Source organism: Beta vulgaris, chromosome 3 (assembly GCF_026745355.1).
Source record: "Beta vulgaris subsp. vulgaris cultivar EL10 chromosome 3, EL10.2, whole genome shotgun sequence".
Classification (NCBI taxonomy): domain Eukaryota; kingdom Viridiplantae; phylum Streptophyta; class Magnoliopsida; order Caryophyllales; family Amaranthaceae; genus Beta; species Beta vulgaris.
This window is the reverse complement of record NC_079204.1, coordinates 23149335-23208787: the sequence shown is the minus strand read 5'-3', so window position 1 is coordinate 23208787 and position 59453 is coordinate 23149335. Positions and strand designations below refer to the sequence as shown.

Here is a 59453-nt window from a genome sequence, read left to right as displayed (position 1 = left end):
TTTTTTGCACAAATATTAAGGAAATAAGAGAGGGAGTAAAATTAAATTTCACCCAATTACCCATACTTTTTGCATGTGGGGGTAGTTAAAATGAGGACAAAATTATGAAATTGTCCCAAAAACCTTTACCAAGAAAGGAAATATTGTATGTATCTAAATAAAAGCACTTATAATTGCAAATTGTTGCAATTAAAAAAACTAAGAAAGTATGTATATATACAATTTAATTTAAATAATTTTTTAAAAAAGAGTAATTTTTAAAGTTAAAATCACAAATCAATCCAAAACTGGACCGAGCCTAAAAAATTTCAATATAAGGTCGATCGAAACCTTAGGTTCTTGTCTATCCGATCTCTAATGCAAGGATTGGGTTCTGGTCTGCTAGTCCAATCGGTCCAGCCCCTAAATTCAAATGTTTTAGGTCCATATGAACTCCTCAATTACAAAATATAAATATTGTGTAAATGCAAGGTATCGAATATGTGACCTCTGAAATGGAAAATTAGAGCTTAGCCATCAATACACTATAACTTTATTGTCTAATATTTTAAATAAAATATAATAAATTCTTATAACAATTATATCAAACTAAAAAGATTTAAACACATATTTAAACATCTGACACTCTTATTACGGTACTAGTGTACTAGAAATAACTATGGATGACATATTCTTTTATCCCAATTCCTTTTGAAGCTATTATCTTTAAACTCAAACCTTTAAGGTTATTTTTACTTATCATGTCATGAAGTCAATTTTTCAATTTCTCAATGGACAAAAAAGAACGAAAAATAACAAATGAATTATGAAATTATGAATAATAACATATTTGTTTATTTTAATTGACCTGAGTCATTTTTCCAAGCCAAATACTAGTCTTAAATTAAAAGTAGACGATCTCTTATAAGACCAACTGTAAGTTGAGACTAGTCTCAATTTATCATTTACATTTTCACAGTTGACTCAGATTCCATGTCAAATCAAAAGGTGATATTTATTAGATTCAGTAGAAGTCATTTATGAAATCAAACTATTATCATTATATAAATTTTAGAATGAAGCATATACCATAATTCTCCTTGAGAGGAGGGTCTCATAATTTTTAATTTCACCTTTTCAAAATAATAATAAAAAATTCACTTTGTCCCTTTTTTTTAATTACAACTTTTTATTTTTATTTTAAGAAGTTGCATATTACTTGCAACATTAACATTTTTGGTAATGTATTTTCTTTTTCTCTCTCCAAGCACATGGGAATCCACTTTATCTCTTTCTCTCTCTCTCCTCTCCTAAATTATTGTGATATACTCCCCGCGCTTTTTCTTACATTGTTATTTCACTAGTTTTTAGGAGATATCCATTTCAACCATTTTGGTGTACATTTTGTCACTATTATCATTAAATGGGATGTGGAAGCATTACTTTTTTATGAGAAAATTAGCAAAAAGAAATCCTTAATTGCTTGGAAACATTAAAGTACAAAACAAAATAAATATTAGTACATCCTCCGTAACATAATAACCGCAACAAATGAGTTTAATTGTGAGGTATAAATATTTATTTGTTGCATTTATTATGTTATGGAGGAAGTATTAGTTTTTATCGAGCCAAGTACTCTGAATAAGAAAATTTAAACAATATAGCAATTAGAAAAAAAACAATTTAAATAAAATATAGCAAGTAAAAAAAATGGAAAGAGTATTTTAACATTGCAAGTAAATAAAATCGAATGAAGTATATACTATATGTGGTGTTACTCCAATTGCCTGAATCTAGGATCATAATGCAAACAAAATATAGAAAAATAGCTATATAACAAATAAGATACAAGTGTTCAAAGAGAAGTTTTAATATTCTCCCAAGTTTTGTGTTATTAAAATTATGCAAAAGAATACAAGTTCTCTCTCTTGATGGTTTCTTCCACAAAATGTTACTAGGCCTAACCATATTTACATGCTAAATTAGAATACCCTCTTCAACTAGATTTATAATACCTTTTCCCCTCTATCAAGATAATGATTGTAAAATATATCAAAATATCACATACAGAAAGTCCATCGAGTTTCCTGCATAAAACAAAATAAGTATTAAGCAAAATCTAATACAAGATGTTCCATGCAGCACTATCACTGAATTCCTAACCTGTCATTGGTCCACGTCGTGATCGATGTGCTATTGCATCTGAAGTTTTGTTATTCTCTTGCACTGATTTGTATATGATACATTTCTTGTCAAAGTTTTGACAACGGTCTCTCCTCTCTCGGTCTAAATAAGTTGATATTTATCATAACATTATATAATTGAATTCCTTTAATATAATTGGTCCACATCTTAATTCATGCGATTTTGAATCTTAGATTTCGTTCTTTGCTTGCACTTATTTACATATGATACATTTTTTACCTAAGTTTTAACAACATTCTCATCGATCTAAATAAGTTTATACACACTATTATAAAAGGCATCATATTTTTGAATTTTTTTTTTGGTAAAAACATAGATGGTAAGTTAGTAACAAATTGAAAGAGTAATTAGTAGTAGTAAATTAAAATGAGCTAGAAGTACATATAATACCTCATCACCCACCCCAATAGTAGTGGAGTGTGGACTAGTGGTTAATGGTAGGTGAAGAAAATGACATTGGGTTCAGATCCCCATCAGAGCACCCATTTGTGAAGTGTGACTTGTAATGATGTTTTGTTTTCATTAGGTATGAGGGAAAAGTTCAGCTTATCCTTTCTCTTCTTAAACTGCAATTTTTTGAGGCTACTTTATTCCCATTTAGAAGGGAAAAGTATACAACTTTGCTTTCTGTTTTCATCACTTTTCGGTAGGTGAGCACTAGTGGTTGATTCTGTTAGGGTTTTCATCATTAATCTTGAAAATGAATTATTACTAGTAGAGAGTAGGCTGCATAAGTCTAAGCTATCCTTTTTATCATTTTAAGTTAAATGGATAAGTCATTAACATATTTATAAAGTCAGGTACGTAACTAGGGATAATAAATCATTTATGAGCATGATATATACTACTATACTAGACTTCTAGTGCTCTTTTTGGGTGATAGCAATACTCTACCTTACCCACCAACATTGAGGAAAAAAGCTGACTTGGGAGTTTATGAAGCATTATTTAGGTAGATAAGAAGACTATTATGATCTTATTGCACCTGATATTTTGTGGTTCGACTTAGTCTAGCCTTTGTGAATCAAACCCTTGAAAGTGACATCTAATTGTATGTGCGTTCAGCCGTTTAGGTATCTGCTATACTTATAGTATGTAGGTACACTTAGGTTATGTTCAGTTCACCTTATTTTTACTTATTTCAGATCTATTTAGATCAGATCAGATCAGATCAGATCAGATTAAATAAATTCAGATTAAATCAGATCAGCTCAAAAAAAATAAGTTCAAATCAGATCCGATCATGCTTATATTTAAAATCTCATTATTACTATTAATACTATTATTTACTAGTACATTTGTTCAAAATGATTATTATTGTTACCGTTATACTTATTAATTATTAATATTGGTAATTATTAGTAATCTCGTTGTTATTATTATAAATGTCATTATTATCATTATTTCAAGTTATTTTGTTGTTATTAAATAATAGAAAATTAAAAGCCACGTGTTAAGAACATAAGATTGACGCAAAAATAAGAAATATATAAAATATAATAGCTCAAATTCATGACAACGAAATTACTAAGTTCGGATTACATTTCAAAATAATCTAAGTGCCAGATACAAATTCTAAATTTAGATCCGGTATTACCTCTTCCTACCGAATTCAAATCTATCTCTAGCTATTTGAAGTTGCACCATATTTCTATTACTAGTAAAAGAGAAATTTTTTTTTTGAAAGAAAGAAAAGGGATTTCATTAATATTTCGCCAAACGGCACTTACAAGTCATTTCTGAAAAACATAAAATTCTAATAGAAATACATATCACCCTAGAAATGTAAACATCGCAGATTTGACTTAATTTTGCCTTAATAAAAATCTTCATCTGAAGCAATGCAATCTGTGAGTTCGCTCTAGTTCGGCATACGATCTGCAGATGCGGAAATTTTGGGATGAACGTACTCCAATAGACTTCCATAATTTTACAGAAGTTGTGAAACCCTAATTCTTCAGGTTGAATCTCGAACTTCAACCAATGAGAATAATTTCTCTTACCTAAAAACAAAAGAACTATACCCACAACTCCCATAGGGGAGAAGGAGATTTCTAAAACAGAAACTAAAAACCCCATAAAAGGGTTTGAGAAAATCTCATAAAGAGATACTAATTTATTGAACAAAACAAGAAAATGAACTAAAAACTGAAAATAAAAGGGAAAAAGGGGCTTACCATGGATGAAAACATCCATGGCAGCCCCCTAATTGATGAAGAAGGGGTAAGGGAGGCTAGGGTTTTAGAGAGAGAAAAGGAGAGGGGAGGCTATACTCGGCCTTAATTTTGAAAGATTAGTAAAAGAGAAATTAGTAGTAGTACTTAGGTAAGTTTCATAATTGTTTGTATATCTTATTTTATTTTATATGAAAGAAAATGAGTTAAGTCTGCCGAATTTTCAAGTGTGAAACCTTTTTTTCAAGGGAAAGTGTGAAACATTTTAGAAGTGCTCTTATAAATTAATGACTTGGGTTATAGAATTATTTTTAGTAATAATAATTATTATTATGATTATGTTGTATTATAGAAAGATTTTAAGCAAGATTGGAGAGTATGCTCTTATTGTTGTGTTCTTCATTTTCTCTCGCGAAGTGCGGTATATATAGTGCCCGGTGAATAATTCACCCGGTGATACATCATATCACTGCATAACTGCAGTGAAGTGTCTAATCATGGACGGTAAAATATGGCGCCGTTTTTATTCCGTTCACTGTTTACATAGGATATTACAACACTCCCCCTTGAATGGATCATATATTATGGGGTGACAACTGCCTCATTAAAAACTTTACATTTGAAAAACCCTAATGGGATAAAAACAAATATAAAGGAAAAAGAGTACAGTTGGGCGTTGATATGCATATTTGCTTTTCTGCCTCTTAAAACCTTGCCAAGAAAAACCCTATGGGATAAAAACTTGGACGAAAGAAAAAGAGTACAAAGCATATAGCGCCCCCCTCAATTTAACGTATATCTCGAAGGCGACGCAGATCAGTTAGGTGTACAAGCTCTTGGAATTGCTTTGCTAGTAATGCCTTTGTGAGTAGGTCGGCTAAATTGTTGCACGATTGAACTTGTGTGACATTCATTGCTCCTTCCTTCTCCGAATCGTGGGTGGAAAATAATTTAGGATCGATATGCTTTGTTCTGTCACCTTTGATATAGCCTTCTTTAATTTGTGCAATGCAAGCGGTATTATCTTCATGAATTATAGTTGGACCTTCTTGTGTCTCTTGGATACCACTTTCCCTGAGTATGTGATGAGTCAAAGATCTCAACCATACATATTCTCTACCAGCTTCATAAAGTGCGATTAATTCAGCTTGATTTGATGAAGTAGTTGTTAGAGTCTGTTTTGTTGACTTCCAAGAGATTGCTGTATTTCCATAGCTAAAAATATAACCTGTTTGCGATTTTGCCTTGACTGGATCTGACAGGTAACCTGCGTCGGCATATCCTACAAGGGTAGGATTTCCGTCTCATGGATAGAATAATCACATATGCGTTGTCCCCGTATATAGCGGAGTAAGTGTTTCACTCCACTCCAGTGCCTGTTTGTAGGTTCGGAGCTGTATCTAGCTAATAAATTGACCGAGAATGCAATGTCTGGTCTAGTATTGATGGCTAAGTACATTAAGGCTCCAATGGCACTTAGGTATGGTACTTCGGGACCGAGTATATCCTCACCTTCTTCCCTAGGGAGGAAAGGATCTTCATCAATTTTTAAGCACGAACAACCATAGGTGAACTCAATTTGTAATCCAAGACAAAATTTGGTCTTTCCAAGATCTTTCATCTCGAATTCCTTCATCATGCATTTAGCGGTTTCTTCAATTTCATCGGGTGTCCTGATGATATTTAAGTCATTAACATATACTGCAATTATAACAAACCCGTTTTCGGTTCGTTTGATGAAGACACATGAACAAATTTGGTTGTTCTTGTAGCCTCGATTCATGAGGTATTCACTAAGACGGTTGTACCACATCCTTCCAGATTGTTTTAAACCGTAAAGTGATTTTTTCAATTTTATGGAATGTAGCTTCCGAGGTTTTGACCTCAAGGATTCAGGTAGTTCAAGTCCTTCTGGGACTCTCATGTGGATATCAGTGTCAAGTGACCCATAGAGATATGATGTTACGACATCCAGAAGGCGCATTTGTAGTCCTTTGCATGCAGATAGACTTATAAGTAATCTTAGTGTCGTGGCATCTACCACTGGAGAGTATGTTTCCTCGTAGTCAATTCCAGGTCTCTGGGAGAAACCTTGGGCTACAACCCTGGCCTTGTACATACGATTTCATTTTTCTCGTTTCGCTTTCGCGCGAAGATCCATTTATATCCAACAGGTTTTACTCTCTTTGGGGTCTGGGCTATAGGGCCAAACACTTCTCGTTTTTTGAAAGATTTCAATTCTACCTGAATGGCCTCTTTCCATTTAGGCCAATCACTCCTTCGTCGACATTCATCCACCGATCTTGGTTCGGTGTCCTCGATATCAGTGGTGATTTCTGTGGCTATTGAATATGCAAATATTTCATCAATCAGGGTTTTTACCCTATTCCATTGCTTTCTAGAATGGACAAAATTTATTGAAATTTCGTGATTGTCGACGCTAACATTTTCATGCTCCCCCTCAGATGTAGTATCTGATTCTTTGAGTTCATTTTGGGGGTTAATGACGTTTTCGTCATTTGAAAATTGTTCCACTTTAGGAAAATCACTAGTTTTCTCATTATTTGTTTCTATTCTTCTAGACTTCCTCGATTTCAAGTCTTTGGCTCCGAGTGGTTTTCCACGCCTTTTGCGTGTTATAGATTCATTTGCGAGTGGATTTTCCACTTTTTCTCTTGGGATTTGAACCCGTGCAGGAGCATTCACAGCAGGTATATGTGATTTTATCACTCCTTTTGAATCAGTGAATGCATCTGGCAATTGATTGGCAATGTTTTGCAATTGTATAATTTTCTGAACTTCGCTATCACACATATTTGATCTTTGATCAATATATAAAATTTTTGGCATTCCATGATATTTCATTCCAACATGGACTTGCTTTATTTCCCCCTAAGGTTGGGAAAATTGTCTCATCAAAGTGACAATCGGCGAACCGAGCGGTGAAAAGATCACCAGTTGACGGTTCTAGATATCTTATGATGGACGGTGATTCAAATCCAACATAGATTCCCAACCTTCTTTGTGGGCCCATATTAGTACGTTGTGGTGGTGCTATGGGAACGTAGACTGCACACCCAAAAATTCGTAGGTGAGCAAGGCTTGGTTCCTTTCCAACCACTAACGTAGTGGGGATAGATCATGCTTGGCGCTCGGCCTTAGTCTCAGTAAAGCCGCAGCATGTAGTATAGCATGTCCCCATGTAGAAGATGGGAGTTTTGATTTCATGAGTAATGGCCTCGCAACTAATTGTAGTCGCTTTATGAATTTCTCGCTAGGCCGTTTTGTGTGTGAACATGGCTACTGGATGTTCCACGTCTATCCCAATTGACATACAATAGTCATTAAAAGTGCGGATGTGAATTCTCTGGCATTATCAAGTCGGATTTTCTTTATGGGATAGTCTGGGAATTGAGCCCTTAAACGCGTAATTTGTGCTAGCAGTTTTGCAAAAGCAACATTCCTTGTTGATAGGAGACTAACGTGAGACCAACGTGTTGATGCGTCTATCAACACCAGAAAGTATCTGAATGGTCCACATGATGGGTGTATTGGCCCGCAAATATCTCCTTGGATTCTTTCTAGGAATGCAAGATTTTCACCTTCAAGTTTATTTTTAGAAGGTCTTATGATTAATTTGCCAAGGGAACAAGCCTTACAATTATGCTCATTTGAGTGGGGCCCGTATGTTTTTCAACGGATGCCCATTTGAGCTTCGGACGATTTTTGTCATCATGCTTGTTCCTGGATGACCCAAGCGATCATGCCACAGAGTAAATAGTGCTTGGTTGTCTACCTTATGGTGGGACACTAAATTTGTTTCAACTGGACTGATATAAGTAAAATACAGTCCTGAGGAGTATGATGGCATCCTTTCAAGGATTATTTTCTTGCCATCGTCACATTTAGTGAGATACATGTACTCCTTTCCGTTTTCGTTAATGGTTTCCACATGGTAACCATTTGTGCGCAGATCTTTGAAACTCAATAGATTTCTTTGAGTTTTACCTAAATACAATGCTTGTTTATTGTGACGTGTGTTCCTTTTGGTAACACTATGCATGCCTTTCCTGAGCCCTCAACCATATTTGCAGTGCCTGCAATGGTGTTGAGATCGCCTTTTCTTGGCTTAAGTTGAGTGAAGTATGACTTGTTACTCAGGATCGTATGTGTAGTGGCACTATCAATCAGGCATTGTTGGGCGCCTTTGTTTGTCATTATCTTCATTAAAACATAAATTCGTCAAAATCTAACACAAAAATTTATTCATAGAAAGAGGTACATTACATGAAATGATAAAAAGGGAATGCAAGATACAAGAGACATCAAGTAAGACAAGTGTACATGAAGTAAAGTGATAAAACAACATCATAGGTTGATCTAGGGGGAATAAGAGGGCTAGGCATTAGAAATATCTTCCATGAGGTAATCAGCTACATCGAGGTCCGGGAGTGGAGTAGTTTCAGTGATGAAATTTGTTTCGCCACGTCTCCCTTGACCCTTAGTAGAGGCCACATATAGATCCACAAGATGTTTGGCTATGCGGCATTCATTCGCCCAATGCCCTTGAATGCCACATTTAAAACATTTCTCTTGTGTTCTTTGTTGGGAGTTTCTTCCTCCACGTCCTCTGTTTGGGCGCCAGTTTTGGCGTCCTCGTCCTCTTCCTCTGCCACTTCCATTGTCATTTCTTTCTCCGTTACCCCTATTTTTGAACTGGCCATTCCAGTTTGAGTTACCTCCCCGCTTATTCCAGCGCTTGCTACCTCTAGTGGCATTTGTTTCAACTGTTGTTGCACTGGTACCTGCTGGCCTTTGATTATGAATTGAGAGCAGGATTTAATTGTTTTGTTCTGCAACCAAAAGGATGACAATTAGGTCGCAAAACTTTTGACAATGCCTTTCACGATATTGTTCTTGTTGAACAACATTATTGGCAATGCATAGTAGAGAGGGTTTTCTCAATCATGGCTCGTTCAGACACAGGTTCTCCGCACAGTTTAGCTGTGAGGTGATGCGAAGTACTACAGAATTGTACTCGCGTACTGATGCAAAGTCCTGAAACCTGAGTACTGATGTAACACCACGTAATTTTCACTCATTATTTTTGGTGTTGTTTACATTAAAATGATATTTTCTATTAAAATAAAATAATTTATTATTAAAAACTATTTTTTTTAAAGTGTATAATTATTTATATTGTGTTATGTTGTGATTATTAATTTAAAGTGTATATAATGTGCGTATTTATTTTATCATATTGTTAGTAATTCGATAAATTTAAGTAGCATGTGATTTTAGTTTTCAAGTGTTGTATAAAATATGGGTCGACCAACATAAATAATTCTTTTGCAAACCCATATCCTTCTTATGTTGTCCAAAATTTAGAGGAGAAGTATTAAGCATAGTATTAGCATCTTCTATCTATCCCTCTTTGTAACCACCAAAAGGTGAAGAACCATCCCCCATTAACCCATCTTAATGCAATTAAACCTTTGCTTTATGATATGAACCATCACATTATTTTTGCTGCACACTCCCTTCACGCCAGCCTTACAAAGAAAAATAAAGAGTCCTTCTCCCTTCTCGCATTTTCGGCCATTTCTGCACGCTCATCTTCTTTGCCCCATATCTCCTTCGTCTCTTATCGGAATTGGAAGTGTGAGTAGTCGAAATTCATCTACTCGGAGAGATCTTGCTCGTGGTGTCATTCGTTTTTGAAGATACTGGAAGAATTGGTCGCAGTTTTCTGTTTCAATCAGACGGGTCACCCAGTTTTGTTTTCCTGTCGCACCTTCACGAATTTGATCATCTCTGAAGATCTAACCGTTGGATCGCCCTGAAATTTGGACAGCTTATTTAGGACATCTGGGCCTTCATTATTACCGGGGCGATTTTAAATCAGAGCTACAAATTCACGGGAATCGAGATCAGAACAGAACAGTACATAATGAAAATGCAAGCAATTGGAGGTCTTCAAAGGTAACTAACGGCGAACCTAGTGCGATTAGAATTCGTTTAGGAATTATTTAGTTCTTAATATATAAGTTGTGTTGATTTTTATGCTAAGATTTGTGGGTTGCTAAAGTTTCATATTATTGATGTTATACTTGTTATACTTAAATGTTTATGAGCGATAGTTATGTGGAAGGAAACTAATTCTACTATTTTGTTATCCTTGCTAGAGCTTAATGGTTAGAATTTTTGTTTTATTATATCTTTATGGTTTACATATTGGTTAGTAGGCATTGTAAATCATGTTGTTATGCGCCTATTATGTTGGTTTGCTTAAGTATGATCAAAATGATTATAATATGAGAGTATGAATATCTGTTGCCTGCCGGTGTAAGTCGTTGAGGAAGATTCATGTCCATGGCTTGTTATCTGTTGTTATTATCTGCCACAAACTTAAGAGTGATGCTTCTTCCGTATTAGCATGGTAGTGTGGCAAGCTTACGGTTTTTATTTACATCTTAGTAGTTATGGTGTTGTAAGATGTTGGGTTGTTTGAATGATTAGATATGATTCAAGTATACTGGTGTATCAGATGTATAAGATTTTGGCAGGCTACTCATTCCAACAAGATGCATCTTTCTTTTAGGGAGCTTATTTCCTTAGTTACTCCATAGTTAAGCGTGCTTGGCTGGTAGTAGTCCAGGGATGGGTGACCTCCTGGGAAGTTTCTCAGGGTGCGCATGAGTGAGGACAAAATGCGCCGGAAGAACTTGTGTTGGTTATTGAGGACAATTGTTGGCCCTGGATGCGCATTGGTGACAATATACTCGACTCCGTACGGGTCGGGGTGTTACAAATGGTATCAGAGCAACCCTACGACCGCGTGTTGGGGCGACCCTAAGGCCGTTAGGCCGAATATTAGGAGTCCTCAGGCGCCTAGTGGGGGAGGCGTCTGGGGCTGCATTGTCATAAGGAGCGACCCAGAGGTCGTCAGACCGAATATCTGGAGTTTCCGGCAATCAGTTTCCAGGCTGGGGCGACCCACAGGTCGTTGTGGCCGAATATGTGGAGTCCTCAAGCGCAACGAGGGCGTTGCTGTTCTCAAGTGGGGTGTATGTAATATCCCTCATGATTGCTTTAAAGGGATTTAGCAGGCTACTCATTCCAACAAGATGCATCTTTCTTTTAGGGAGCTTATTTCCTTAGTTACTCCACAGTTAAGCGTGCTTGACTGGGAGTAGTCCAGGGATGGGTGACCTCCTGGGAAGTTTCTCAGGGTGCACATGAGTGAGGACAAAATGCGCCGGAAGAACTTGTGTTGGTTATTGAGAACAGTTGTTGGCCCTAGATGCGCATTGGTGACAATATACTCGACTCCGTACGGGTCGGGGTGTTACAACTGACCATTCATGTTGGGCTCTTGGAGCGATAATTCTTTGCAAATGCTCAAATCTATCCTTTAGGTTATCCCATAACTCTTTGGGATCTTCCACAAGGATGTATTCAAATTTGAGTTCTTCATGTAATGGTGTTTGAGATACACCAATGCTTTCGCTTGCTCCAAAGGGGTAGGGGCACCACCTTCGACAATGGTGTGGTCGAGGCTAAGTTACTTTAGGTAAGCTTTTGCATCCACCCTCCATTCTAGACACCTTTGGCATGAGGCTTCAAGGATCTCAAAGTCTCGGTTTGCAAGTCTAGCCATTTTTGAGTTCATGCGATGTTTTAAAAGTATTAGTAGAAAATTAATGCATAAATATATTGAGTTCCAAAAGAAAATCACGCTGGATGTTAGCCATAGTGGTCAGAGAATCCTTAACCGTTCAAGAGGTTAAGGGTTCGAAACATGATAATAACATGAAAGGTGAACAATAAATATATATAAAAAAGGCTACATTTTTTTTTGTTTAACCAGAATGTGACTATCATGTCCAAAAATAAACCACATGTGTTAATAGCATAGTAATAGGAAATTTACGTAATTAAGCATTATAATTGCGTTTTACAATATGCAGAAACAAAATTTCAATAATTCCTACTAAAACTGTTATAAGTATCATTCCCCAGTAAAACATGACCTTCAACTGTCTGAAAGATTCTAGAAGATCTGGTGTGTGTTTTGAGGACGGCGGTTTCCGGCATTGTACATGGTGCCGAAAATAGTGGAGATGAAATTTGTGAATTTTATGAGAGAAAAATTTTATGGGGTAGAAGTGAGTGAGGGAGGCGGACGAGAGAAAATGAGAAGGGTTAAAATCCTTTTTATAGTGGTGTAAAAACACTATTCACATTTAACAAGTAAAATATATACTAGTGAGTTATACGTAAATTTTGACAAAAACCAAAAGAGAAATAGAGTATATGTAATAATTTATAGAAAAGGAACAATCATACATAAATTACCTGTCATTGCAATAAATTTTTTTTTGTCCATAGAAATTATATAAATGAGTGCATAGACACTGACTATAACATGTACAGGATTAATATGTGTTAGTGCATGCATGAGTGTATTATAAAGAGTGTGAAACTGTGATTAAAATATGTTGATAGATTATGCATACGCAAAGTGCTATGTGATGTGTACTAAATAACAAATAATTAAATTGTGTGTAGAAATGCATTGGAACTATCATAGCTTGCATCAAACTTCAGAAAAGGAAACGTAAACTTTAATGCCCACTTGGTTGCTAGATGACAAAGTTTCAAGTTAGCAAGGGAAAAGTTGCTGACAAACATTAACATGGGACAAATCATCAGATTGATGTGTCATCACATTGGCATTGGAACTAGTAGTTTTGCAATTTATAGAAAATCTGAAGGTAGATGCTACTTATAAGCTATTTCATTTCGGTCCAAAGAAAATCTAGCTAATTCTTTCATCATTTTCTTTCAATGCTTTCTCCCCCTTTGTTTTTCACAGTTAAAAAAAATACAAGACATAAATCACAAACAAGAAAAAGGTAGCAGGTAGCTCCACCATTATAGCTATTTTCCGGCCATAAATTCATCCTCTTTGTAGTGTAAGCCGTCCATCCAGGCGGCTGAGTCCGTCCATTTAGGCGGCAAGTGCAACATAATAGCCCGTCCATATAGCTCGTCCATATAGGCGGCTTTAAATGCAAGGTCTTTGCCCTCCATGAAGGTGGCGCGACTTGCTAGGCGGCGGCCGAGCCGATACCGCCAGTTAATTACTTTGCCCTCGCTTGTTGCTGACGGAAGGACCCTCATCGTCCTTACTCCTTTTATTATTATTATTAGGAGTTTGCCGGATTTCAGTTGGTGGTTCCGGAGGAGGGTTATCATTGAGGTTAGGGACGGTGGTTTGTCGGCGTTCACCGACATGGCTATTAACGTGAGTATTATGGCGTTGGGGGTGTACTACTAACTCCTCGTGCCGGATTTGTGATACAAGGTACACTATTACGTTCTATGATAAAATATATACTACAAAAAGATACATTGTTTAGAATAGTATTGATCCCATTATACTGGTGATCCATTTTTTTTTTTGAAAAAAAAAATAGTAGCAATTGAGAAGAACTACCTTTTGATAGTAGAGCGAATTCGTGCTGATAACGTGTTGTATTATAGAGAGATTTTAAGCAAGATTGGAGAGTATGCTCTTATTGTTGTGCTCTTCATTTTCTCCCACGAAGTGCGGTATATATAGTGCCGGGTGAATACTTCACCCGGTGATACATCATATCACTACATAACTGCAGTGAAGTGTCTAATCATGGACGGCAAAATACGGCGCCGTTTTTTATCCGTTCACTGTTTACATAGGATATTACAACAGATTATAATTATTGTTGTTATAATAATAATAATAATAATAATAATAATAATAATAATAATGATAATAATAATAATAATAATAATAATAATAATAATAATAATAATAATAATAATAACTATTGTTATTAATAAAAGTTGTGATAGAAATAAAATGATATTACTAAGTAATAGTATAAATAAGATCTTATAATGTATTGCATAATAATGAATTACAAAGTAATAATATAATAGTAATACTATATTTTATAAAAGATGAGATCTTGTAAATCAGATCATATCAGATCAGAAAAAAGAAGTTCAGGTCAGAAAAAATAAGTTCAAATCAGATCTGATCAGAAAAAATAAGTTCAGATTAGAAAATTTCAAGTGAACTAAACATAGCCTTAGTGTAGGTAAAAACCAACGTCTTAAAACAAATACTCTCTCTGTCTTATAATATAAATTTCCTTTTTCTTTTAAAGTGTCCCAAATAGAAGTCATATTTTTATTTTCCATCAATAATTATGCGCAAAATATCCTCATGAAAATAATTTAATTACCAAAAAGTTCTCATAATTTCAGCTTCGCAATGCATCATTATTAATGATAAAATGGAATCTCTTACCCCATTAAACTCCTCTACACATTAAGACCCTTTCGTTTGCACTTATTTTCAGTTCAGTTAATTTAATTTCAGTTAAGTTAATAATTTAATTTAAGTTCAGTTAAGTTCAACTTATTAATAATAATAATAATAATAATAATAATGAAAAATTGATTTAAATAAGTCAACCTTTGAGTGATCTTCCCATTTAAGTCTTCCTTATCCCTGATTGAGTTAGGATTGTATGTTTGTTTTCTTATATTGAGTTTTAACCTGTTTATAACTTGTTTAATACTTTTGATACGTGTTACTAGGGGTGTTCATTTCGGATATCCGATCCGAAATTTCGGATATCTGAATATTTAAGATCGGGAAAAAAGCGATCTGAATCCGATCCGAAAAATTCGAATCGTGTCGGATCAGATATCCGAAATTTTTTGGATTGGATCATTGGATATATCTGAAAACTAAAAAAAAATGAAATTTTCAAAGGAAAAGCTCATAAAACAAGTTTTGGATCATCAGATATTTCGGATATCCGATCTTGAAAACGGATATTTCGGATAGGATATCCGAAAATTTTCCATGTGTTTGGATGTCTGAAAATTAAAAATGTCGATCCGTATCCGATCCAAAATATCCGAAAAAACTAAAAAAATTAACTGTATATCCGAAAAATCGGATCGGATCGAGCGGATCATAGATCATATCAACCGGATTGGATACTTATGAACTCCCCTTCGTGTTGCAATGCTTCTTTTTATAAAACAGCGAGGGGGTGGTGGGTGGACCTTGTAAAATGTATCATAAATAACCTACTAAACAATTCACAAACAGATTAAAACTCAATAGAAGAAAACAGATTTACAAGTCCAACTCAATCAGGGATAATCAAAAGGTAGACTTAAAATGGAAAGACCGCGCAAATGTTAACTTATTTAAAATAATTTTTCCTAATAATAATAAATTATAAATTATAAATAATAAATAATGAATAATAAATAATAAATGATAAATAATCAATGAAAAATAATAAATAATAAGTAATAAGTAATAAGTAATAAGTAATAAGTAATAAGTTATAAGTAATAAGTAATAAATAATAAATAATAAATAATAAATAATAAATAATAAATAATAAATAATAAATAATAAATAATAAATAATAAATAATAATAAATAATAAATAATAAATAATAAATAATAAATAATAAATATAAATAATAATAATAAATAATAATATATAAATAATAATAATAATAATAATCATAAATAATAAATAATAAATAATAATAATAAATAATAATTAATAAATAATAATTAATAAATAATAAATATAAATAATAAATAATAAATATATAATAAATAATAAATAATAATATAAATAATAATAATATAATAATATAATAATAAATAATAAATAATAAATAATAAATAATAAATAATAATAATAAATAATAAATAATAAATAATAAATAATAAATAATAAATAATAAATAATAAATAATAATAATAAATATAATAAATAATAATAATAAATAATAATAAAAATATAATAAAATAATAATAATAAAAATAATAATAAATAATAAATAATAAATAATAAATAATAAATAATAAATAATAAATAATAAATATAAATAATAATAAATATAATAATAAATAATAAATAATAAATAATAAATAATAAATAATAAATAATAAAAAATAAATAATAAATAATAAATAATAAATAATAAATAATAAATAATAAATAATAAATAATAAATAATAAATAATAATAATAAATAATAAATAATAAATAATAAATAATAAATAATAAATAATAAATAATAAATAATAAATAATAAATAATAAGTAAAAAATAATAATAAATAATAATAATAATAATAACAATAACAATAATAATAATAATAATAATGATGATGCTAATAATAATAATAATAATAATTTTCATTTTATTTTAGTTAATTTAATTTAATTTCAGTTCAGTTAATTTAATTTATTTTCAGTTAATTTACTTCAATTTCAGCCAAAATAAGTTCAAAAGAACGTGGTTTATAAACCATGCAACATTAGTATTCATTTTTTATTTTTTGTTAAAAAGAAAAAAAAATGTAAGTGTTTCTCTATAAAAATGAATCTTTTTATTCAAATAAAATAACATTCCACTTTACCTTAATTTCCGTATAAAAACAGAATCAACAGTATATTATGAGACGGAAGGAGTAGATTACTATAATCAATTTGTGACGTATTATTCGAGTCTTGTAGAACGTCAAGAAAGTTTTCGTAAAATTGTTGTCGACTTGTCGCCGAAAACATTACCCTCTCCACCTCTCTTAGCGTCGCCCCTCGCCCGTTTCTTTCGTGCAGCACCACCATTCGTTTCTTTCGTCGGCTCGTCGCCTTCTTGAGTCAGTAAGGGTCGTCGGCTCTTCGCCTTCTTGGATTGGTAAGGGTCGTCGGCTCGTCGCCTTCTTGAATCAGTAAGAGTCTAAAAGGGAGAGAGGGGGAGGGACTACTACTAGACTAGGTAGCACAGAGTACTGAGTAGGGACTAAGGGAGGGACTAGGGAGTCAAGGAGGAAGGCAGCCGACAGGTTAAAAAATAAAAAAGGCTTGGCCTTTATGGCTTTATGTTTTTAAAGACCCATAACATAACTTCATAAGCCCCATAACCCCATCCTTTTAACTTTTAAGTTTGATCTTGTTGTATATTTGTATTTATAAGTTTATTTTTTTATTTTTTACATTTGAATTTATAAGTCAATTATAGTGAAAAACAAAAAGTAGAAAGTAAAGGAAATTCATTTATGGTAACATTGTAACTTGAAAAATACCTCAAAATTATTATTAAACTTTTGATAATATTAAAAGGAACAAAATAACTAGATTCTTAAAAAATAAAGACATTTATCAAATTACTTGAACAAGTTTTATTAGCAGTTTGTGTAACTTAGTGGTGGTGCTATTATAATACTAGAGGCCCTTTGATCTGAGTAAGTTCTCTGGAAGGGATTTCAACTTACATTCTTTCACATTAATACTTGAGTGTGTTAGTCATTATTGTTTGTTCTTAGATTTTTCACTTGTGAAATTTGACTTTTTAAATTGTTATTTTCCTACATTTGGCTAGTAAAGACAATTATTTATTATAATCAATTTCCATGTGTTGCTAAATCGGTGTGGAAGTATAGTAAAAAGAAGAGAATAATCTATACAAATATATTAAAAGGCGTGCGAGAACAAGAAGTTGTGCCACGTGGCGCTCTCCCTAGAAAGTTTTAGTTCATGCATGTAATCCATGTACAATAAAAAAATTTAAAAATATCATATTATAAGGTTTGATCCCGAGACCTCAAGTACATATACTAAAGTTTTAACCGCTAGATTAAGTTGCATTTAGTATTATTATCAGAAAGTATTATATTAATAAATGAAATGTTTTCTTACCCGGGGCATAGCCCGGACCTAATAACTAGTTCATATCATAAAAAGAAGAGAATAATTTCCATAGCATTTTATTCATACTTCATATTACATTCATCATTATATGCGAAACACTAATGTAGCATTAAAGGCCAATAATATACTTTTCGATGCAATCATGTTATAGTAGATTGGTGGATTAGTCAATGTACTCCCTCTGTTTTTTTTTTTTTTTAATCGTTCTCACTAAGAATCTTGATACTATTCATGCTTAGAGAGAATTTTCTCAATTTCTTTCAATTTATAAGAAAAAAATATAGTCATGTGAGATCTTGTTTGATTCGCCTCAATCACTATACTATTAATATTCAATCGTTATAATTTTTACTAATACATAATAAAATATATTTAAGTTCAAAGATATGCATTGAAAAATGTGCAAAGGAAAGTGAGAAAGATAAAAAAAACAGTGGGAGTAATTTTTAAGTTAGTATGAAGTAATACACATTAGAAGAGAGAAAATGCTCCATGGCTCACAAATGATATAATGTATTGTCCAAACATCCTAATTACTCTATCCGTTGTTCTTTTCATTTTTTTTTCTCTCTAAAAGATATTCTAAATAGTAAGAACAAATAAGAATAGGAGTATAATATATTAATTTATTTGTTATAAAAACAATAATCAGGTACGACACATTTTCAATCTCTAATAACTCCCCCTAATCACTTGTAAAATATTCTCTTTGTTGAAGGAAATAAATATACACAATAGGGAGGGGGGGCTCCATCTCTTTGTAACCCGTTGTTAAATGTTTAAGATTTTATTAGTTGCAAAGATTTTAACTATTCAAATTAACAATCCATCTTATGTGGACCCGGTTTACGTCAAAAATGGTGTAGACCACGCCTAGACACGTTCCCCACTACAAACTAGTCACTCCCGCTTCTCAAAATCTGCACGATTTTCTCTCTCTCCAATAAGATTCTTTCGCCCTAAAATTTTAACAAAAAACAGTTGTTCAGAACAAACATACTGTAACAGCCCGAATTCTCCCGACCAGCTTACAGAGGATTAAGCACAGCGAAAGAAACTCTGGTCGAGATAACCCGAACTATTACCATCACACTCACCGAACTACATCGGAGAGTATGGAACTCAATTCCCAACTCTATTTAAATTAATTAACTATTGCAACTACGCTCTGATTCTCAGACTCTATTCCCATAAATTTCTACAGAAAATCCGGCAGAATTTCCTTTGAAAATAGGACAACTCTAAAGCGAGAAATAATATGAACCTGTTACAAATTTTCAATAAAATAATTCCAAATCCCAAAGCTCAACAACCTCAACGCTTTCGCGAAGCAACAACCAACAGAGAATCAGGAGCACTAACAACTCTTGAATGAAGAAAATACATTATAGAAAATAAACAATTTAACTATTACAAGTGGAGCGTCCTCACTTCAATAACAAATATAATACTGCACCATCTCGTATCCGCTTCAGCTTACAAAAAAAATAACTCACGGCTTCAACCTGAAACATATAAGATACTGCCACCCACCAAGTGACAGGCCACAGAAATGACAAAACAACGTACACACATCAACAAAGCTGAGTACTAACCCATAAATCAGAGTAACACATGCTTTGGTGGCTTTTACTTAAAACGTCTCAGCAGTCAACATAATCACATTGTCATAACATGCATCACATCAACTTATGTTGACAACATACTTATACATCTTTATCTAATTGTTCCTTTTATACTACATCGTCGATCAAAATAACAGCAAACCCAACAACGTGACTTCAAACAATCTTGTAACAGATACATATCTCATATAGAAACTAATTAGTCAACCTTTCAACATATCACGATCCCTTATAAGGAATATGGGTTTACTAACTTTGATATAAGTAATATACTTTACTTCCTTTAATTGATTTCTTATTAGAAATCCAAACTTATGTTTTCATACTCTATCAATCATTCCCTTATACTGTCGTACATAAACCCTTATCAGGCAATAAATGACGTAACAACTTTCATCATAACGATTCCTTATCGGGAATCCAATAACGAGATATGATTCCTTATCGGGAATCTAACGGTAGTATCACTTACCATAATATGCCTCCTTATCAGGAACCCAATATCGATATTCATATTCATATACTGAATAAACATTCATTACTTACCTGATATGATTCCTTATCGGAAATCAGATATCGAAACAACTTACCACGATACGATTCCTTATCGGGAATCTACTATCGATATAACTTTCATACTTTGAAATAACATTCCTTTTAACCAGGGGGAAAGAGAACGCGGCGGAGGAGACAAAGCTTACACTCCGACAGTGGGGGTCGTCACCCAACCATTCACTTTACTTTTGGCCAATAACCGCGACTAGTCCGGAGTACATTTTTCCGCTGATTTAATCAGCCATCCACAGGTTTCACATTACCTGATAGATCGCCCGATTATCGCCCCACAGAGCAATGGGCAGGTTTCCCTGTGGGGCCCCCAAGGTTCACAGTCCATGGGGCACTATTCATGTCACCTCATCCGTCGACTCAGACGAGGCTACTTTCCCCTATCAGATTCCTTTTGATTATCGTTCATAACTCAATCGCCATTCTTAGAACTATTCCATAGTTATAGTAATCCTTGACAATCATTGAACAACAAGCAAGGCTTCTTCTTAGAGAGTTATAGTCGCTTTAAGTATTTCGAGACCAATATAGTTATGCATTTTGATTCAACTCAATTACAATTACAAAACATACTTACCACACAAGTAACCATATGATTCTGTAAAATGCCCAACCATAGTGACAATAGGTCTCTCAGCTAGAATTAACTAGTGAGAGTTACTAACCCGATTCCACACATCACATACTTTTGCATATAGATAGTTCATACTACTTCTCTTTTCATACTTATCAATCTATATTCATCTTGATAATAGTATTAGTTATTAAGTGTTGGCAACACTTACCATACCTATGTCTCTCTCTTAGGATTAACTAAGGAAAGTTACTGAACCACTAACGCACTAACTCACACTCTTGTATGTAAATAGTTTATACCCCCTTTATACTTCATGATTATTAATCGAGATTTAACTCAACAATGATAACAACCGTTATCAAGCATCAACAACAATTACCATAGGTCTCTCTCTTAGAATTAACTAAGGAGAGTTAGCGTAGATTCCACAACCGAGATTCATGAAACAAAGGTCGATTAGACCTAATCAATTATGGGCCATGTTATCTCGTATGTCCACTTCCAATTATCCTTCTAGATGATAACCATTAATCAATTGTATTCTTAACTAATTGGTACTCCAATTACAGATCATTAATCATGGTTAAACACCACATTCATAATCATCTAAAACGAACCTATCCTGTTCCAATTAGATTATGCCACCATATAACCGAGGCTACATTGATGTAATTCATAAACTTATACTAATCTCAAGTATTGACTTGGCTCTATGAGAACCAATTAAACAATACAACTTTACCATATTATTCCATCTTTATTCATTAAACTAAAATCATTTATTGAACACATCCTCAGGAATCTAATCCATAACAAGGTAAACTAACTCCAATAATCTTCAAATAAACAATAGTAATTGGTTACATTTCTTCGACTTCTTGTGAGATTACTAACTAAATTGGTACACTTAAACACTATACTGACATTATTCTTCCATATAGGTTCATATGAAGTCTCTAGTCGTATTATCTACCCTCTTCGAAACTAATTACTCATGAATGCACATTACTATAGACTTTCATATGATTACTCGCCTTCTTAGTGTCATAATTGATAAGAAAATCATTCTAGTTATAAGTAAATCATCACGTTTCAACTCCATAACCCAATCCCATCATTTCACCGCAATTATGTTAACGAATAACAATAACCATCACTCAATAAAACTCATTTCAAGAATTAGTCCAATTCACTTTCTTAGTATACACCATTTCAATAATCTAAATGACAATTTCTGATTAAGAACATTAATCTAATGGTATAACTTATTATCAATATAACTAGAGTAAGACTTCCCATTAATCAAATGAAACTAGTAAGTTTTATTGAACTAACTTAAGAACTTCTAATCATAATTCTTTACCACAAACAACAACACATCAACTATGTTTATTAGTAGAGTGAAGGTGCTACTCCAATTTGAGTTCATCACAACCAAGAGGAGCATCTACAACAGAGGTGTAGAACAATAACAACTAACAAAAATAATCATCAGCAACAGCCAACAACAACAATAACAATACAACACATCAACAGTAACACCACAACAACACCACTGCCAATCTACCACAATAACAACTATCCACAATACCCTTTGGGTTTTTAATTTAAATTAACAACATTAGTTCAACATAACTATTCACATAATCAACATAGTAAGGAAATTATAAACTTCAATTAGAACAAACCCATTTAAAAGAAAGGTAAAAAGAGGTTAGTACCTCTGCTGTACTAGGAGCAGCGAAAAACAGAGAAGAACCGAGAAACAGAGGGGTTGAAGGAGTTTTTCGAAGCTTCAGTGAACATCATCGGAGCTCCGGCGAGGCTGAATAACAGCAGCGCAACGCCAACGGCAGGATTCCTGTCGTCGTTTGTCGATGAAATAACACGCCGCAACGAATTGCTCGCTAGACAACCCACGAACAACAAAGAAGAAGCGAGAGAAGTACGCCGTCGTAGAACAGCGCGGCTCCGGTGAGCTTAGGACGCCGGCGAGACTAGAAAACTCCGGCGAGCAGCGACAGCGAACGAGAGAGAGGAGGTCAGGTTTCGCTGGGGTTTCGCTGGGGTTGGGGTTTTCAGTTATGGAGTTTTGAGGTTTGAGAGACACGGGGAGAGAGAAAGAACTTGGGGTGGGTTTTTGGTCTTATCTCCCAAACCGACAAAGGGAGCTAAATGAAATGAAAACTGACCCAACTTAATAAAACGTAACAATTCAGTTTCATATTTTGAATAAATACTATTTAGATAAATTTTATATAATTGAAAACCAAAATATTAATTAAATAACAAAAATGATAACTTCTCAAAATCGAATATATAAATATATTACAAACGCGACAAATAAAAAAATCATATTCCAACATAAATAAAATAAGAAATACGACACACAATTAACTTAATAAATATAATTAATATTTAATTAAGCACACTTAAAATAGGCTATTACACATACACTATATCATTTTAAAATATATGATATCATGTCAAAATACACTATCATGTCAAACACTATAACGATCGATTATGATAATTTTGTGTAATACACAAATAAACTACACTATAACATTTCAAAATACACTATATTATGTCAAAACACACTATATCATGCAACACTATCATGTCAAAAAACACAGCAAAACATTATCATGTCAAAATACACTATATAATTTCAAAATACACTATATCATGTCAATATACACCATAACATGCAACACTATCATGCCAAAAAACTCAGCAAAATACTATGATTTTAAAATACACTATTATTTTAAAAATACACTATCAGGAGAGTGAAGTTGTCAGAGGAGAGAGAAGTTATCAGGAAAGAGAAAAGAACGGAAGACTGAATGCAACAAAAACAGAAAGTTGTAATCATTAAAACTCACGTGAGATGGATAAGGTGTACACTAAGTTAGTGTGCACCACATATTAGTTTTTTTATCAAATTAAACCCTAAAAACAACATATACAATTTTTTTGCCTTATCCGCAATATTCCAAGCTAAGCTCAACTGCTCAAACCAAAGTACTGCTGCACTGGTATGTACATCTATCAAATATCCAAAAGGTTTACACATCCGAATAAATAGTAGACAGCTTGGTTTCACTCCACTAGCAACAAATATATGGTGTTCTATTACTTACTACTACTCCCTCTAATTTTATTTAATTGCTACACAACCATATAAGGCAAATGTAGCAATTAAAGAAAAAGAGGGAGTACAAACAAGAAGAATAATACCCTCTAAAATCGGATCCTCTTCCCAAAATAAACACAATTGTTGACAACTGAAATGCTCCTAAAAATCTTCATCTAGCTTGAAGACATAGTTCTTGTTACCATCCTTTAGATTAGACATGACAGAAGCCTTCTGATACTCACCCACTCTTCTCTCAAAGAAGTTAGCTTTGCCCCTGCAAATTTTGCCAAATAAAGATTCTAAGTTATAACATAAAATAGGTCCACAGAATAAGGGTACCACAGATTGAAAAAACTATATTCCATGACCATAACTTGTGCTTGTCCAGGTCTTTAAATAGAGTTGTGGTTATATGATTGCCCCATAAGGCCACAATCATCACTTTATCAGCACCTTGTCCCATTATCTCTTATTCTGCCACATCATCCGCATTCACTAATAAAATAAATGATCTGATTTGAGTTACCGATGCGTCAAAACCAGAAGTGAAACAGGATAGGATAGGATATAAAATGGAACATATGATCCATTCAAGAATGGGTTGGCGAAGAGTTGAGAGTTGTTGGCCTTTTGATACACGAGTCAGGTGAGGGTTATTGACCGTTTAATAAACAGGTTGGATCGAAGTCGAGGTAAATCAACCAGTGTGTATGTGAACCTGACACAACTAGGCCAGACCCGTTTTCTATCCTTAAGGACACAGATAGATAGAGACCAGTTTTGTCTATAGTCATAATTAAATGAATCATTCAAGCAAGAGTTCATCTACTAAAAGAGATCAATCTCTGGAAAAGAGAACTTATAGCTCCTTGAAACTCATGTTGTCAGCTCTAAAAATGACATGCTTTGACTATTTGTCATGCTCTGGTTATATTGTCATGCTTTATCAAGCTCTAATTCTAAATTGCAACAACAAATTCATTATAACAACTCAGTATACTCACGTCAGTGATATGAACTCCATCCAATCGAAAGGGTTTTCTGCATTGTATCTCTTTTGGTTTCCCAAAGCAACCTGAAAGGAGAAAGTTAAGCAATATCAATAATCAGCATCTTCATCTATATGTGAAAAGGGCAACTGCCCCCGGTGTGGGAGGGAGAGGGGGGTGGGGGATAAATAAAAGAGGGAACTCGGAAACCAAGTTAATATGATATCAACTGTACCAGAAGTCGATCTGCAACAAATTTTATGCATTGCTCCATTAGCACAACATTCATGCCAATCAAATTGCATGAGAGTGCTTCACATACAAACTCTATCTCAATTTCAACAGCTTCATGCACAATCTTTTCAACTGTTTCTGGCAGCAGCTTTTTACGCAACAAACTGCAATTTGTAATTTTACTAAGCACAAGACAATAGGGAAAAACAAAAAGAACCAGTTGTAGGTGCTTGGAATTTGAACTATCAAACTTGTACTATACAGAACCATTAAACAGAGCAACAAATAAAATTTCAAAAAGGAAACATAAACTGCATAAGAAAATAAAAAGGTTAAGAAGCTCAGCAACAATAGATTAGATATGCAAGATGGAGAAGAGAAACCTGTAGAGAAGACAGGCAAAGTCACAGTGGAGGCCTTCATCCCTCGAGATAAGCTCGTTTGAATATGTCAAACCAGGCATCAACCCTCTCTTTTTAAGCCAAAATATGGCACAAAAGCTGAGGAATATGACACAACAAACTATGACCCTTAGTCTGAATTTCACAATGAAAAAATGAACAACATTAAGTCAAGCAGAAAAATCACCTTCCGGAGAAAAAGATCCCTTCAACACAAGCAAATGCAACAAGTCTTTCTGCAAAAGAATTTGAACTGTACAACAGGCACACATGGAGAAGATTCCATACAGATTTACTATTATTTCATAGTACAAGAAAGCAAGAAAAAATCGTAGTTTGAGCTTCAATGGCCATGAGATCACTAACACTTTGTTTGGATAGCAACATAGAATGGAAAGGAAAGGGAGGAAAAGAGGAGGAAAAGGGAGGTGAAAGGTAGAGGTACAACTTTCCTCTAGATTTCTCCGATTTTGGAGGGATGGTGTTCATTAATTAAAGAGGGAGGGAAAATGGATCCCTCCCTCTCCCTCTACTTCCTTTCCCCAATCTCTTATCCAAACAAGGGAATTACTTCCCCTCCCTTACCTTCTCCCTCCCCTCTCCAATTCCTCTTATCCAAACAAAGTGTACGAGATAATTTGGAGTATCAGATACATATATAATTATATAAATACTCTCTAGGCAATGCCCTTTTCTATATGCAGCTTACACACTAGCTTAATCCACCGCAAGATTGAACTCCAGATGACATGGTGAGTGGAAATTGTAATTAACCAGCTTGGATCTTTTGCCAAAAAAAAAACACGCTAAGCAAGGAGCTTACACCAACAACCAAATACAAGGAGCACACTTCCTGAAGAATAATGAATAGCTGATACAGCATGAAATTCATAGGTTGCATTGCTCATTTAAAAGTCTCGTCTACCGCAATTTCTAGAAAAAATACTTCCCGTGTTCCTAAATGAGTATTACATTCACTTTTTCATGTAACTCAATGCGTTTTCTGATCATTAATATCTTGTGATGAATCAAGAAAGGCCACCTGTCATGCTGACGTATTCAAGGCGCAAAAAGAAAGGAGAGCCAAGTAACAAGTGAGTGGGAAAGATGCTGAATTGGTTAGGGAACAATTCTGTTAGGAAACAATCATTTTGTTACTGAGTTGTTACAGGAGCAGTAGTGGTTGATGAGAATAAAAGGGGAGAGAAGAGAGAGAAAAGGTTTGGAATTATTTTGTAGAAAGTTATCCTTAGTGGAGAGGAGCTGAGTCTCTCGAATACTCAGTAATCCTGTATCTTTCTTTCGCTGAAATACAAACTCCATCTACTTTCCTTTCGTATTTCTTCTCTGTTGGACTTTTGATAACTCTAGGTGAAGCAAGTTCATCTCAAGTGGTATTAGAGCAGTCGATCATGGCACCTCCAAAGGCTAACCAGCGCATTGAGATAGTGGAAGAGAAACTCGCCGGTGTGGACAAAACCATATCGGAGCGCGTGGATCGAGCAGTGGAGAAGGCGATTGCGGCAGCGATCTTTTCCTTGCGCGAGACCATGACAGAGCAGATCCAAGAGGGACAATCGGGGGTCGCGAAGAAGGTAGGAGAGGACATGGAAGCTTTGGGTGTGAGGTTAGAAGGGAGGTTGAATCGAGACAGAGAAAATCAAGAGTTGTTGGTCAACCAACTGAAGGTCGACCAGCATAAATTCCAGGAAGAAATCAAGTCGGCGATCTCGATGCTGCAAGTGTCACGAGTTACGCCGGAGGGACCGCCAGAAAATAGTGGGAATCGTGGTGGAGGACTTCACGCAACCGAGGGTAATGGACTTGGGCGGTGGAGTGGCGGTTTTGGAGGCTTGGAAGGAAGTGATGGTGGCAACGCCGGCGGTGGGATGTACCAGGGAAATGGCCCCGGTGGGGTAAACTGGAAGTACAGAAAACTTGACATGCCCGTTTTTTATGGAACTGACCCTGATGGGTGGATTCTTCGGGTGGAGCGATATTTCTCGTTTTATCGATTGTCTGAGGAAGAGAGGTTGAAGGCTGTTGTGGTGGCGATGGAGGGCGACGCACTCCGATGGTGGCAGTGGGAGAATAAGTGACGACCCATTAGGTTGTGGGACGACTTAAAATCCTTCCTACTTCGCCAATTTCGACCGGAACTTGGAGGTTCGTTGTATGAACAGTGGTTGGCGACGTCACAGACGGCGGGGTGGCAGAGTACAGAAGGAAATTTATTGAAATGGCAGCTCCCCTGGACAGAATTCCAGAAACGTTGCTATTAGGTCAATTTGTGAATGGGTTAAAAGAGGAGGTGAAAGCTGAGTTACGTTTACTAAACCCACTTAACTTGGAGCAAGCCATGGAGATGGCGGGCCGGATCGAGGAAAAAAACCGGATAGTCGGGTCCAAGAAAGGGGGGGCAGCCAACAGAAGTTTGGGCCTTACTCTTCTTATAAGAGTCCTAGCCCCAGTTATTCACCCTCAGTTGGAAACCACAGTAGCATCACTGGGCCGAAGACTTGGGCTGGAGAAGAAAGCAAAAGGGCTTTGCTATCGGTGTGACGACAAATGGTCCCTGGGTCATCGGTGCCGGGGAAAGGAAATGAACGTCGTTCTGGTCGACGATGATGAAGATGCAAACACCGAGTTCGACGCCAGGAATCCCCCACTTCGCCCACCGGTGAAATGCCAACTGAGGTATCTTCAAATTCCGTTATTGGATTATCAAGTCCTCGTACTATGAAATTGACCGAAAAAATTGGGGAAAAGGATGTGGTGGTCATGATCGACCCTGGCGCAACACATAACTTTATTTCCCTACTTACTGTTGAAAAATTGGGCATTGAAATTTGGGGATCTGGTGGGTTTGGCGTTTCTCTCGGGAATGGAGAAGCGATTCGTGGTAAGGGGGTTTGCAGGAAGGTGAAGTTAGAACTAGACGGAGGACTTGTAGTGACAGAGGATTTCTTACCTCTAGAGTTGGGTAACTCGGATATTATACTCGGGATCCAATGGCTTGAGAAGCTGGGTACAGTACTGACAAATTGGAAAACACAAATGATGCAGTTCGAGTTAGACGGCGTGTCAGTCACATTAGTGGGAGATCCCCCCTTGGCTCGCTCCAAAGTTTCATTACAGGCCATGTTTCGTACCATACGTAAAGAAGGAGGTGGATTATGGTTGGAGTTCAACCAAGTGGAAGGATCAACGAAGGAGGAAAATGAGGGCGTTAGAGGCGAGGTACCTGGTTTTTTAAGTGACTTATTGACTGAGTTTGGGGCTGTGTTCGCACCACCAGCAGGGCTGCCACCACAACGGGGGCATGAACATGCCATAATTTTGCAAGAAGGGAGCAACCCGGTCAGCGTACGACCCTATAGATACCCGTACTTTCAAAAAACTGAAATTGAGTGTTTGATACAGGGGATGTTGGCTGCCCACATCATTATACCATCCACTAGTCCCTTTTCGAGCCCAGTACTATTGGTGAAGAAAAAAGATGGCTCGTGGCGGTTTTGCGTTGACTACCGTGCATTAAATAAGGAGACGGTTCCGGACAAGTATCCAATACCGGTGAGTGATGAACTTTTGGATGAGTTACATGGGTCTACTTGCTTTTCTAAGTTGGATTTGAAGGCGGGGTACCACCAAATCCGGGTTAGGCCAGAAGATACACACAAAACAGCCTTCCGAACCCACGAAGGACACTATGAGTTTTTGGTCATGCCGTTTTGTTTGACCAACGCTCCAGCAACGTTTCAATCGTTAATGAATGACATTTTTCGCCCATTTTTGAGGAGGTTCGTTTTAGTGTTCTTTGACGACATCCTTGTTTACAGTTAACCAAGGATGAACATGTGATGCATCTTAGGTTGGTGTTAGAAGTTCTGTCTCAGCAACAGTTAGTGGTTAATTTCAAGAAGTGTGAGTTCGGGAAGTCCCAAGTAGCTTACTTGGGGCATGTTATTTCCAACCAAGGGGTAGCGGTTGACATGGAGAAAATTCGGGCTATGTTAGAGTGGGGGGAGCCAAAGACGATCAGAGAACTTCGGGGATTCCTTGGACTCACTGGGTATTAGCGAAAATTCATAGCCAATTATGCACAAATAGCCCAACCCCTCACAAAGCAACTGAAGAAGGATTGTTTTTCATGGTCTGAACGAGCTACAGAGGCGTTTGGGCGCTTGAAGATGGCCATGACCAGCCCTCCAGTTCTGGCAATGCCAGATTTTACTCAGCCATTTGTTGTGGAGACGGACGCCTCTGGGTTTGGGGTGGGGGCTGTCCTAATACAAGGGGGACGTCCCATTGCCTTCTTCAGTCGGTTACTCGGCCCTCGTTCACAGCACAAGTCCATCTATGAAAAGGAACTCATGGCTATATGCTTAGCCGTGCAACGGTGGAAGCACTATTTGTTGGGTCGACATTTCAAAATCCGAACATATCAACAGAGTTTACGCTTCATTACTCAACAATTTGAACTGGGTGCTGATTTTCAGAAATGGGTGAGTAAACTAATCGGGTTTGATTTCGAAATACAATTCAAGCCTGGCGCTTCTAACAGGGTGGCCGATGCATTATCAAGAAAGGAGGTGGGTGAAATGGAATTGGGGGCCTTAATTACTTCGCAGGGAATTGATTGGGGAGATTTGGAGAAGGAAATTGCTAAAGATGGGCTGCTGCAGAAAATTAAGGCAGATGTGCTTTCAGGTACTACTCCTCAATGGGCTTTTTCAGTTGTTGATGATAAGCTTCTGTACAAGGGCCGCTACGTAATTCCCCGCACATCGGCATTCATTCCCATTTTGTTAAGGGGGTACCATGATTCCCCGGTGGGAGGACATCAAGGTGATTTGAAAACGTACTTGAGGATGGCAGCCGAGTGGTACTGGATTGGGATGCGCAAGGATGTGGCTGACTATGTGAAACATTGTGTTGTCTGCCAACAGAACAAGTTTTCTCAACAGTCACCAGCTGGACTTTTACAGCCACTCCCATTACCATCCTTGGTTTGGAAAGATATATCGATGGATTTCATCGAAGGCTTACCTTTATCTAAAGGGGTAGATTCTATTCTGGTGGTAGTGGACCGACTGTCCAAGTATGGTCACTTTGTTGGTCTACGTCACCCATTTACCGCCTTGACAGTAGCAGAAGCATTTGTTAGAGAAATTGTGCGTTTACATGGGTTTCCGGTTTCAATTGTCTCTGATCGGGACATAATTTTCTTGAGCAATTTTTGGCGGGAGTTGTTCAAACTGCAGGGCACAACTCTCAAACGCAGTATAGCTTATCATCCACAAACGGATGGCCAAACGGAAATCGTGAATAAGGGAATTGAGACGTACTTGCGATGTTTTGCTGTTGGACATCCGAGACTTTGGGCTAAATGGCTTCTGTGGGCAGAATTTTCCTACAATACTTCCCCCCAACATGTCCACCAAAATGACTCCCTTTAAAGTCTTGTATGGACGAGACCCACCACCATTGTTACGTTTGGGTAAGGGCCACACCCCTGTTGATTCACTTGAAGAAATGTTGTTGGACCGTGACGCCATTTTGGATGATTTGCAACTGTATCTACTGAGAGCACAGCACAAGATGAAACTTGCAACAGATTCTAAGCGCAGAGATGTGGAATTTGCAGTGGGGGAGATGGTGTACTTGAAGTTACAACCATATCGCCAACGTTCGTTGGCTAAGCGCCCCTTTGAGAAGCTGGCTCCGAGGTTTTATCGCCCATTTCCCATCATCGCCCGCATTGGGGCTGTTTATAACAATTTCGAGTTGCTAATTAAATTAAATAATATCAAAAATCTACAGAAAATTCGGCAGAGCTCCGTCTGAAATATGGACTGCCTAAAATTCAATTTAGGGCTCGCGTCCAAATTATAAACCTGTCTGAATAATCCAGCAAACCAAGTTCTCCAAAATCCTTATCCAGCTCAAAAATCAATACATCCATGCATAAGTACCCGAAATCCAAAAGTGTTATTCCACGGTTATTACAGGAACAACCGTTAAGGATAACTACCTAACTGAATTAATGTTAAAGCAACAACTAAATTAAACTATTACAATCCAAACGTGTAAAGGTTTAAGTAAATTAATATTTACAACTTTAAGTTCCAAAATGATGGTATATATATAGTGCAGCGGAAATAAAACTACTATATTTCAACTAAGCTAGTGGAACGTTGCTCTCAGCCCACACCCCACATGCAAATCTTCATGTACCTGCATATATCAGGCATGTAATATCAGCCAAACTGGCTGAGCAAGATTTCATACTAAGAAGCCAATCATATATGCAGGTAGGATATAACAAACATATCCTACAAATCATTTACTTTCAAAACATAATACTAAATACAAGTTTATAAAACCCGTTTTCCTTTCTTTGTATTTCTTTCCAAAACGTATACATTCTTTCTTTTTCTTTTTGAAACCAAATCTTTTCTTTCCTTTTCCTTTTGAAACCAAATTCTTTCTTTCCTTTTTCTTTCACAACATATATTAAAAGTCTCAAAGTTATAAATCTAGAGAATGGAACAACTTTTATTTCCATTGGGCTAGCTAGGCCCTCCGGATAAAACTAAGACAAAGATCCCTAGTGTGCACACCCTACAAACGGCCAAACCGTAGCAGAAGATCAGAGTCCGAGGTACTGATCAACGTACCCCCACAAACTATTCTATAAGATCGAGCCAAACCCGACAAAGTTCCATTCTTTGAGATGCCACACAGGCAATCCCCACAATTTTAAAAACACAAAACTATTTAATATACTCTTTCTATAAACTTTCCTTTACCTTTCGATTTGTGGTTCGAAAACCAACATCTTTATCTTTGGAGGAACATCCTCCCTTACCAACAAAACTTTCTAATAATGGAGGAACATCCTCCTTTTTAAACCACTTCCAACAAAATGAGATACATACCTCTTCAAAACTATTCTCTAACTACAAAAGTTTTAATAAGAAATCTTACCTTTTAAAATACAGCAAATCAACTATGTCAAGCAGTCAATACGGCTCCTCAATGAAACCGGAATCTACAATATAAACATATATGTACTCATTAAGTATAATAGACTTGGCTTAACTAGTTAATGAGCTTTGCTTAACTCTAGTTTTATAAATTATGAGCCTCACTTCAAATAACATAACTAACTCATACTAACAATACTAAAATCTCTCTTAGTTTATATAAAACAACACCTAAACTTCATAATATATATTTAGATACTTAAAATCCATTAGGAAAAACATTCAAACTTAAAACACTCGAAACTAGATTTATTAATTTCAACAGAAAATTAAAATGGGCATAACTTCCTCATTCAAACTCCGAATCAAGCGTTTCTTGAGCCTAACTTGAGTAGAATATCGATATAAACAACTTTTGTGAAATAGTATTTTTGCGAAAAACTCCCGGAAACTGTTGAAAAACATGAAATACGAAACTGACCTGTGATTTCTACGAACTTCAAGTCTTGTTCATAAACTCATTAATATCATGAAACAATCTCACTAAATCAAACTACACCCAATATTCACAATCAAAAACCCCCAATTCAATTTCAATTATAAAAACCCTAACTTCATAAACTTTGAGAAAACTAAAATTAAATTAAGAACTTAACTTACCCACTACTATGGAAGATTAATGGTGAAGAAAACTTGTGAAATCGACCCTTAAAACGCACCCTAAACCTCAAACGCACCGAAATCCGACTTTTTTTTGTTGAACATATTCCTCACATGCCGCTTGCCGCTAGATATAGATTATTGTGTTGTAGTTGAGGCGCCGGAAAGATAGAAATGTTGAAGGTGGTAGTGTTGAGATGAAGATTGTGAGAGTTTGATGGAGAGGATGAAGATGTGAGTAATGTTAAACGTAAGTTTTGCTTGTTTTCTTTTCTTTTCTTTTCATATTCTTTTATTTTCCTCCTTTCTTTTTTTTTAACATGAATACTACTCCTTTCCTTTTTCCAAATAACTATATAGATATATAACCTTTCTTTATAATACTTAAACTCTTCACTAAACTTAACCCACTAAATTCATAAACATTTGTATATTTTTTTTAAATAATTCCTACATAAAAATATTAAATATGAAATAATTAAAAGAAATAATTTATTTTCAGTAGAATAAATATTAATTATATTCCCAAAAACTGGGGTGTTACACTGTTGCATATAAGTTACAGTTGCCAGAAACTAGTAAGGTTCACCTGGTCTTCCACATCTCACAGCTCATGAAGGCTATTGGTGATGCGCCTGTGGGTGCGCACGTTCCACCTCAGTTGAATGCAGACTTGGCATTAGTGGCTGAACCGGAAGAAGTCCTTGACATTAAATCTGTACAGGAAGGCAATGTCTCTCACATTGAGGTGTTGGTAAAGTGGAAGCCTTTGCCTCCATTTGAGGCCACCTGGGAGGATGCCACCTTGCTGACCGAGCGTTTTCCATCTTTCCACCTTAAGGACAAGGTGAGTTTTTGGCGGCGGGGTATTGTGATGAATCAAGAAAGGCCACCTGTCATGCTGACGTATTCAAGGCGCAAAAAGAAAGGAGAGCCAAGTAACAAGTGAGTGGGAAAGATGCTGAATTGGTTAGGGAACAATTCTGTTAGGAAACAATCATTTTGTTACTGAGTTGTTACAGGAGCAGTAGTGGATGATGAGAATAAAAGGGGAGAGAAGAGAGAGAAAAGGTGTGGAATTATTTTGTAGAAAGTTATCCTTAGTGGAGAGGAGCTGAGTCTCTCGAATACTCAGTAATTCTGTATCTTTCTTTTGCTGAAATACAAACTCCATCTATTTTCCTTTCGTATTTCTTCTCTGTTGGACTTTTGGTAACTGTAGGTGAAGCAAGTTCATCTCATATCTTTAATTACACACAAGTAAAAATAATAAAAATGAATAATTAAAAGTATACATCGAGACAAATCTAACAAGATCCCACTTGACTATGTTTTTCTTTATATAATAGCAAAAAAAAATGATTCTAAATTAGTTGATGGATAGTGTCAATTCACTCAGCATAAGAATGGAGGAAGTATAATTTGATGCTAATATCACCTATAAACCTAACAGATGGACTTATGAAGAGTCTTTTACTTCACAAATTCGAAAAGTGAGTAGCAATATCCAAGACCAAGATCAAATGCTACCTCATAATCCATTTTAAAGCCCAGTTGGCCTTCTTTATTATACATGGGATTGTCTCAATGGCATTGAACAAGTGGGTCTTCTCTTTTGAGTCCCTAATATATGTCTCCAACAACAAGCTGTACATCTCTGTGAATAGGCAAAAGTGAAAACAACTATTAGCAATATGAAACATGCATATAAACACTGCAACGAATCTAAAACCTTACCAGAATGTATGTTCTCCATTGCTATTTGAAATCCATAGAAAGCGCGAGCCTTGATGAGTAAAAAGAAAATGGCAGTAAAAAATATGCAAGCATCATATTATATCAATAAAGCATAGAGAGAAAATCACAACATAACAAGAGGATAATACATAGAGCCCAAATAAACCCCCTTTTTTCTTTTTCTTTGTCCTTGATACTTGTCTCACATAGAGAAACTTCAAAGGAGTCTTAAACTTTTTAGGCAAACAGGTGGGAATTTAATGGATAGTATCTACCTATACATGAAAGCAATAGCATTAAAAACATGGCAGTAACATCACAACTAACTTAACAAAAAATTATGGCAATAACCTATGTTACTAGCTCAAACTCTTCAGTTTACCTCAAGTATCCATGTTTGATCCTCGACACTCCAACACGGTTATGCACACTTAGATAATTCATTTTGGGCCAAAATCATGGACATTTGGACACATACCCGTGTACGACATAAGTACCCGAGTTCGAGTAACATAATGCTAACATTACATTCAACTGAACATAAATTGACACCCAAGTTTCCCTAACATGGGATCTGGCTGACTAATTTGATTTAATAATGTCACCTCTGCAACTTTGACATCATTCAAAAATCTTGCAGCAAGATTCTCCAGAACAATCCCATCGGATGCAGCAAAAAAGGCCAGCACATGAGTTACGAAATGTTTTTCTGAATCTGATAGAGCATCCCACTGCTGCACATCATTGGAAAGATCAACCTCCTCAGCTGTAATAAGCAAAAAAGCATAAGTATGATTCATAACTTCACACAAAAGGAAATAAAAAAACAAAGTATGACAAGAGAAGAAAAGAAAGGTACAAATATCTACAATAAGGCTTCGTTCCTTTCCCTATTTGACCTCATTTAAATTTCATCATTACATGAATTATTTTTATTACTGACACCAATTTTAATCAGGCCAGTTTACATATATATTTCTAGCGGATTAATTGGTGGTCCACGTATTCCTAACTGGGTAAGCTTTGTTTATCTCGATGAATCAAACAGAATAGCGACTGATATATCCAAAATGTTCACATGCTTTAATAGCTCAACTTCAAAATAAACTTAATACTGTTCAACTTAATTTCCCTAAAAAAATTTTTAAGGTAAAAGAGAAACACCTAACACCAAAAAAAACCCAAATACTTGAAAGACTATGTTGCACAATTGCATACTTGGCCATACTTGTCTAAGATTACAGAATTAGAAGTGTTATTGAACAGTGCCAATGAATATCTGACATCATAAGAGCATAGATATATGAGAAAACCATGCGTAATTTTTTTTGGCAATTACCAAGCTAAAGCAGAGAAAAAATATTTGAACCAACAAACTTGATAAACGAATAGACCATCTTCTATAATCTACACAGAATCTGCTTTTCCAAGAAATAGGCAGACAGCTGAAGAAGCTTCAAGAAATGAAGCACTGATTAGGGGGGTCATTACTATATGGGATGAACTGTGATCCACTCAAATAAGTTATGTAATATTCTATCTAACTAGTACTAGGACAATCAAATCGGGACTTCAGGAAGGAAAGAACAGTCTTAATGAAACATCTACCTCCCCCAGTAAGTATAGAGCCTTATCAATTGCAAACATCTCCAAACAATGGTAGATGGAAGTACCTTCTTAGTGCATCATTATATATATTATTGAGTTTAATGCATCGTTTTGCACAAAGTTCTTTTGCAGCATCAAGACAAAATTATGAAACTAAGGATATGTGTATGTTTAGTACATAAATTATTCAAACTACAAAATGGTCCCAAAAATTAGAAACATAATCTTCCTTCTTATACTTTAAGTATATAACTTATAATCTCCATTCAGACTTCCTATATTACAAAAACTAAAGCCTAACTCAAATAAAAGGCAGAGGCAAACCCAACAGCTAACTTATCTAAATAGAATAAACATCCAACTTCACTATTCATCTGCATATTTTAACAAATGGCTGCAATAGCTTAACAGTGTATTTAGATGTAAGTATTTGAAGGTAATGGGAGGGCATGGGATTGAAGGATACACTATTCCTAATTAGAATATCGAATAGGCAATAGGAAGGTATTAGGGAAGGGGATATGAACAAACCCATTTTCCTTCCTCTTCTGATGAATCAAACCCTTCAGGGAGTGTTTGGCTCACTAGTTTTAGGTATGAGGTATGGGTTTGGAATGAACAAAACCCATACCTAGTGTTTGTTTAACTTATTTCTAAATTTTAAACCTCAAACCCATAAGGTATGGGGTTTAGAAACCCATGGGGGGAGGTGGGTATGGCTCATTGGCTCATACCTTACCTCTAGGTATAAAATAAAAGAAGATTTTTCATTCCTAAATGAAACCAAACATAAATTATTAAGTATCAAGTTCCAAACTCATACCACCTTGGTTTCATTCCTGATTTCAAACCCATACCATTATATGAGCCAAACATCCCCTTAAATTGATCCTTCCATCCCCTCCTACCTCTATGATTGTTGACCAAACGCACCCTCAACAAATAGCCGTCGTATGTCCTTAAGAAAACAATTTAGACAGCCCTTTCCGTAGTTTTCATGCAAGCAAGAAAGAATTGCAGACTAATATGCCTCATCAATAGCACAGTCCTAGTCGTATGCAAATGTAAGAGCACAAGTTCTTATACAAGGCATAGTTGCAACTAGCATTTATTATAAGACTTGGATGGAGACAACTTATAAACCCCTTACAATAAGTATAGTAAGTCTGTCTCACATAACTTTGATTTCAAGGCCTCATATTTTTTGCGCATTTTCTATTTGGACATTTTCCAGTGTGCTCAAGTGCAAAAAAGAATTGGTTTTTGAAGAACCTAAGAATTCGCACTTTTGTTGATGTAAGAACAGCAAGCATAAAAGTTCCCCGAATATTTGACCGAATCATCAACAAACAAAAAAACATTACCACCACAATTTGCACGAAAACCCACACAAATTATAGTATCTTGTACAAAAACCTAGAAAAATAATTACAAGGTGGCAAAATAGTCAGCCAAATTCGAAATTTTTATGCATCATTATTATTTATAACAAATAATTTAACCAAAATTATACATTATCCACCAAATTTCTACAATATTTTTCCAGACAAAATTCAAATATAATCCAAATTCAAATTAATGCCATATTATAACATAGAATTAAAAATAAACCAGTCCAAAAACTAGCCTCTGCCTTTTTGTACATCTCCCAGAGTTGATTATAACGAATAGGGAACATACAAAACCTCTGAGAATTTTCCATTAAAATGGGGTCACCTTCATCCCCAAATTCTTCTTTGTTTTCTCTCTCCTCTCCATTTTCCAAAGAACCCATTTCAGAAATCCCAAAAGAGATAAAACCCTACAAAAACCCTGCTTGAAGAACTAAATAACAGAGGGTTTTGGCAGGGCAGAAAGAGAAAGACTTGATTCTGTCAGCACTTTTTTTTTTTTTTTTTTGGTTAACTTTTTGTGGGTGTTTGGGTTTCTTCTTCATATTCACGAGAAAATTTTCATGTGGGGACCTATTCTTCAACACAAGGCAAGATCTTCGATGTTCTGCTGCACACGACAAAGGTTGAAATGACGTCGTTTTTTTAGGGGTGGTAATTGATCATTTTATGTTAAGTGTAATGTAACCGTCTCGTGAGGTTCTCGCGAAAGATATTGGGCCTATAAAAGGTTTTGAAGGTATAGGCCAAAGCCTCTGTTTTTAACCGCATTTTTGTAGGGTGGACTTGGAAACCTAAGATAAATTATTAATTGATCCATTTAAGTTGTAGTATGAGATATGCAATCCGTAAATGATGCATACATTCATATAATGAGAAAGGTGCACACATGTACATGGCTAACAAGCCAAATGTACATGAATAACAAGTCAAATGAATATATGTAAAATTGTTAGTATATGTTAATTGGTATTGGTCTTTATGTTCATAACCTAGTGTTTGATACTCATCGTGCGCACCTTACCCACCATAAGGATATGTTCACCAACTAATTTGCATGGGACATGGGATAACCAGAGTTACCCATACAAATAGGTACTAAACTTTGCTAAAAGTTGCGAATTACTCACCTTAGTTGTAAAAGTTGCAGTTTGTTCACTCAAATCCTAACTCTATTAACTTCTCGTTAATTAAATAAACTAATGAAATTGACACAAGAATCTAAGAGGAGTAAAAGAAGTGGTGGTATTTTTGGCATCCAAAAAGTACTTTCTCTTGCTTAACTTATTATATAAGAGAAAGAACCTTGTTTAAGACATTATATTCTCCGCAAGTGGAATAGAAGATTCAATTTACTTCCTTCTTCAAGCTTTCTCATTAATTTCTCTTTATTTCGTCAAGGACAAAAATTGCATGGAAAATTTCAGCAAGGAAGATTCCAAACCTTTCTCCTCCCCAAGGTATACATGTAACTACTTTTATGCTTAAATTCCTTTCTTTTTTTTTTCTAAAGTGTTGTAGACTACAATGATTTTGTTTTTTTTTTTGTATGATATCATGGAACGAAAGAGTAAGCAATTTTTTTTTGTCTGAATAATGTTTGAAACATGTGAGTACTATTTTTTTGTACTTCAATTTGTTTAGATACATGTGAGTAAAATATCATATAAAGGTCGTTTCTGGGATTAGAGTTTTTTTATTATGTTAATTGTTTTATGGTCTTCATTAAAATAATCCTTAGTGAATTAAACAACTTGTTTAAATTGAAATGAATTCTGTTAAAGGATTTGTTTGAGACATTTGCTTTTTATTTATTTTTATTTTTTTAAGACTGGTTGCCCTAGATGTTGCATATCCCTTGTGCCGTGATTAAAAATCCCTACTTTAATTTCCACATATTCCTAAAGCTAAATTGGGAAGCTCAATGGAATGTGGAGCTGACCTGCAAGAAATGTTGAATTTGGTGTAGGCTGAGGCAAGTTCTCTACCATGACAACCTTACTTTGGACCTCATAGTAACTTTAGGCGTTGGGCTCTGCATGATACTATTTACAACAATGGAGTGAACCTGATGGTTTGGCTTTCTAAAGACATGACAATATATTTTGATAGCTTCCCTTGGCTCTTTAAAGAGGATTGATGTGTTGAAGGTTGTTTGTGGGGGAGTTGGTGGGTAAGTAGTTGTTATTTTATGGTGTTTGTAGCTGACTGTTCTTAAGCATAGACGAATTCAGTTATGTTTTGTTAGGATGGTTGTCATAGCCATTTAGCAGTTGAATGTGACTGAAGTTTAGTATTTGTTTTTGGCATTTGTCTATGACAACCTTATTTTGATTGTAAAAAAAGTTGGCTATACTTTGGTGGTTGATTGTGTTATGTGAAAAGCCAAATTCATTAATGTAATTGGAAGTTGAAATTAATGAAAATTGCTCTTTTTGGTAGACACATTCTCATTTATTTCTTGCATATGTTTGTTTGCTTTCATTATTGCATAACTTATACTTAATCCATGTTTGATTGTGCACCATTAAGGAAAATGGACTACTAACTGTGACATGGTGACAATGGGGGGGAATGTCAATGTGTTTGGGACATTCCTGAGTGTGTGAATATGTCTTACATAAAAGACTTGATTAGCAGTTTGGGTTACAAGGACATATTGAAACTTCATTACTTAGACCCTAGTAAGGACTTCTTAACTGGGATTAAGTATCTCGGTTATGATAAAAGTACATTTAATAAGTTCCTAGAATTACTTATGCATTACAAAGTAATTTATGTCTTCACTAATCATGATGTATAGAGGACCTCATTTATGTACGAAGCTAAATTGAATCCTTTGTTTCCCTACATAGCAATAGCCATACTGAATCCTTTGTTGACCTACATAGCCAAACTAAATCCTTTGTTGGCCTATTAACTTCAGTTTATAACCTCATTCCTTCAACAAATGTGAACCAAGCAAACATAGACTATGACACAAAATGCACTAATGAAGATGATTTTGGGGTAGTGCATGCTAGAGATAGGGTGAAGGAGGACAAAAAGAAGCAACTATCATAGACTATTAACATTAATGATGGGTTTAATGAAGAGGAAAGTGATCTAGAAAGCCCTAGTAAATTAGATCAGGGAGATTATGGGAATCTAGTTGCACCTTAACCACACACCAACAAAAAAAGAAAAAGTTTGTTAGAGGTATGAGAGGGTAGCAAGTCCAGGTTCTACATTGGTCATTTGAAAATGCTAAGACTTTTTGGAAAGCCGTTATTGACTACTTCATTACAGATGGTAGGTACATTCATATGCAGAAATGACAGCAAGAGAGTTGGTGCACACTTCATTAATAAAGACAAAGGACGCCCATGGAGAATTTGTGCATCTTGGGAAAGAGGGAAGAGGAATTTCATTGTAAAAACCCACAATTCTGAATAACACTTGTAGAAGAACTCCAAAGTTGAAAAAGATGAAAGCAACTTGGATAGTTGTAATTACTCCCTTTATTTTTTTTACTTGCAACCGTTTAACTTTCACTCTTGCCAATGCATACCTTCAACTATTAATATATATAATTATCGATAATTAAATTCTAAAAAGTAGATATTCGGAAAATAAACTTAATGCTGTTCAACTTAATTTCCCTAAAAAAATTTAAAGGTAAAAGAGAAACACCTAACACCAAAAAAAACCCAAATACTTGAAAGACTATGTTGCACAATTGCATACTTGGCCATACTTGTCTAAGATTACAGAATTAGAAGTGTTATTGAACAGTGCCAATGAATATCTGACATCATAAGAGCATAGATATATGAGAAAACCATGCGTAATTTTTTTTGGCAATTACCAAGCTAAAGCAGAGAAAAAATATTTGAACCAACAAACTCGATAAATGAATAGACCATCTTCTATAATCTATTCCGAATCTGCTTTTCCAAGAAATAGGGAGACAGCTGAAGAAGCTTCAAGAAATGAAGCACTGATTAGGGGGTTCAGTACTATATGGTATGAACTGTGATCCACTCAAACAAGTTATGTAATATTCTATCTAACTAGTACTAGGACAATCAGATCGGGACTTCAGGAAGGCAAGAACAGTCTTAATGAAGCATCTACCTCCCCCAGTAAGTATAGAGCCTTATCAATTGCAAACATCTCCACACAATGGTAGATGGAAGTACCTTCTTAGGCATCATCATATATATTTATTGAGTTTAATGCATCGTTTTGCACAAAGTTCTTTTGCAGCATGAAGACAAAAGATTATGAAACTAAGGATATGTGTATGTTTAGTACATAAATTATTCAAACTACAAAATGGTCCCAAATATTAGAAACATAATCTTCCTTCTTATACTTTAAGTATACAACTTATAATCTCCATTCAGACTTCCTATATTACAAAAACTAAAGCCTAACTCGAATAAAAGGCAGAGGTAAACCCAACAGCTAACTTATCTAAATAGAATAAACATCCAACTTCACTATTCATCTGCAAATTTTTAACAAATGGCTGCAATGGCTTAACAGTGTATTTAGATGTAAGAATTTGAAGGTAATGGGAGGGCATGGGATTGAAGGATACACTATTCCTAATTAGAATATCGAATAGGCAATAAAAGGGAAGGGGATATGAACAAACCCATTTCCCTTCCTCTTATGATGAATCAAACCCTTCCATTGATCCTTCCATCCCCTCCTACCTCTATGATTGCTGACCAAACGCCCTCAACAAATAGCCGTCGTATATCCTTAAGAAAACAATTTAGATGGCCCTTTCCGCAGTTTTCATGCAAGCAAGAAAGAATTGCAGACTAATATGCCTCATCAATAGCACAGTCCTAGTAGTATGCAAATGTAAGAGCACAAGTTCTTATACAAGGCATAGTTGCAACTAGCATTTATTATAAGACTTGGATGGTGACAACTTATAATTTATAAACCCCTTACAATAAGTATAGTAAGTCTGTCTCACATAACTTTTATTTCAAGGCCTCTCACATTTTTTTGCGCATTTTCTATTCGGACATTTTCCAGTGTGCTCAAGTGCAAAAACGAATTGCTTAGGAGCACTTAGTTCTACGAGCTTTCTGGAGCACCTAAGAATTCGCACTTTTGTTGATGTAAGAATAGCAAGCATAAAACTTAAAAGTTCCCCGAATACTGATCGAATCATCAACAAACAAAAAAGCATTACCACCACAATTTGCACGAAAACCTACACAAATTATAGTATCTTATACAAAAACCTAGAAAAATAATTACAAAGTGGCAATAAAGTCAACCAAATTCGAAATTTTTATGCATCATTATTATTTATAACAAATAATTTAACCAAAATTATACATTATCGACCAAATTTCTACAATATTTTTCCAGACAAAATTCAAATATAATCCAAATTCAAATTAATGCCATATTATAACATAGAATTAAAAAACAAACCAGTCCAAAAACTAGCCTCTGCCTTTTTGTACATCTCCCAGAGTTGATTATAACGAACAGGGAACATACAAAACCTCTAAGAATTTTCCAATAAAATGGGTTCACCTTCATCCCCAAATTCTTCTTTGTTTTCTCTCTCCTCTCCATTTTCCAAAGAACCCATTTCAGAAAAATCCCAAAAGAGATAAAACCCTACAAAAACCCTGCTCGAAGAACTAAATAGTAGAGGTTTTTTGCAGGGGAGGAGAGAGAAAGACTTGATTCTGTCAGCACTTTTTTTTTGTTTTGTTTTGGTTAACTTTTTGTGGGTGTTTGAGTTTCTTCTTCATATTCACGCGAAAATTTTCATGTGGGGACCTATTCTTCAACCAGGGTAAAGATCTTCGATGTTCTGCTGCACACGACAAAGGTTGAAACGACGTCGTTTTTTCTGGGGGTGGTAATTGATCGTTTTCTGTTAAGTGTAATGTAACCGTCTCGTGAGGTTCCCGCGAAAGATATTGGGCCAATAAAAGGTTTTGGAGGTATAGGCCAAAGCCTCTGTTTTTAACCGCATTTTTGTAGGGTGCACTTGGAAACCTAAGGTAAATTATTAATTGATCCATTTAAGTTGTAGTATGGGATACTAGTTTTTATATGCACGCGATGCGTGCAAAAATACATAGAATTTTTTTTTAGGAATGTAGAAAATTAAATTAATTGTTAATTATATTTAATAGATTAGGGATATTTGAATTGTTGATGGTTTTCTTTTTGTAATGTCTTTTTTTATTTTTTAAATTAATTAGGTAGTTTCCTTTTTATTTTTAAATTAAAGGAAGCAGTTAGAATAGAGATGTAATGAGGGTAAAATGGGGTTTTTAATATTTTGGTGTCCTACCCCTCTTCCCATATAGAATAGAGATGCAATCTGTAGATGATGCACACATCCGTATAATGAGAAAGGTACACACGTCCGTATAATGAGAAAGGGGCACACATGTACATGGCTAACAAGTCAAATGTACATGAATAACAAGTCAAATGAACATATGTAAAATTTTTAGTATATATTCATTGGTATTGGTCTTTATGTTCATAACCTAGTGCTTGATACTCATCGTGCGCACCTTATCCACCATAAGGATATGTTCACCTACTAATTTGCATGGGACATGGGATAACCAGAGTTACCCATACAATAATAGGTACTAAACTTTGCTAAAAGTTGCGATTTACTCACCTAAGTTCTAAAAGTTGCTGTTTGTTCACTCAAATCCTAACTCTGTTAACTTCTCATTTAACTTCTCGTTAATTAAATAAACTAATGAAATTGACACAAGAATCTAAGAGAAGTAAATGAAGTGGCGGTATTTTTGGCGTCCAAAAAGTTCTTTCTCTTACTCAACTTATTATATAAGAGAAAGAACCTTGTTTAAGACATTATATTCTCCGTAAGTGGAATAGAAGATTCAATTTACTTCCTTCTTCAAGCTTTCTCATTAATTTCTCTTTATTTCGTTAAGGACAAAAATGGCATGGAAAATTTCAGCAAGGAAGATTCCAAACCTTTTCTCCTCCCCAAGGTATACATGTAACTACTTTTATGCTTAAATTCCTTTCTTTTTTTTTCTAAAGTGTTGTAGACTACAATGAGTTTGTTTGTTTTTGAACGAAAGAGTAAGCAGCTTTTTTTTTGTCTGAATAATATTTGAAACATGTGAGTACTATTTTTTTTACTTCAATTTGTTTAGATACATGTGAGTAAAATATCATATAAAGATCGTTTCTGGGATTAGGGTTTTTTTATTATGTTAATTGTTTTATGGTCTTCATTAAAATAATCCTTAGTGAATTAAACAACTTGTTTAAATTGAAATGAATTCTGTTAAAGGATTTGTTTGAGACATTTGCTTTTTATTTATTTTTATTTTTGTAGGACTGGTGGCCCTAGATGTTGCATATCCCCTGTGTCGAGAGAAAAAATCCTTACTTTAATTTCCACATATTCCTAAAGCTAAATTGGGAAGCTCAATGGAGTGTGGAGCTGACCTGCAAGAAATGTTGAATTTGGTGTAGGTTGAGGCAAGTTCTCTACCATGACAACCTTACTTTGGACCTCATAGTAACTTTAAGCGTTGGGCTCTGCATGATACTATTTACAACAATGGAGTGAACCTGATGGTTTGGCTCTCTAAAGACATGACAATCTATTTTGATAGCTTCCCTTGGCTCTTCAAAGAGGATTGATGTGTTGAAGGTTGTTTGTGGGGGAGTTGGTGGGTAGGTAGTTGTTCTTTTTTGGTGTTTGTAGCTGACTGTTCTTAAGCATAGACGAATTCAGTTATGTTTTGTTAGGATGGTTGTCATAGCCATTTAGCAGTTGAATGTGACATAAGTTTAGTATTTCTTTTTGGCATTTGTCACTGCTATGACAACCTTATTTTGATTGTAAAAAAAGTTGGCTATACTTTGGTGGTTGATTGTGTTATGTGAAAAGCCAACTTCAATAATGTAATTGGAAGTTAAAATTAATGAAAATTGCTCTTTTTGGTAGACACATTCTCATTTATTTCTTGCATATGTTTGTTTGCTTTCATTATTGCATAACTTATACTTAATCCATGTTTGATTGTGCACCATTAAGGAAAATGGACTACTAACTGTGACATGGTGACAATGGGGAGAATGTCAGTGTGTTTGGGACATTCCCGAGTGTGTGAATATGTCTTACATGAAAGACTTGATTAGCAGTTTGGGTAACAAGGACATATTGAAACTTCATTACTTAGACCCTAATAAGGACTTCTTAACTGGGATTAGGTATCTCAGTTATGATAAAAGTACATTTGATAAGTTCCTAGAATTACTTATGCATTACAAAGCAATTCATGTCTTCACTAATCATGATGTAGAGGACCTCATTTATGTAGGAAGCTAAATTGAATCATTTGTTTCTCTACATAGCAATAGTCATACTGAATCCTTTGTTTTACATAGCCAAACTAAATCCTTTGTTGCCCTATTAACTTCAGTACATAACCTCATTCCTTCAACAAATGTGAACCAAGCAAACATAGACTATGACACAAAAGGTACTAATGAAGATGATTTTGGGGTAGTGCATGCTAGGGATAGGGTTAAGGAGGACAAAAAGAAGCAACTATCATAGACTATTAACATTAATGATGGGTTTAATGAAGAGGGGAGTGATCTAGAAAGCCCTAGTGAATTAGATCAGGGAGATTATGGGAATCTAGTTGCACCTTAACCACACACCAACAAGAAAAGAAACAGTTTGTTAGAATTATGAGAGAGTAGCAAGTCCAAGCTCTATATTGGTCATTTGAAAATGCTAAGACTTTTAGGAAAGCCGTTATTGACTACTTCATTACAGTTGGTAGGTATATTCATATGCAAAAATGACAGCAAGAGAGTTGGTGCACACTACATTAATAAAGACAAAGGACGCCCATGGAGAATTTGTGCATCTTGGGAAAGAGGGAAGAGGAATTTCATGGTGAAAACCCACATTTCTGAATAACACTTGTAGAAGAACTCCAAAGTTGAAAAAGATGAGAGCAACTTGGATAGTTGTAATTACTTCCTTTATTTCTTTTTACTTGCAACCGTTTAACTTTCACTCTTGCCAATGCATACCTTCAACTATTAATATATATAACTAGTTAGTGTCCCGGGCGATGCCCCAGATTGTTTCTTTTCGTAAATTTTTGTCTTGTTAAGGAAAACTTGACGTCATAATTTAAAGAATGCAAGAAATTGGAGTAAGAGTTTATGTCTACGATAGTCTACTATCATTACCATTAATGTGTTTGGTATCCAACTACTTGTATAGTCTTTTAATGAGATACTAGTTACTAGGCCCGGGCTACGCCCCGGACAAGGAAAATTTTCATTTATTAAAATTATAATTTAAGATGATAACACTAAATATTATTTGGTCTAGTGGTTAAGACTTTAGTGTATGTTCTTGAGGTCACGGGATCAAACCTTACACTATGCAATTTCTAATTTTTTTTTTATTGTTGTGGATTACATGGAGTAAAACTCCCTTAGGGAGAGTGCCATGTGGCACCGTTTCTGGCTCAGGCACGCCTTTTAATATATTCGTATAGATAATTACAAGACTTTATTATATTTTATTTTAAAATATTAAACAATGATGTTATGTTGGATCAATGGTTAAGCTTTCACTTTCCATTTCAAAGGTCACGTGTTCAATACCTTCTAACCACACGACATAATTTTTTTAGTTGAGGGGTTTGACATGAAAATAGAGCATTTGCATTAGAACCTTAGAGGAGAGTGCCACATGGCACATATACATTATTATGAACGCCTTTTAATATATTAGTATAGATTATCAATAATTAAATTCTAAAAAGTAGATATTCGGAAAATATACATTGAGACGAATCTAACAAGATCCTGCACGAATATGTTTTTCCTTGACTATGAATCACTAAAGGTAATCTAAGTAGAGATGGTGAATTGTAATAGCTCGGAATTTTTCGACCAGCTTACAGAGGATTAGACACCGCGGAAGAGACTTTAGTCAGGATAATTCGGACTATTACCATCACACTCACCGAACTATATCGGAGAGTATGGAACTCATTTCTAATTCTATTCTATTCAAATTAACCATTACAACTATGCCTTGATTCTCAGACTTTATCCTTATAAACTTCTATAGAAAATCCGGCAGAGTTTCCTTTGAAAATAGGACAACCCTAAAGCGGGAAATAATTTAAACCTGTTTACAATTTCAATAAATAAAATATTTCCAAAGTCAACAACCTTAACGCTTTTGCGGAGCAACAACCAATAGAGAATCAGGAGAACTAGCTAGCGACTCTTAAATGGAGAAATAGATTATAGAAAATAAACGATTAACTATTACAAAGTGGAGCGTCCTCACCTCGAAAATAAATACAATACAATACTACACCAACTCGTATCAGCTTCAACTGGCAAAAGGTTAACCTACAGCTTCAACCTGAAACATTTGGGGAAACTGCCACCCACCAAGTGACATGCCACAAAAATGACAAAACAATATATACACATTAGCAAAACTGAGTACTAAACCCGTAAATAAGCTTAACACATGCTTTGGTGGCTTTTGCATGGAAACGACTCTCAACCATCATCATGCTCAGATTATACAAAAGTGTCATAACAATGTAAAGTATTAGTCCTAACGAACACATACATGAAATACCATTATTCAATTCAGTTCATAGTACACCTTCACTAGTGGAAAAAAGTCCATTTGATGCGGTCAAAATCGGACTTACTGATGCGATTTTGATCTGCATCGGGTAGGCTCGCAACAGATCCAAAATATTTACTGAATTAAACCGCATCCGTTAATCATATTAACTAATGCGATTTTAAGGTAAAACCGCATCAATAAATAATTTACTGATGCAGTTATACATAAGAACCACATCAGAATGTGTAAATTGATGTCTAAAATTATAAATATTCTACTTGGAAACAATCCATTATTAGCTACATATATACAAAGAAACAATATATATATCACAATACATACATATATATATATATATATATATATATATATATTTATATATATATATATAATATATATATATAATATATATATATATATATATATATATATATATAGAAGTGAGTTCATATGAGAATGAATACTTATATAAGAAATGAGAATGAATTTTACACGCTATAACTCTTATGAATAAGTGATGTAACTCTAATGAAAAAGACATGTAACTCCAAATACAAAATATTTGAAAAAAAAATTCAAAACAAACATTCTTTTTTTTGAATTTCAAATTTTTTTAGAGGGATATAACTCTAATGAATAAGTGTTGTAACTCTAAACCAATCGTGTGGTTGAGCTTCATTCTCATTTCTCATGTAAGGAGCATTCTCATGTGATTTGCCTCTCTCTCTCTTTCTATATATATATATAGAAACAATCCAAAATTGTACAAAATTAGCTTCTTTTGTTTTTTGGGATAAGAAAACCTTCTCACTGTACCAAAATTCTGGAAATATGTCCAAACATGACGCAAAAAAGGGTATTCTACAACTTAAGACTGCAAGGAAAAAATATGAGGCAGACACATGATTAGTTCCTAATTCTAGGAACAAAAACACTACAGAAAATTAGCTACATATATACAAAATTCTATAAAAATTAAACATTATACATAGAAAACTAAAATAAATTCATTGAAAACTAAACATAAATACACAACATTTCAACATAAATACAGAAAATTATACAAATATACAAAAATAACAAATTAACATATATAAATAATTAACAAATAAAACGAAAATTAAGAGCGAAAAAGCAAAAAGTAAGAATGAAAAAGTGAAAATAAAGAGCGAAAAAACGAAAATAAAGAGCGAAAAATTATAAGAAAATGAAAGCCAAAAAAATCGACAAGAAAATGGTAGCCCAAAAAACCAAAATAAAACCTACATCCAAAACCAGATCCAAAAACTAAATCCCAAATAAGACGAAACAATCTAGTAAAAAAAAACTAAAAAACGGAAAAAACAATTTCTTGTGCACTTATCTCCGATTCTTCGTCTCTTCATTTCTTCATTCCCCATTTTTGCTCTTCGTTTCTTCGTTCTTCGTTTTCCGTTTTTCAATTTCTTCGTTCTTCGTTTCATCGTTTCTTCGTTTTTGTTTATTGTGTTGTGTGGGTTTTTGGTTCTCTCTTGCATGATAGTAGAGAGGAAAGAGGAAAGAGGAAAGAGGAGAGATCTTACGACTGTGTGAGGGAGGAGTAGAGAAGAGAGAGACAAGGGAGAGGAGGGAGATTAGGGTTATGAGGGAGGAGAGAGAGTTTGGGTCAGGAGTAGAGAAGAGTTTTAGGGTTAGGAGTGAGGAGGGGAGTGCTGGGCCAAAAGAGGTAATTAAGGTGCGGGTTATTTTATCCTTGAGCGAAAAAATAACAATTGGGCCAAATTTAGCGTGCTGGGCCAAAAGGGGAGTGTTGGGCCAAATTGAGCGAAAAACGTAACAAAAATTTGATGCGGTCCACAAACCACATAAGATTTTGAAAACACCGTATCGGTTTATTTAATCTGATGGTGGACCGCATCAGATTATACTCCCAACTTTCCCTCCCATTTTTAATGATAATTTTCGGATGCGGTTTTACGAAAATCACATTCGTTACTAAGTGACATATAAGGTTTTTTCCACTAGTGTAGTTCGTTCATATAATAGCAAACACGGTAAGACGATTCCCATGCAATCACAACAAAAACATATTTCATATATATTTATTTAATTAGCTAATTCCGATTTAATGCGATTTGATAAATTTTGAGAGATGAAAACGAATCCCCATAGAACAGTGTATAGTGCAAAGTTCCATTGAGTTAGAAGTTCTATATAACGATTGTAACGTTCCTTGATTTGCTTATTTAAGAAGCACACTTGTGAGGACTTAATCTTTATGTAATTTCATCATTATTGATTGTAGAAACACTTAGGGTCAGTTAAGTGTTGGGGAGCACTACTAGAGTTACTAGTGAGGAAATCATATTGTTTCAAAAGTTGAGATTGAACCACGTTAAATTCCCGTGTCTTGTTATTTGATTTCATTATTTTTAGTTTTGAAATAACTTCGTTTGAGCGAAAACATTAAATAAGTTTACGAGTGAATGACACATCGTAAGGCAATGTGCTATAGGATAATTTTTGCGAAAATTGATTAGATTTTGTCACTCAATTCAAATCCCCCTTATTGAGATTCACCTTGTACTCCAACATGTATAACAAAAAGGTTTATATGCAATACAAAATGCAATCCACAATAAAATTAATAATAACGGATATTAGCACCTCATGTATAGCACAAGAGAATAATTAAACATCTTATGTACTAACACTTGCACAAAAGAATAAACATCTTATGTACTAATACATGATATTACACTATCAACTACATGAAGAACAGAATTGCCAATACACAAATTTCACTTTGATAAAATAAACCAACTATATACAATAAAAAAACACCCCCCCAAAACAGAGATAAGGGAAGATAATAACAAAGTCACAACAAAAATTAAATTTTATTTGGCTCATGAGATTTGTAAGACTTAAAGGAGGGTGGCCTAATTATAACAACAAGCTCCGTCCCGATTTAGTTGCTACATTTTGACCGTAAGCACTATTCACGTCATAGCTTTGACTATCTTTTACTCCATATGCATAAGAAAAAACATAGTCATGTTGGATCTTGTTTGATTCGTCCTAATTTGTATTTTCCAAATATATAATTTTTATAATTTTTTCATATATGTAACTCAAGATATTAGTGTTTGAAGTTGCATCTCGTAAACTGTGAAAAAGCAAATGTAGCAACTAAATTGGGACGGAGGGAGTATGTGATACACCTATGGATAGGTTTGAGTTCTTTATGTTGTGTCAAAATTTCACAAGCTTTTAGTGACAACTCGAATTATGGTGAATCTATACATTTATACAAATATATTAAAAGGCGTGCGTAACAACGTCGATGCGCCACGTGGCACCCTCCTCCTGCTACCAGAATTTTGCCACGTGTCTGTTAACCAACAAAGTCAAGTGGTCATTATTTAAAAAGTAAATATGCTGAAGCTTGGGCTTGAACCCTTGACCTTATGTAAGAGTTTTCAAAGAATCACCATCTCATCTAACATCTCTTAGTGATCCATGTTTTCATAAAATTACAAATATGTGTTGTAATTAGTTAATGTTATTAAACATATCCCTTGCATCCTTAAAAATAAATAAATTTGCATGTTCATTAAAATTAATTATGTATGCATGGTATAGGGTTTGATCCTGAGACCTCAAGTACATATACTAAAGTCTTAACTGCTAGGCTAAGTTGTATTTATTTTTATTATCATAAAGTATTATATTAATAAATGAATTTTTTTCTTACCCGGAGCATAGCCCGGGCCTAATAACTAGTATATATATTAAAAGGCGTGCGTAACAAGGTCGATGCGCCACGTGGCACTCTCCTCCTCCTGCCACCAGAATTTTGCCACGTGTCCGTTAACCAATATAGTCAAGTAATCATTATTATTTAAAAAATAAATATGCTGAAGCCTGGGCTCGAACCCCTGACCTTATGTAAGGGTTTTCAAAGAATCACCATCTCATCTAACATCTCTTAGTGATCCATGTTTCCACAAAATTAAAAATATGTGTTGTAATTAGTTAATGCTATTAAACATATCCATTGCATCCTTAAAAAAAAATTTGCATGTTCATTAAAATTAATTATGTATGCATGATACCATTTGAAGAGAGCAGTGTTGACCACTACAGTACTACCCCTAGGGAGTTTTAGTTCATGTAATCAATGTACAATTAAAAAATTTAGAAATTGCGTAGTATAGGGTTTGATCCCGAGACCTCAAGTACATATACTAAAGTCTTAACCACTAGGCTAAGTTGTATTTATTGCTATTATCATAAAGTATTATATTAATAAATGAAATTTTTTCTTACCCGGAACATAGCCCGGGCCTAATAACTAGTTTTATACTAAAATTGGTCCAAACAGGACATTTATCCAATTTGTTCTTTGAAACCTAACTTATTGAACTTAGTTTGAAGTGAATTTTGTATGAGCATTCTAGACACTTTGAAGGATCCTTTTTTTCATATTTATTTTCTTAACTAAAGAGAAAATCATTTTTCTGAAATTTAGTGATTTGCATGAACGTTTTAATAAAAATGAGATAACATTGCATAAAATTCATATTTACATGATTTTTATGTTTTTGGAAAGATGATGATGTCTACTTTAAAGTTGATGTTTTAGTTTTATAATGTGTTTAGTTTGAACTTTATAATATGCTTATGGGACAAAATCAGTTTTCACAATAATTTTGTATTGTACAAAATTCGTTTTTTAGAAATTCCAAATCTCAGTTGTTGGAAACATCTTGAACTTCATATGAAAAACATTACATCCTATAAACTATTTGTATAATACAGACGAAAAATAAAATGAAGTACGAAATTGAATCTAATTATAATTACAACATCACATTTTCTTTTTTTATGAAGATGTTTATGCACAAATCTACTTGAATTTTTTTATGAAAACATGTTTTATTTTGTTGATGAATAAAAACTTGATGAAGAAAAATCACATAAACACGTTATTTCGTAAGAGTCTCCCCATTAGAGTTGACTATTCTAGATGGGGTAATTTAAGGTTGGGAACCTATTAGGACTTCCACATACCCAAATCACTCCAAAGATTAAAAAAATGATAAGAGAAAACAAAGAGAAAGTTAGTATATGATCAAGAAGATAATTAAGAAAAATAAAGAGAACTTGATTTTACCTTGCTAACTCAATGATGCACTTCCTTTTCAAAGTTTTCTACTTTTTTGTGATTTTCTTAGTTTGTAAGTGAATTTCTATTCACTTAATTACTAACTAAAACTCCTTTTTTGTGTTTTTATTTGATGAACTTCTTTACTTACCAACTATAGATTTTGCTTTCCTTTTCTTGAATGAGATTTATCTTAGAGGAAGTAGAGAAGATGAGAGTAGTATTGAAATTGTGAGAAGGTAGGTTGTTGTGTTGTGTGGCAAGTTCGAGTTGTGTCGGAAGTTATTTTCCAGAAATTAAAACAAAAGGGGGTATTTAAAGGAAAATCAAGTGATGAATTGTTTGAAAGAAGTAGAAAATCATATTTTTAACCCAAAAATCTGATTTTTTCCATCCTAAATTACCTTAATTACATCACCCTAATGACATCTTCAAATCTATTTGGAAACACAAATATTATTAATCTCTTTCGATTTTTTCAACAATGAGGAAAACTCATATTTTCAGAAAATGTTCTCTCCTTAAATACATCCTAATACGTAGTAATGCATCGAAAACGTGAAAAGATAAACTCACTGGATCACTGCACCAAATGCAGTAGCCTGCGCTAGGCGCAATATATTATTGTGCACTAAGTGCATGATCGTGTGCCTGGCGCACAACTCGAATCTGTCGGAAAAAATCTGAATTCTTACCTCTTACACTTTGGATTTGATTCTTATTCTCACTCCTGTTTCATGATTCTTATTCCTTAACTAATGGATAAAAGATGTGATTATTGGGTAAAGAATATATTCTTATTCTTTATCTAATGAACAATGACTTGACCATCAAGAAAACTGATTCCTACCAGTTTGGAGAGACGATCAAAATTCCGGTGCCTAATTTCGACTCATTTTTTCAGATTTTTGAAAACTAACTTGAAAAAATTGTTCGTCAGATTATTAAAGACGAGCATGCTTCCTCACCAAATCATTTTATTGAAATCGATGGTTGTAGTCGTTGACTACGATTTCCGAAAAATTATATTTCTAAACAGCAATTGTGTGATGAACACGTAAAAATAGAAAACTACACCACGGAGTGAAACTCGCGTTCCGAGATGAAACATGTCTCTGGTGGGGCGTGCGCTCCACGATGTACGATAATTCTCATTATTTTATTTCGTTTCAGACAAATTTTATTGAGACGTTTTATATATAACAGGGTTTCAAAATTTGGTGTCTACAGAATGCCCCACATTGGTCGAATTTTGGATGAAATAATGACCAATGTTTGAAAAGATACAAAATTTTGACAGAAAATTTCTTTTGAGATAACATATTCTCCATAGAAAATAGTTATCCTTAGTAGTCTTCTTGAAAACGTGATTTGTGAATTCTGATGACGCTTCAAGCATCCCATTTATTTTTTAAGATTTTGAGATGCGACTTTGATGTCGTCTTAGATAGAAAATCTCAATTAATTTTCTAAAATACGAAAATGCGACTTTATTGTCGTCTTAAAATAGGAAATTCTAATTAATTTCCTAAAAATCGAAAATGCGACTCTATCGCCGTCTTAAGTAGAAATCCCAATTAAATTTCTAAGATTTGAAATGCAACTTTATTGTCATCTTAGATAGAAAATCCTAATTAATTTTCTAAAATGCGACTTTGTCGTCGTCTTAAGTAAAAAGTACCTATTAATTTTCTTATATTTGAAACGTGACTTTATTGTCGTCTTAGGTAGAAAATTCCAATAATAATTTTTTTCTAAGATTTGAGCACGCGACTTTATTGTCGTCTTAAAATTTTTTGTCTTATGAATTAGTCTTTTGTTAATACAAGATATTCTAACAATTAACAGTTTAAATTAGGACATTGTCCGGTCGTGTCACATTAAAGTGATGTATTGTTAAATCATGCTACCTTAAAAGGTTAACCAAAGGTTATTACCCTCTAGATGAACTATGATGGACTAACCATCATATGGCAACATTTTATCTATTTTTTTTAAAAAAAATTTCAGAAAAATTTCATGCATAATGCTTATTTGCTTTATCGGAAAATGATGATCACTATACAAAATAGATTGATCGAGGTCATTGTTTTGGAATGATTACTAGGAAAAGGGATTGTATCAATGTTCTTGATTCATCATTGACACAATTCTTTCCATATTCGACTTCAACAAAAATTGTCATAACATAAATGCTTGGTTATTAGCCATGGTTAAGGATAATCCTTAGTACTCCTCATTACCCAATGGACAGTACTCAAACTTATTATCCACAACATGAATCATGGATGATCATCTTTTCCATCTATAAAAGGGGCATGATTCTTAATTTCAAAATGCATCATCTTCACTACTCCAACATCTTCTCTAACTTTCCTTCTTTCAAAGAAAACTAGTTATTAGGCCCGGGCTATGCCCCGGGTAAGAAAAAATTTCATTTATTAATATTGTACTTTGATATGATAACACTAAATACAACTTGGTCTAGTGGTTAAAACTTTAGTACATGAACTTGAGGTCACGGGATCAAAACCTATACTATGCAATTTCTAATATTTTTTATTGTACATGGATTACATGAACTAAAACTCCTTAGGGAGAGCGCCACGTGGCACCGTTCCTGGTTTATGCACGCCTTTTAATATATTAGTATAGATAGCTCCTACTTATGAAGAAGCTAATGAAATGCGAAGTCGTGAGAAAAAACAACTCTTGGGAATCACAAAGAATTTGGAGAAACCAATGCAAATTAATCTTCTACCCATTTCACTAAGGCTCTTATGCTTTTCCTTTCACTTTCTACTTGTTATGAAATGATTCATGCTGCTTCCCAATTATGGGATGAAACTCGTTATGTCTTGCACTTCGGGGACCAAGAGATTGTACCTCTTGTTGAAGAGGTCAAGGGATTTCTAGGCTTATCATCCAATGGTCCAGTTATTACACCTAGGTCTCCTACAAGGATCTCGGGAGATTTATCAACAATTTTATATCTTCTTCAAAGCCTTCATGGCAACTACCTACAATATGGTGAGGTACTTCTTCTTTACTGATTTTTACTTTTCAATTTGGCACTTTGTAAGTTTCTAATAATGCCAACTATAGGATTGCTAGAGAAATTGCTGGCATTCTTATGATTTTGGAAAGTACCCTCACTAAATGGTATTTAAACACATGCCATGTTTGGTGTCTTTCAATTATTGCTCAAATTGTTAGTGGAGAAATGTTTCTTGGCTTAGATGAACTCAAAAGAAAACCCCAAAGTTTTGTGAAGCGATTTCCATTAGCCCTTCAGTTATGATTATTGGAAAATTTTCTCTCATGAAACCTCACAGGAGTCTTTCCTACAAAACTAATCATGTTTGAGAAAGAAGTTTTCATCCTTTCTTTTATCAACTTAGAAAAAATGGTGGGTAGGAGGATTGTTTCCTGTAGCAAGACATAAAGTTGGTTACAAACCACCTTGGCATCAGTGCAATTGTATATTGGAATTTTGGTCGCAAAGGTGTACAATTACCCAGGCTTTGCCAAGTCATTTTCTACCTTCTACGGAGGTGCGTAAGGCAAATTGGTTTGAGGCAACAACACATTCATGCCTTCCAGATTCTTCCAACATGTACCACTTATGAGACTGATATGAGTGGTGTTAAGAGAATGCCTACTATATGGCAACGGGCTAGAACTATATCAGCACTATCGGAAACTCCATTTCCGACGATTGATGATGATTATCTTCAGTGGCTCCTACATGATATTTGTCAAGGCAATTATTCAGATGGGCATACCATGAAAAGAAAAAAGTTTGAGAGAAATGTCATGTTTATTTTCTATGTTTTTTTTTTAAAAGTTTGGTAGGAAATAGAGGCCTTATGTCTCTTTTATGTATGAAATGAAGTACTGCAGTTAGGATGAATAAAAAATATGTTTGTGAGAATTATCTGCTTTTAAGAAATTCAATGTGAATGTGATTCTAAAGACATGCATACTTTAACATCATATATGACCTGCAAATTATAAATAATCAATCATATGACACATAAAAGCATAACACATAAAACCGAGAAAAAAATCTTCAGATGCTTCATCATTTTTCTTTTTCTCCTTTTTTTGCTTTTTTCGTTTTTTGCTTTTTTTTTTGCTTTTTTTTTTTTTTTTTCCTTTCTTTTTTGTACACACTCTATGGATATCGGCGAACACATAGTTTGTTTATTAAGAATGAACAGATAGAACAGAAAATTCACATATTGCTTGGCTACTTGATCATAATAATTACAATTACTTTGATGTCTAAGCGTAATATTTTTTTCAACTAATCAAGCTTAGCGAAATGGGTGAATTCATTCCCATAAAAAATCCATTAGTTTTACTGCTCCATCCGTGGTGACATGCTTGACTAGGAATGGCCTAGACCAGTTAGGCTTGAATTTTCCCCGAGGATCATGCAACAGAGCTCTATTTTCCTTTAAAACTAGATCACCTTCTTGAATGTCTTTAAACTTTTTGTTAAATGCACAAGAAATTCTTCGTTGATAGAGTTGAATATTATGTAAATCTTGTAGTCGGTGCTCATCTGCAAATAGAAGCTCATCATAACGAGTTTTGTACTACTAGTCTTCTGAAATTTCACTTTCTGTTATGAACCTTAGATATCGTACCTCCACCTCAACTGGTAGGACTGGCTCATTGATATCCTATATCCCTAAAGAGTACATGGTAGTTTTTCATGCCATTCCCTAGTCTTATTCTCAATCATCTTGGCAACAATAGTCTTGATTGTCTTATTGGCTGCTTCCACCGCATCATTTGTTTGGGGATGATAAGGTGAGGACTGATGATGCTTGATTGCATATTTTGCGAGAGTTGTCTTTAGATGACCTTCAAATTGTGATCCATTATCAAAGATGATTTCAAAAGGTATGCCATACCGACAGATAATGTTGTTAATCACATATTTCGAGACTTGCTTTACCCCTAGCTTAGAAAATGATGCAGCTTCAACCCACTTTGAAAAGTAATCGATTGCTACAAGAATATATTGATGCCCATATGAAGTCTTCGGGTGAATTTTTTCGATTATGTCTATGCCCCAACTTGAAAATGGCCAAGGAGAGGTCATGTTATGTAGTGACACATGTGGCATATGATCGAGGTTAGCAAATATCTGACATTACTTGCAAGCGTGAAAAAAGCTGATGCAATCACCTTTTAGAGTACTCTAATATAAACCTGCTCGCATAATTTTACTAGCAAGTATCCTTCCATTCATATGGGGTCCACATTCACCCCCATGAACTTCTTCCATGATGGCTTGCTTCCCGTTATCATTCACGTAGAGTTGTAGAGTACCATCTGACCCTTTGTGATATAGTCTGCCTTTTAGTATGAGAAAATGAGTAGCTAATCTTCGGATAACTATGCGATCTTTCTTGTCACTTCCGTTTAGGTACTGCATAGTTTTCAGAAAAGTATTATAGTCTTGTACCGAACATCATCATCATCTTGTTGAGCTAGCATAGAGATTGTGCCACCATCACTATAGGCCCCTTTCTTTCTTCA

At 34.6% G+C, this 59453-nt stretch overlaps 1 protein-coding gene and 1 long non-coding RNA gene across 2 annotated transcripts; one reads left to right on the top strand and one right to left on the bottom strand.

Annotated features, from left to right (window-relative positions):
- Window positions 1–9777: 9777 nt before the first annotated feature.
- On the top strand, window positions 9778–41664 carry LOC125496013 (uncharacterized). Its single transcript, XR_007272623.2, has 3 exons — window positions 9778–10340; window positions 39487–39545; window positions 41374–41664. It is a non-coding gene; the product is annotated as an uncharacterized LOC125496013 (long non-coding RNA).
- On the bottom strand, window positions 23824–38669 carry LOC104907976 (ribonucleoside-diphosphate reductase small chain A). Its single transcript, XM_010697004.4, has 9 exons — window positions 38306–38669; window positions 35692–35852; window positions 35087–35135; window positions 34880–35006; window positions 25888–25953; window positions 25683–25799; window positions 25301–25463; window positions 25081–25151; window positions 23824–24350 (listed from the first exon to the last, which is right to left on the bottom strand). The coding sequence occupies exons 1-9, from the start codon at window positions 38466–38468 to the stop codon at window positions 24236–24238; spliced, it is 1032 nt and encodes a 343-aa protein (XP_010695306.1). The 5' UTR covers window positions 38469–38669; the 3' UTR covers window positions 23824–24235.
- Window positions 41665–59453: the final 17789 nt, after the last annotated feature.

Bases quoted from the DNA above. Each gene is read 5' to 3' on its own strand.
- LOC104907976 (XM_010697004.4), bottom strand. From the start codon at position 38,468: ATGGGTTCTTTGGAAAATGGAGAGGAGAGAGAAAACAAAGAAGAATTT. The intron at 35,853-38,305 runs GTTTATTTTTAA...TGCTTATTACAG, and splicing joins AGAGGCTAGTTTTTGGACTG to CTGAGGAGGTTGATCTTTCC. The intron at 25,954-34,879 runs GTAGCATTTGAT...CCTGTTGTACAG, and splicing joins GCTTTAAAATGGATTATGAG to TTCAAATTCTTTTGCAGAAA.